The sequence below is a fragment of the Caloenas nicobarica genome, chromosome 5 (assembly GCF_036013445.1).
Source record: "Caloenas nicobarica isolate bCalNic1 chromosome 5, bCalNic1.hap1, whole genome shotgun sequence".
Lineage (NCBI taxonomy): Eukaryota > Metazoa > Chordata > Aves > Columbiformes > Columbidae > Caloenas > Caloenas nicobarica.
Genome location: NC_088249.1, coordinates 51,922,582 through 51,993,389, shown reverse-complemented (window position 1 = coordinate 51,993,389; position 70,808 = coordinate 51,922,582). Strand labels below are relative to the sequence as shown.

The 70,808-nt window shown below is 46.9% G+C and overlaps 2 protein-coding genes across 3 annotated transcripts; both read left to right on the top strand.

The window, feature by feature from the left end:
- The first annotated feature begins 28,309 nt into the window (after window positions 1-28,309).
- On the top strand, window positions 28,310-47,481 carry TH (tyrosine hydroxylase). Its single transcript, XM_065635989.1, has 13 exons — window positions 28,310-28,399; window positions 34,357-34,566; window positions 38,029-38,203; window positions 39,001-39,089; window positions 39,306-39,373; window positions 41,145-41,195; window positions 42,201-42,346; window positions 42,747-42,882; window positions 43,016-43,085; window positions 43,382-43,438; window positions 44,041-44,136; window positions 44,311-44,444; window positions 47,322-47,481. The coding sequence occupies exons 1-13, from the start codon at window positions 28,310-28,312 to the stop codon at window positions 47,479-47,481; spliced, it is 1,482 nt and encodes a 493-aa protein (XP_065492061.1).
- A 16,028-nt stretch (window positions 47,482-63,509) lies between these two features.
- Window positions 63,510-67,407, top strand: INS (insulin). 2 transcript variants are annotated; one of them, XM_065636967.1, is made up of 3 exons: window positions 63,510-63,588; window positions 64,141-64,344; window positions 67,271-67,407. In XM_065636967.1, the coding sequence occupies exons 1-3, from the start codon at window positions 63,510-63,512 to the stop codon at window positions 67,405-67,407; spliced, it is 420 nt and encodes a 139-aa protein (XP_065493039.1). The 2 variants fall into 2 exon arrangements, with proteins under 2 accessions (XP_065493039.1, XP_065493040.1); XM_065636968.1 differs by having other exon boundaries at window positions 63,539-63,582; window positions 64,136-64,344.
- The last annotated feature ends 3,401 nt before the right edge of the window (window positions 67,408-70,808 follow it).

The following is a 70,808-nucleotide window of genomic DNA, read 5'->3' as shown; positions in this document are numbered from 1 at the left end:
CCAGGCCACACCAACCCCTTTTCCCATCCTCTACTTGTGCTGTTTCTGCACATCCTTCCCCATTTGCTTCATATCTTTGTGGGGTTGTGCTTTATCACGTTAGATGACACCTTGCCTCACAAGTCAGTTGTGGAACCCTCAGCACATCATATAAAGAGGTGCAACTGTTTTTTTGATACGGGATCTGCGAAGATCTCCCTGCTGTCCACTTAGGCCATGTCTTGCTGGTGGAGGTGAGTTTTGCAGAGCACCAAACAGTGCATTGCACTGAGAGAAAATCTTGGTAGTTTTGATTGCGCAAGTGAAGGAGAAGTAGTACCTGAGCCAGGATGAGTAGAAGCCTCCCAGGTCTGGAGTACACAGAGGTGAAACATCTCCTGGTACAGGCCATGGTAGCAGATCAGGACACTCACTGAAACTGACCTGGCGTGCCCGTGCCTGTGATTGCCCTGGCTGCTCAGTTAACAGGCAAAAGAGATCGTGCTGCCTTCATGTTTACACCTGGTATCGCTTCCCCCGGCAAGTCACAGGGCTGGGCAGTGCCCGGTGTCATGGTTGTAATCTGTGGTCTTTGTGCTTTGTTATATAGCGGTTATACGAGCTGATATTGCAGGGTGCTTTGAATACTAACACCATGTTTGCATGTTATCTTTTTCCCAAAGTAATTGCAATGGACCTGACAGCTGAGACGTGGTGAGAGAAGGCTGCCCTGGAGAGAGGACATGCTGCATGGAGAGGGGTGCAGCCGTGGAGATGGGGACCTCTCCTTACCCTTTCATAAGTTCCCAAACTCCTGGAGCCAAGCTGAGAAATTTAGTCAAACCAAGTTATAAATACACCAAATTATAGCAATCCCACTTTAAATTTCCAGGTGCTTCTTTCTCAGGGGTGTTACTACTCCTGGGCAGTGAATAAAATCCCGTAGACACCAAAAATCCTCTTTCATGAAGGACTCTGAGTTTCCTAAATCTGTTCCCTCTCTGACCTGGAGCCTTTCTCCCTGTGATCCTTTTAGATGAAACCTTCCACATTTATGTTCTTTAGGGTTATATCTCACCAACGACACGTAAAACTCCAACCCCAAACTGCAGACAGTGGAGCAGACCCTGAGGGCAGGGGCCCTGGCTGTCTGACCTGCTCCATCAAGGGAGGAAAGGAGCAGAGCAAGGAGGGTGATGACACCCCGTCTCTGATGGACAGTCGTTTGGTGACTCCCCCCTTCATATCCACCCCAGCATCCGGCAGTTACCATTATTTTAATTAACAACAAATAAGGAAGAAGGTAGTTCTGAATTCAGGCATATACAAATCCTTGTCCAAAAGCAGAAAACAGAGAGAAATGAGCTCGAGGAACTCATTTCCTTTCACGGTGACCGTTTTATCCCCTCCTGAAAAGAAAAAGGCAAGAGCGAAACATGCCTGGTGCAACCACTAAACCACTAAAAAGGCCAAGAAAAGTTGGTTGCTTAACAGCTAGTCTTCAAATAAAGGTGGAACAGAGCCGTGCTTGTTGCAGGCCCGTTCCCCTATCTTTGCTTATGATGACTAAGATGTTTATCACGCTCTAACCCCAGAGCAAGCTATTGCTCTGCAAGAGCAATGATGACCTTAAATCTGGAGGTACTCTGTGGTGGTCTCTTTAGACCTGCAGTCCCAAAGCCAGCTTGATGTAGGTGCTTAGCTCGGGCTCACCGGACCAGCCCTGAAGACCTTTTGGGATCTGCATCCAGCCTGGGCTGCAATCCTGATGACAAGAGACCTGTTGAATCCTGCTCCCCTTGTGCCTGCTTGAGTTTTGGCCAAGCCTGGGCAAGGGGCAGCCTGGCTCTCCCTCCCAGCCCCTCTGCTCCCCACTATGCCACTGTCTGGTCCTCCCTAAGATGATGGGGAGGAGGAGAAGGAGGGCATTAGGCAAATATCCCTAACTTCTTAAGATTCCTGCTTAATGAGCACGTTTGCTCTGTACTGCAGTTTTGCCCCGTATCAGTAATCTTATCAGGCTGAGCCTGCCTCTGCCACCTGCAAGCAGAGATATCAGAGGGGGGACCATAAACCAGTTTGTTTTAAGTTCCTAGGCGTTAAAGTCAAGAACGAGTTTCAAAGTGAACTTATCGTTTTATTTTTGTAATTAAAAAATAAAAAAAAGAGAAGGGATAAAACACGACCGGCTTGCTTTATGATTCACTGATTGCAGATGTTTCCTGTCGGGTGGCTGGGGTGCTTGGCTTTCTGTTTGCCGCTACCGACAGGCGAAGGCGCTTGGCACCATTTTGGGCACGTGTCGTGCAACTGTTGAGCGACTGAGCCTTGCACACCACCTCCCCGGGAGGTGCCAAGTCCTACGGCTTCACTCCTCTACGTGCCTACATGCGCGCAAAAGGACCTTTGTATCTGTACTCAGGCTAAAAGCATGTTTCCAAATGCAGTTGTAGGGACTAGCAGAAGAAAACAAGGTGTGGTAACATAACTGCTCACTGCCACTTCAAGTGGGATTTTAAATATTTTCTGGCCAACTGCTCAGACATCTTACTCACACCAGGTCTGGGCTGGTTCCTGACCAGTGAAGGGGCCGGGGATTACACTGGACCTCACCTCTGGGCTCACCAAGTCCTGCAGCCTGGGAGCCCCAACACTGAACACTGGGGTTCTGTGCTGGCCAGCTCCTGCCTGGCAAAGGCTTTGTCACATCCAGGCACAAACCAATACACTGGCACTGTCTTCTTCATTAAATAACAGAACAAAACATAAATCCCTTATTTCTACAAATATATTACAAATATGTAGGACCTTGAGTATTTGAAGGTAATCTTGACCAATTATGTCATGGCTTAAAGAGATGAAAATTCTGTTTTTTGAAGAAAGTTTTGAAGCCCTATCCTTTTGTCAAGCGGTAAGTTGCATCAAAAATGTCAGAGATCCAGAGTGACAGAAATCCCAGAGAAGACACGTGCTGGACACAGTTCTGGTGACACGAAAAATGTGTTTTATGTCTCTTTTGTCTGTTTACCTTGTGGATAACAGCAGCATCACCTCCAGGTACTGCCTACCTCCCTCATTCAGCATGCCATGCCTGTGTCAAAGGAGTGTAGGTATCTGGTATGTGTGTTTCCAGGCATGTATTTAGCTTAGCAGCAAAGCTCAGCATCCCCCAGAAAAGCAACACAGCACTGCCAAGCACACTGCCATCAAGGGCGTCACAGTCTCCACAAGCACAAAAACTCATGTGCTTTGAGTTCTTCAGCAGGGTCTACTTGAGGATGAGTGGCGGTGGGCTGGACAAAGAAGCAAGGAGGTGATTTTTGGTGTCCAGCCCTAACCACTGTCCTGTGCCTCTGCCCAGGCAGGCACGCTGGTGCCGAGCAGCCGTGCTGCAGGTACACTGGAGCACTTACAACCCCACGGCTCCATATGTGCACACATCCTGATGTGCGTCAGGATGAGAGGTGCCAGCCTTGTTTTGGAGATAGGGAGGGAGCCTTTTCATCTTAGGGATCACTGTGAGTTGCCTTCACACACAGGCTCTGGTCTGGAAGCAAAGTCTTCAGATGAACACGCTACTGAACACATCACTGAGTTGCCCTGCTAGAGCCAAGACCTGCATCCAAACACTGACTCGCTGGTATATTTGAAGGGAAGAAAAACCCTGAGACAGAAAAATGTGAGACTTTAAGGGTTGTTTTTCCCCCTCCTTCTCCTTTGCTGAGCCGTGAGGACGTGGGGTAGCTGGAGGCGTAGCTTGCTCAGGATCTGTCAGCTCCCCAGCCCTACCCTGTGCTTTAAACAGGACAAACAGGTTATGACATTAAAGTTTCAAAACCTGGGGGAGTTCCTTGCACAGGAGAGGTTAACACAGGGGCACTCCAGGCCCCTGGAGAAGGGGAGGGGATGCTTTCAGGTTTGAAATGCAGACACAACTTTTCCAAAATCGGAGCTGGCTCACAAGAAAACCAAACCTGCTCTCCCCACCCACCTATCTCCTCCAGCAGCTCTGAGAAGTGTTGTACCTTGGCAGGCAGAGGCTCAAAAATGCATCGCCCCAGGTGAGGCTGTATCTCACCCTGATTTGAGCAGCCCTGGCTGGGACAGCCACCTCCAGCCTGGGGCCAGGCTTCATGCACCCGGTTGGGGAACACTTGAGCATCCAGCTGCCAACCAGCTGTGGGGGCACACTGCTCTCCCCTCCCTGAGTACCATCTGAAACAGCCCAAATATACGCAAATATTGATAGACATACACCCAGAGCCTGATGAGATGCTGCCCATCAGGTGGCTGTGCCATTCCTACCACCACAGTGGAAGAGATGCTGTAAGCTAACGGGCACAAGCAGGTCTTGGTTTTCTTACTCCAGCTGTGTGTAGGCATGGAGAGCTGTGGGCAACCTACGGGGCTGCAAGGTAAGTGGTTTTGATGAGATCAAGGGGAAAGCACATGCCCTAGGAAGCAAGCAGGAAAGCTCTTGCCCCTGGGCATAAGATCTCTTCCCCCTCATGCCCCAAGGACTTTGCACAACCAGCAGTTTATGAAAGGTGAGAGGAAGGAAAACTGCGTTTTGGCTGCCCCATGACCTGGGGACCACTTCAGTTGTGTTGTTGCCTCCTCACTGTGGGTCTGGAGCACAGGGAGGACACTCTCAAATTCAGGCTGCTACCATGGCCTTAGGGCAGTACCCACCACCATACTAGAGAGCTGCCCCAGTCGGGCAGCAAGAAGAAGCTGAGTGCGAAATCATCTCTCTGCAAGATGCATTGCTGTGCCTGCTCTGGCAACCCCAGAGCAATCTGCAAAAGCAGCATGTTCTTGCTAAAAGATGAGAAAAGCGTCAGAGAACTTGGAAAAGTTGCTTGTGTGATACTCACTGAACTGCAGATTGGGCATCACACCTAAGAGCTGCTGCAACAGAAAGGACTTCTTTCGGGTTCAAAATACCCTTTAAGAGATGCCCTGGGAACAGCAGTATCTAAGCAGCCAGCTGGTACTAGCACACGGCCGGCAGCTCGGGAGCTGCCTGAGCTGCCTGCGAGCAAGGGAGAGAGAAAAAAGCAGCTTTTTGGGACAAGAGTAACCACTAAGCAAATGCATTTTGCAGGCTGCAAGAAGTACTTCTTATACTCCAGCAGCGCCCATGCTGGACTTTGTCTGTTTAAAACTGCCAGGAGCTTTCCTGTGGGATTTAATATGTAATTTTACAAGAGAACACGATGTTTCCACCAGTTTACAGTGCAAAAGTGCATGGCATTAGGAAAGTAAGTGGTGTGCATGGTCCCAGGGCTGTTTGGTGCTCAGGGCACAGGGCACAGAGCAGGAAATCCCCAGGAACTCCTAACAGGTGGCTAGCCATGGACCTGGGCTCCCCTCCCATTCCAACACAACTCCAGGAGGTCTCCTCCTAAGCTTGGTGGTATAACAGAATTTCTTAGCCAAGAGGTGGTGTGGCGGGGAGGGAAGTACTGTGCGTGGGTGTCTTTTGGCTCGGCTCAGACATCCCTGGGTGTGAGATGCCGTACATGCACCTCTGAGCATCCCGAGCAGCCTCAGCTGCTCTTGGACCGTGGTGGTGCAAAGGGCAACCAGAGAGAAAGCTGCCACCCTGCACAAGCTCCCCCAACTGCCCGTGTCCCCCCAGCTGACGGGTCCCCAGGCTCCAGGCGGGTAACACCCTGACATTTCCTCTTCTTCTGTCTCCAAGTGTCACTTCTCAGCACAGTCAAGGAGCTGCCAAGCTCCCTGTCCCCTACGGTGCTTCAGAGGGCACCCACTGCAACTGCTGTGCCTGGTGGGAGGGAGTGAGAAATGGGGACAGAGCAGGGGACAGGGGTGGAGATGACAGCAGTTGGGACCCCTCCAACTGCAAGCAGATCTGGCTTTCACTCCCAGCCATTGTGGGAACTTCCTCATGGATCCATCGATCGATCGATCTGTCTGTCTGTCTATCTATCTATCTATTTTTTAAAAATAATTTCTTTTAGCTTCTGAAGCCCTCCAGTGCCAAGCTGTCATTTTGCTCTTTTAATTGTATTTTATGCCTGTGCTGGTCTCTAGGCAATTTTGCAAGCTGCTTCCAAGCTCTCTCAACATTTAACCATTTACAGCCAAAAAGACATGTAGAGATATTTTTCTCCTTTCTGGAGGATGGATCCTTCCCCACTTTTGCCTCTCTTTCAGAAGCTGCTGGAGCTGGTGCTACGGTTGCAGTTCAGTTGAAGCAAGATCCCTGTGAAGGAGTGGGGAGAGCATTTGGAGAAGAAAGGCAGGCCTCAAGAAAATCCCCTTGTGACTCCTGGCTTAGTGCAGATCTCGGGCCAAGGGAAGGAAAAACTAAATATTTTCAAATCTTTGCTGTTTTTAGGGACAAAGGTATGAACTGGTGGTGTGGAAGAGAAAGCTAAAATAGATTCAGTAACACGCATTTTCTGTTTGGCAGGTAGCAGTTACCAGGAGTCCCAAGAATTGGTACCCAGCTCCTGGTGTCCCTGTGCTCCTTCAGCTAGGTTTGCTCTGATGCAAGCTGTACATTATCAGCAGAAATTCTGGAAGCCCAAAGGTCTTCCGGATCATCTGGAAGCATGAGCCCTTCTCAAAAAGCCTAAGGGCAAGGAGGCAGATTTTAATGAGAGATACTTTCATGCACAGCATCTGCTTGAGCAATCTCCAGAAGTGGCACTCAGCTGCCCTGGCACATTTGCAAGTGCCGTGTAGACTCCACCAAAGAGACATTTCAAGCAGAGATGATACAACTGGGGGTTTTTTTGTTGTTGTTTTTTTTTTTTTTTTTTTGTGTGTGTGTGTGTGTGTTTTTTGTTTTGTTTTGTTTTGTTTTGTTTTTTAGGGAAATATCTCCTGTGCTTCTTGCTGTTTGCATCAAGCCATACAGAGACGAATGTGACCACGTACCACCTGTCCCAGGGTGATGTGGAGGCTGTCCCTCAGAGCAAGGACAGAGTAGTACTTGATACTGGGAAGAAGCTCAGACCATGGAAAATAAGATGGCTAGCTGCTTTGGAGTACCCTAGTCTCACTTTTTAAATGATGGAAGAACTGCTTTTTTCCTGATGGGAGCAAGTAAGGAGGTGGCCCTGCTGCCCTAGGCTTTTTGTTCAAGTAAGCGGCTGGCAGGGCAGCAGAGGACCCCTCTGCTTTGTATATTCACATGGACCCTTGTCGCTGGGCAGAAGGGGGAAGCTCATCTGGAGCTGCTGGAAAGCAGAGCATCCCACAGCGGCGATGCCCATGCTAACCCATTTCTATGCTGCAGAAAGAGGGCTCCCAGGGACTTAAAGGCAGCTGCTCCCATGCCTGGCAAAGATTTGGTGGAATTTGCACCTCTCATCTTACTTCTGCTCTCACCTTCCCCTTCTTTCTCTGCAAAGGGACACCTCTGAAATGAGAGGTCTTGCTGCATCTCCCTGTCAAAGTCACATCCACTGGCTGTAGCAGCAGTGACATTTAACACTCCCCAGCCTTGGGGAGGCTTTTGATTTCAACCCATCGCATGGATCAGCCAGTGGCTTACATTACAGCAAGCAGGGGCAGATGGTGAGGATGAGCATATTGCTCAGATACTAACTGTGGCCGGACCTGATGAAGAAGATGGTGTACCAATGCTGTGGGAAACCTGCTACAGGTAATTGCTTGTAAAAAAGCACTTGTGAGATCCAGGATGAGTCTGCAGGTTTAGTAGTTAGATTAAAAATGTTCTCCCTCACGGGAGAGGAATTTGCCTCGTGGCAGATCCCAGCCTCTTGCCCTGCAAGGTGCACATGCGTCTGGCTATGTAAACTGTAGCTGGGTTGAGTCCTCGCTCGGGGCAGCAGCAGGGCCGGAACACACACCTGGGCCCCCAAACTGCCACGTGCTCCCCCACTGTACCGCATTGCTACAGCCTCTGCTGCCTTCCTGCTTCTATTAGTTGTGCCCCACATGCTTCTCTGTGGACCTGAAAACTTTGCCTGGCCCTCTGACTCTAAAGTGAACAGGTCCTGTTTACTCTTCATTATAATAATTAATGCTATTACTTTGATTACAGGGCTACCTAGAATCTGCCTTTAAGGGATGTATTAAAGGAGGTGATGGCAAAACATATGGGATAGGACAGGCTCTGCTCTTTAGACTTGATAGCCAGTGCTGTACATCTTCCTTGTCTTGGGAATGTGCAGATCACACTTCTAATTGACTGCAGGTGCAAATTTGGTAAAACACAGTTGTTGAACAAAGCTTTATGAACACGTTCCTCCTTTTGGATTCTGTTTTCCACTTCCCTGAATGAGACATAGATAAGAAGACCTTGACAATGCTTGCCTGAGACTTTCCAAACCTGTTTATTCTGGTCTCGGTGTGGTCATATGAAGAAAGCACTGCTTGGATGGGGATACTCTTATGTGCAAACACATATAGCAAAAGCAGAGTGAGGGCAACGGCTATCTTTGGACCCCAGCCTTTTCTACAGCAGACCAAAGCTTCCACATCCAATAAGAGTATTTTTAGTGAGTCCTGAGTTGTGCTAGAGTTTTCTTTTTGTTTGCCCCATTACTGGAGCCTGATTGCAGCATCTGAGCTCTTTGCTCGCCCATCGAGAAGGTAAAAGAAAGGAGCATGTGTTGGGGGCAGAGGGAGTGGGAGGTGATGGTGTGGTGGGGACCTCAGGCCACCCCTCCCTGAAGAGCTGCATGTTCATCAGCTGGAGCCAATGCTATGGGGTGATAGTATGTCCCCTCTCCCGGGCGTGTGACAAGGGAGCTGTATGCTTCCCAGCATGTGCTCTGCTTGGCAGAAAAGACCGTGACACTGTCTTATTCACAGCAAACTTGAAATAGTTTTCCTGTTCTTGCTTCTCCTCCTTCCCTCCCACCTGACTTCCCTGCAAGTCATGTCTCATGAAATGGGCTGTGCTTCCCTCCGTAGCTCCAACAGAAGAAATGCAGAGGGATGCAGAGAAGCAGCCTGTGTCTGCCACAGCCTGGCAAGCCTGTCTATCTGCCAAAAATGACAGTGGGGTTTCCTACAATCCTTCAAGCACTTAGACTGAGACTAGGAAACACTGCTACCAGCAAGGAACAGAGGTGTGTGGTGCCACAGCAGGGGCTGAGAGATGAATCGGTATCCGAGAAGGGCTCAAATGCTGCAGTGGTGACAATGGTGTGGGACAGACTGGGTGCATAGTTAGAGCTGACTGCTGAGATTGAAATCTAAACCCTTAAAATAGCCTTGAAAACTTTGAAGCATCTTTGAAAAACACCCCAAACTTTGAAGCCAACAGCAGCCCTGGTGCCTCTGCCAGCATCCTGGCAGAAAACATGCCCTCTTGGGTGGATGTGTCTGCCCAGCATTGTTAACAAAGCACTGGCCAGTTCCACTGTGTTAACAGAGATAGCCGCTGTGGCGGTGTAGCCCCAGAGAGAGCAGAAACCAGTAGTATCCTTGTTCGAGGCAAAGACTGCTTTTTCTTGGGGTCCAGAGTGTAGAAGGGTGGGTTGTGAAAGTCCAAGAGCATCACCAGAGTAGAGGTAGCACTGGGCATGGCTCACAGCCATCGCCAAGGTGTCCTTTGGAGTTATGCCCAGCTTGGCACTGCTCTCCTGCAGCTGGCCAAGGGTAAGGTGACTGGCTTAATTGGAACAGCGCTAACCAGTGTCAAACCAGCAGCAACAGCCTTACTCGGGCAGCACTTTGCTGTGACAGCCAACAGGAAGGGACTAAGTGGTGTCTGAGATGTAGACATGGGTGCCAACCTCCTAAGAGCCTGAACTGTTGACTGTTGTGGCTCGGTACCTTGAAGCCACCTGCCCCAAGGGAAGGGAGGGAGCCAGGCTGCCACAATGGGATCCATGGAGTGCTAAGAACTCCATGTTCCCTTTCAGGGTGAATGGAGGAGTCACCAAGCATCCAAGGGAGGGACTGCTGTAAATCATCACCTCATAACCTTCTTGAACAACTTGTCACCTGTATATCATCCATCTTTCTGGAGGTCCCCATTGATCAGAAGCAAAGAGAGCCCAGCAATGGCATGGAGTGGCCAGGGGTGGAGGAGAGCAGTGGGCGAAGAACTGACTGAATTTTGTAGGAATTTTGGTTAAACTGAACTCAGAACAAAATTCCTCAGAGACTTTAAGGCAGATTATCACAAACAGGAGGTCACTGTCAACATCAGGAGACTACCATAGGATTACCAATACTTTGCACTATATTTTAGAAGTCTGTCACTCTTGAAGTGAGAAACTCATTCCCTGGGTTATTTTCCCTGAAAAAAAAAAAATTCTATAAGTGCAAGCTGTGCCCTAGGGCATTTGCAGCATGTAAATTCAAAGGAAAAAAGCATTGTCTTTATATCTTGTGGTAAACCATGAAATGCTTTGGGTGTAGGCTGATGCAGGCCTGGAGAGGGGCTTTGCAGCTGTACCCTTACCCTGACAGCAAGAACAGCTGCAGCCTCCAGTCAGGGAGAGCAAGACCTGTCCCTGACCCTGCACCGCACGTTGCTCTTTTAGCACAGGGACTCCTCCTTCGTTTGTCATTAGCAAGGCTGGGTGCTGCTGCTCAGGAGGGGGTCTTGCCTGTGCCCTCCCTCCTCCCCAAACCTGCCTGCAGCTCCTCCCAGCCCGGGGAAGCGGCGGGGGTGTGCGGGGAGGAGGATGCGGCGGCCGCGGAGCCGCAGCGCCGCCCGCTGCGCTGCCGCCGAACTGCGGCCGCATGCGGCCGCTCCGCCCGCCCGGGCCGGCCTGGGGGCACCGCCGAGGGACCCGCTCAGCAGGGAAAGCCTCGGGACTGCGAGTCCCGAAACGCCGGTCCGTCCCGCCCCGCTCCCCCTACCTTCGCCTTCCCCAGGTGAAACAGCCTTTGTGGCAGCAGAGCAGCAGAATCCTCTCTGCCGTGGAGATGCTGAGGCACACGGGACATAGCTCATCAAGCCGCGCGGGATGCAGCTGAGACGTCCCAACAGTCAGTGCCACATGGAGGCCACAAGATGATCACATCTCCCCTGTGTGCCCCAGTATTTCCCTACTGCCCGTGCCTTGCCTGTCACAAATGGTCCCCTGCCCTAGTCCAGCTCCACCTGGGCAAAGCATGTGAGGTCCAGGTGCTGGCGGTGGAGCCCCAAAGCAGAGCACAGGTCAATCACACAGCAACCTCAGCCTCACAACAGGCTGGGGGTACCCCCAACGGGAAGCATCCCGTAGGAGCAGGAGGATTTTAGCAAAGGTGTCCCCACTGCTGCAATCACAGAATCACAGAATGTTAGGGATTGGAAGGGACGTCAAAAGATCATCTAGTCCAATCCCCTGCCACAGCAGGAACACCTAGATAAGGTTACACAGGAGGGCGTCCAGGTGGGTTTTGAATGTCTTCAGAGAAGGAGACTCCACAACCTCCCTGGGCAGCCTGTTCCAGTGTTCTGCCACCGTCACTATGAAGAAGTTTCTTCTCAAATTTAAATGGAACCTCCTGTGTTCCAGTTTATACCCATTGCCCCCTGTCTTATCATTGGTTGTCACCGAGAAGAGCCTGGCTCCATCCTCGTGACACCCACCCTTTATATATTTATAAACATTGATGAGGTCACCCCTCAGTCTCCCCTTCTCCAAGCTAAAGAGACCCAGCTCCCTCAGCCTTTCCTCATAAGGGAGATGCTCCACTCCCTTCATCATCTTTGTGGCTCTTCACTGGACTCTCTCAAGCAGTTCCCTGTCCTTCTTGAACTGAGGGGCCCAGAACTGGACACAATATTCCAGATGCGGTCTCACCAGGGCAGAGTAGAGGGGAAGGAGAACCTCTCTTGACCTACTAACCACCTCCCTTCTAATACACCCCAGGATGCCACTGGCCTTCCTGGTCACAAGGGCACAGTGCTGGCTCACGGTCATCCTGCTGTCCACCAGGACCCCCAGGTCCCTTTCCCCTATGGTGCTCTCAAACAGGTCATTCCCCAACTTATACTGGAACCCGGGGTTGTTCCTGCCCAGATGCAAGACTCTGTACTTGCCCTTGCGATGGCCCCTTCCAGCCCCTGCTCCCTCTCCTGCATCTCGCAGCCCCTCACGGTGCATCCTGCTAGGAACGCACTTGTTCATCACAGCCAGCTCCCTCCTGATAGTCTCAGACATGCAGAGCTTGTCCCTGTCTTGCAAGGGTCGTGTATTGCATCTGTTTTCCATCTTAAAACACACTATACAGAAAACTACAGATCTCTCACTATTCACTGCACCATCAGTTTATTCCCTGTCTGCAAAGTTTTAGCAGCTGCCATCATTTTCTTCCAGACCACTGGTTAAAATATCAAACAGCACTGGCCAGGGAGGATGCTGTCCTCTTTTTTACAAAGTGTGCTTTGCTGTGGTCTGGTTCTTGGCAGTTTTTATACTGCGCTACTAACCCTTCTTTGAATTTTAGCTCCTCATCTCCTAAACAGAAAAGCTTTCAGCCTGTCATTTGGGGTACCTTAAATTAAGACTACATTATTTGAAAGGGATTTGCCATGGGACTGCCCCAGACCAGCTCTGATGTGCTGCTCCCCACAAGGTGGTGGTGCAATGGAGACCTGCCCAGAGCAGCAACCTTTTCACGTCTTCCTATTTTCCTGCACCACCCAATTCCAGCTGCCTCTGGTGACACTGCAAAGTGCAACCAAAAATCTATACTTCTTCAATACCATCTGCATCGCCCAGGGAAGGGCTAATAGGAGAGGCAGACCACTTGAAAAGCCGATCGATAGACCCGCCTGATTTTGATGGTAGGTGTCTCACGGAGAGAAGCACTGTCTAAACCCCCAATTACCCTTCCTGCGCCTCTCCCTATCCCCTGACAACCACAGTGGTTAAGCCCTCTTCAGCATCTGTAAGTGGACCGCTGCCTAATAAAAGGCCGCAAAATGCCAGCACATCCCTGAGCTACTTCAGGAGGTCAATATTTAATGCTGAATAGAAATGCGGTGAAGGGAAACTGCCCCATGCCTCCAGTTATAAGGAAAATAAGGACAACAGGGAAGAAAGGAAAAATCAGATTTAAAAAAATACGTTAAGAGCAAGGGGCTTAAGACCTTTTAGAAACAGTTTCAGGTGAAGCTTGTGACCCCATTTTCACAACAGTCAGATACTTTTTCAAAAGTTACCTAAGTGTGCATCTTTTCCATAAATTAGGCCCAGATTAGTTACTTCACTACAGGTGTCTGAACTGAAGCCTTTTTGAGTGGCCTGGATTTTGACTGTGAAGAAAGGGAGTAGACAGGCTGGAAGTGCTGCCCTCTCTGCCACAGCGCACGCTTGGCTTTGGAGCTGCTGGCTGCCTGCTGCCATGCCATGGTGCTGCAGGTGGGGCCAGTGGGGAGGGAGAGGCAGATGCCCATCTGCAGAGATTATTGACAGCCACTCTGAGCAAAGCAGGATCCAAATGAAAGGGTCAAAGCAAGGGAGAAAGAGAGCGAGCAAGCATGCTCTCATGAACAGACAAAGGACAGGAGGCTTCTGCGGGCTGGGGCTGCACGTCCAGCTGGAATAAGCACGCTTGGCTTCCTGGAAATTCGGTAGGGGAATGAGATTTCAGGCTCCCTCATTCCCATCTCCACCCATTAAACAAATGAGTGTTTACTGAAAGAAGGAGAGCTGTTTCAAGCCCCTCTTGTTTCAGGAAAACACTTCTTCCTTACAGACATCTCCTGGTAGAAGCAGCCGTCAGTGGACAGGAGGAGAGGAGCAGATATGAGAGCTGCTGAGGTTTTGCAATCGTCCTTTGGCATGTGTGTCCCCCAGGCAGAGCTCCCCTGGCATGAGGACCCGTGGGAGCAGCTCTGGGTTTCTGCCTCCTGGTTCAGCCCCTGGCTGACCACCAGCAGTCTGCACTGGGGCAGAGGGAAGGCTTCAGAGGAAGGGTGGAAGACTTGAACATCAGGCACATTTATGACCAATTCCTTTGCAAATGGTGAGTCACGGTGGAGAAGGGAGCTGAGAGGATGGCTTGGAATTCTCTTCTTCCTGCATGCAACTCTGATTACAGTTCTTTGAGACCTAACAGAGTTTTGATACCACTGACCAAAAGGCAAGATGCTGATGGCTATGGGGCTTTACATCTGCTTTGCATACAGAATAGGCACAGTAGGTTTCTAGACGGGCTTTAGCTCCTATTTTAGGGCAAGCTGGTCCTCAGAAGGAGATTTCAGCTTCGCAACTGTCCTGAAGAATTCTCCAGGCCATCACTTCTCAAGAAAGCAGAAGAATGGAGTTTCTTTCAGCCATGCACATGGAGAAGGGGACAGAAATAAAACATTTCTACTGTCCTGCACAGTTGTGGGTTAGGGAGGAAAGGGATCCACTTTTCAGGTCTTGCTAACAAGAAAAGAATCCCAGAGACTGCTCTGCCCATGGTCAATCTTACCACCGACAGTGAGACAGCAGAATAACTGAGATATTATGAGAGCTGGTGAGGTACCTGTGGGAAACACAACCTGTTTTGTTTACTGCGTATCTGAGGCCCGATGAGGCACCCATTATGGGAGACTAGGAAGGGAGCAGCACATGGTGTCATAATTACAGAAGAGCCCTAGAAAGGATGTGAATATGACTTTTCCTACTACTATTGAACAGAAATGCAGCATCTTCCTTTTCTAGGATGTCCAAAGCACCTTGCAGATATGGACATACATCAGCCATCTTCTGAAGAGGCTCTGGGAGAAGGGGAGCCTTCCCTGGTGATAACCTCAGCCATGTGAGCCACTGTTTCTCATCATCCACCCGTGCCAGTGATGGCTGGAGGATGGGGAGGAGAGGCTCCTGTGTCATGACTCAGCGTGGGGCCCAGCCTGGAGCGCTGAGTCACGCTGCGGCGCTGCCAGCAGAGATGACAGGCCACCAGGCACGTCACAAGCAGCCGGTCACCCCTGCCCATGCTCACCTGGCCCCGCCATTGCTCCGTCTCCATGGGTCGCAGGCGTCAGGGACCTGATGGCACTGAGCAAGGAGCCCTGCGGGTGATCCGGTAGCAACTCCGACATGCCATGGCAATTAGAAGAGGTGCCATATTATTAACAAGAGCACAAAGTGGACCTTACATGAAGATTTTCCCATTAAACTGAAAAGTGCATCAATCAGTTAAAAGCTGGAGGGAGAGTGGTTTTTTTTTTTTTCATTTTAGAGGTTTTACAGGTGGGCTTTTCAAGAGGATCTTTTTCAAGAGCTACTATTTTTTTTTTTTTTTCTAGTCTCTCTATTTATGATGGAGGTGCTTTGGTGGAGCAGCTTCAACAGGGCTGGACCCAGCTGAGTCTACCAGGACATCTAAGGCCTTCCATGAAAAACTGCTTTCCAGCCACTTGGCCACCAGAATGTGCTGCTCCATGGGATTATTCCCCCACAGGGGCAGGACCTTGCCTTTTCACTTGTTGAGGTTTCCATCTGACCACTTCTCCAGCCTACCAAGGTCCCCCCAAAGGACACCATGATCATCTGGCCATCAAGTGTGTCACAGACTGTCTGGGGAATGGAGGCTAGTCTCAATTCAAGTCTAACTTTTAAGCTCTTCCTGGGCATGAGGAAACTCCATGGTCCTTTTTGGGGTTATAGAGGTGGCTAAGGCAAAAAGACCAGTGGGAATTAAAAGCAAGGTGTTTTCCATCTTGGGGCATAGACTTCCCTGATGGAGGATATCAAAACACGTTCTCACCTGACCAGACCCAAACATGCTGTGAGACCTGCTTGCACAGAAGGCCTTTCAAACAGATCTGGACCAGGGGGAGATGTTAATTTGGAAAAAAGAAAAAGTTAGGAAGGACGTTCTAAAAATAACCAGCCTCACCCTGGCACCTAAGCCACCACCATTGCTCTGTGCCTAAACTGCACTGCTTTGACCGTGCTTTGGTGACTGCCTGCTGCTCTCTAGGAGAGAGAATTGCACCAGGAGAGGAGATCTTGCACACAGCCAGTGCACAACCATATGCTGCTGCTGGCTCCCGAGGTTGTGCTGGAAGAGAAAAGCATGCTCTTTTTCTGGAGTTTTATTCTCAAAGAGCAAAATGGTGAGCAGTGTTGGATTTCAGCCTCGGTTCTCCATCGCCAGGGAGTTGCAATTGCCATGGGGACATCCCGGGAATGGAAACAGGTGCCCTGAGTCATAGAGGACCAGGAGATGGAGATGGAGACCAGCTTTTCTGCCCATTTGATGTCTGGCAGGATCTGTATTGCTCCTGCCCTGGATGATTTCCATGAGACCACGGGCTGCCACATGAAGAAGGTCTGGCACTGGGAGGGGGGGTGATGAGGGTGGGATGATGACCCAAAACAGACAGCAGGGCCACACCAGCTCTGCACCATTTTCTCATTTAAGATGCCCGAAGGTGCTGGGCTTCCCCAGCAAGGATGCAGTCCAAACAGCGCTGGCTCTGATCAAACAGGGGATTAACAGAGGCCTTCTCCAGGCTGAAAAGCAGCCCTGCGTCACAGGGAACAACAGGCAGCTGCCTTCACACCCGCGCTGTGCTGCTTATCGTCCGGGCAGCAGGACCGTCTCCATTTAGGGATGTGTTTGCTTTTCCTGACTGCAGCAGTGCGATAGGGGCTGCGGTGAGACATGAGGACTCCCGCTGTCAGTGTCAGTTCTACGGATGGCTGTGCACACAGGTAGACCCTCACTCCCATCCCAAACCTCCATTGGGTCCAGCCCATAGCCGTGTGCCCACCTTCTCCCTGCTTTCAAACATGTCTGCACTCCTTAAATTTGTCCAGTCCATCCCACCCTAACCTCTACCATGAGACATGAGAGAGCCCCCTTACAACCTCCTAACCCCTTCATCTCTTTGAAAAGCAAAGAAAAATGCTCAGATTTTGGTCAGTCATTTGCAATACCTTGGTGCCAGGGTGAGAAGCTGGTCCTGCATGCAGGGCTGGGATTGCATCTCCCACTTGGCTGCCCCTCACCTCATCCTCAGCAATTTCTCAGCCAATTTCAGGGATAAATGTCTGGCTAATGGCAGGGCACTGGAAGGGCTGATCTGGCTCAGCACGTGACGTAATGACAGGTTATCAGGCACATTGATTCCATACCAATTTCTGAGCACTGGTGAGGGGGCTGCAGCATCTCGCAGCCCTCAGAGACCGAGCCCCATGGCAGTCTCCTAGAGCCTGCGTGCCCTGGGGCTGCCCTGGGGCACCCTTCAGGGCATGGAGGGCTCGCTCAGGATGACCCAAGGCTTGGGGCTGCATGTCTGGTGTTTTGATGAGAGGGACTGACTCTGTATTTTGCATGTCCTTTTGCAGCGCTGTGATGGGGGTCTGACAAGGCATTACTTACTTGCAGTGCTGTCCCTCACCTCACAGGTATTAATAGTTTCAGAAATGATGGCAAGCTGTGATTAGTGCATGTTCCCCCTCCGAGCTGCCACACTTGTGTTTCTTGGGGATCAAAAAGTGCCCCAAGCATTCTTTAAGTTTCCTTTGTGGAGATGCTACTCAGCATCCCTATTAAATAAAATCTATTTTCATATACAGAAAACTACTCTAAGATAGAATGCAGAAAGGACCCGGAGGGATAAGTCAGGTGCAGATGTACTGAAGCCCATAGGATAAGTCCTTTTACATCCAAAGAAGTAAATTTCCCAGTATGCTAAAGCTCATGCTGAAGTAATATTTGGAAAAGATGACAATCCAGGGAAAGATTTTTTTTTTTTTTAATATCATGTGAGCCTTTGTTCATCTCAGTCATGTCAAATGACTGACTTGGGAAGTGGAGATTTGGTTACAGTCCTGAAGACCAGTGCATCTGTAACAGCCAAGCAAACTGTAGGAAAGTGTTAAACTAACCTTCTATCATCCCGTTATCAAAAAGAAAATAATAAAAAAGGAGATAATCCTTGTTTAAATATCACAAGCAGCAGCTGAGTCAGTGGGAGCTTTAGAGTGGAAATGTCAGGGAGGAATTTAGATTTTCAGAGCAGTTGCCGCTCTGCAATTATCATAAGTCACTTACAAGGACCCCTTGTCTCCCATTGCCCTCAACCACGCATCTGCAGGGAGGGGAAGCAGTGACAGAACACATGGCCCTACCGGGGACAGATAAGGGAAACCAAACGCCGTCCCACTAAAGGCACAAGGCAAATCCCTTCAGGCTACGGCCAGGCTCCTGCCACTGTGCAGGTCAGACGCATGTGGAGAGGAAGGGGGCAGCGAGCTGGGGGAAGACAAAGCCACGGGAGAGGCAGGGAATCAGTTTGAGAAAGAGGAGATCACTGAAGAAAATCACATGCTGGCTCCCCCCAGAAAGGCAGTTATTTGCTTCTGGTGATGTTTTGGGAGTAGGAATGAGAAGAACAATGAAGATCTGGCGAGTTTTTAGTCTCTTGTCTTCTGTGGTGCTTTGTCTCCTGTACCAGCATGCCTCATTACCATATAGCACGTCTCTGATGTAAATTAAATAAGTGAAAGCACTATTAACTCTCCTGAGATAGGCACTACATGCACCACCAGGGGAAGGGGGAAGGATGAGCACTCACAACACATAATTTCCACCACATGAACTGATGTAGAGATGCATTTTCCCATCTGGTACACGTGGGAGGGCTAAAGACTTCCTCTGCAGGGATGGTGTTTTCTTACCTATCTTTTCTCACTAAAAAGGTCATGTTTCCAAGGCCAGTGCAAGGTAGAAGGACCTCAGCCATGCTGTACTGGTGGGAATTGGTAGGGATTTAACCAGTCTTCTTGACTTGGGACAGCAAGTACTCCTGCTCCGGCTTTGCGCTTGGTGGCAATGGGTCATCACAACCATATCTCCTCCTGTGTAGTATGTGGGCTGAGCCATCCCCATTACTCTTAATCTGTCTTGTCTCTGTGTCTGGCGGACACAATCTTAAAGCGAGGTAGCCATTCTGGTTAGGATGCTTCAAGCAAAGTGCAACACCGCTGTCCTGATGCCCACTGGGCTTGCTCACCATCACTATTGAAAATATATGTCCTACTACTGACTTGAACTTTTCTTCTTTGCCTAACTTTCAGCTACTGATCTTTTTTTTTTTTCTCTTCTCCACCAGATTAAGGAGTCTGTATGTGTATCCCATCACTGGGAGGATAGGAAATGTAATCTTGTAGACCCTGCTTTTCCATCATGTCATTCCAGTAGCTTACTGGCAGAATTACTGAAGTCAGTATAGATCTCAGACTTTGTTCTTTCTTTACTTTCCATAACTGTGGATCAATAAAACACTGTTGATACACCTTGAAGATCCAGAAGAGAAGCACAGAACTTTGATGAGTCATCCTCTTAAGCCTGCTGGGTGAAATGAACCTTGCCATGGTTGATACACTTACATTCATCCTCTAAAAAGAAGAGGAAAATATTTTCTCATGCACCTTCCCATGTATTTACTTGATGACTACCTGTTAGAAATAACAGATGAGATCCTGAGCAGATGTGAATCAATAGGAAAACATTGACTTCACTGTGAAATGCTGGTGACAATTTCCAATTCAAAACTGGTGGTGTCTCCATATATTATCTCATCCATTTGATGCTGAATGCAAAACGCCTTTCTGCCTATAAACAGAACAATGAATAAACATTTGTATGAAGTCAATATGGTGACATTTTCATAGGTCTGAGGCCCTTTGTGTGACTCCTAATGCTAAAATCACATCAGACCTTTTGTTTGACAGGCAGATGGCTTTTATCCTCAAGTGCCCGAGGAGAGAGGGAGCTGAGTGGGTAAGAAGTCCGTGATTTTCTGTTCATGCAGAAGTAGTACTGAGCTGCATTTCCATGGTCCACCTTGCTGACCTGGAGCTGCCATTAAGGAAGATGAGAAAGGGGGTAAGAGGAGGGGCAAAGAGATATATCCGCGTCAAAGAAGTGACATGTTCATGGAAAAGGAGACTGTTGGGCAGACACTGACAAAGCACTGCTGGGAAATTCTTGGCTTCTTCAAGCATCATTCGCTTCTACGGCTACAGCAGTGAGGGAGTAGGTGACAAGAAACTGAAGGAAAAACAACATTCAGCGGAATGGCCCAAGAGCAGATGTGGGGTCCGGACCCATCCCAGCCACACTGTGCAGCCTTGCAGTGCAGGTCCTAACAGTCACAGGGGACTGGTGGCAATGGCTCAAAGTCCCTTCTGGTCCCATGCCACCAGCTTCAGTTGTGCTAAACCACACCAATGCACAGTGAAGTGTTTCCAATCCTTCTGAAAGGGTTATGGGAACTTGCTTTAAATCCCTCACCACAGTTTGTCTTTCTCCATTCTGATGCTGCCATGGGTTAGATAAATTATGTCTTACTTCATGGTGTGGGTCGATGAGTGAGAGGGTTAAACGCACCAGGCCAGGACACCATGGTCACTAGTGAAGTGTCCCCAAACGCACTTTCAAGAATGACTTAATACAGTAGAACTTGGACTTAATGAACTTGGCAATAAGATGGGAACATGCCCTCAACTTTCTCTTTTCATCCAGAGAAATAATTGGAGGATCCAGGCCACAGCAAACCTCTAGTGCTGGGACTTCCAAGGGTCTGGAGGAGAAATAGTCAGCATCATGAGTGCCTTTTCCACGTGTTTTGAGCAATGCAAATGCCTAATGGGCAATCAGACGACAGGCGAGAGGACTGAAGGGAGGCAAGCGCCTAATATTTCCATCGAGTTCTGCATTTATTGCCCACTATTAACTGTTTCTTCGCAGCTGAAGGTTACAGCCATTACCAGTTTCGAGGTAGAAGGCAGGCAAGGAAGGCAGTGAGTTAAATGACTTGCCCACGGCCATGCGGTGAGCAGTCAGAAAGGCAGCCCTGTGTTTTCTGCACTGGTTATCAGCAATAGGATTGGTGCTGTATGTTTGATTTTTCTTGCCCTAATGTTTTTGATGTTTTCAGGCTGTTGTTTACCTGGGCAACCTTTATTTTCTATTTATTTTCCCAGAAAGGTGAATTCACTGTCAAATTCAATGTTCAAAAATTCTCTGCCAGATCTCCATATGATAATTACTGTTTCTGGAGGGTTTTTTCCCCTTCTGTAGGAGCTCCCAGACTCCTTTTCAATCTTTCTTCTCAAGAGGGCCACATTTATTTATTTATTTATTTTAAAGAAAGCTGACTTCAGGAACTGGAACTAAATTATTGGGTAAGACAGACATAAATTAAAATCACAAGGACTGATAGTGCAGGAGGAAATGTATTGCAATACATGTGGGCTCCCTTTTTGCACGAAGGTGATGTTCCCTGATGACCTTGTTAAAGAAGTTGTCTACGAGGTGAAATACAGTGATCCATAGGTGTCAGCAATTAGTTTTACAACCCCACAAGATAGCACGCTCTGAGAGACGGTGCATTTCATTCCGCCACCCTCTCCTGACTGTCTGCTTGCTGCCCGCGTTTCCAAAGAGAAAATTGCTCCTAAGTGCTTCCCCATTGATCCGAGACAAGATGGTTGTTTTGGATTCTGCAGTGGTGGGTGAATCATCGATACAATATTTCTGAATTTTCACTTGCCTCTTTCATGTCCATTTGTTGACAGAGAGAAGGGTTGCCCCTGCATTTGTTTCTGAAAACTCAGGGCTAAATTCTCAGTTCCTGGGGAGAGGCTGATTTTTTTCTCCATCCAAGCAGCCCCCTTTCCCTCTGAATACCCTTTCCCCAAACCATTCACTATTTTGCTCAAAATCAGGTTATTTAGCTCTTTAAAGTTGATTGCTGTAAAAACTTCCCAGAATTGCCTTTTCATTGTTAACCAACAAGAGGAGATTTGATGGATTTTGAGGCAAAATTTGAGAAGCGTGACTACAACATTTTTGAATCTGAATGCGGAGATGAAAACAGAGTTGTGAGACCAACCAGACCCCACTTCAAAAAGCGGGGGTGGGAGGTAATTTTTTGTGTGCAATTAATAGGAATATTCTCAGATTTAGCTAAAGGCTGACCTGGCCTTCTGAAATGTGAAATCTGAGACACAGAGGTTTGCATTTAGTTGCTGAAGGTATTGGCCTTGATCCTTAAGTCATTGGTTTCATCTGCGGAGCACACCTATCTGGGTACACTACACTGTGAAAATATACTGACACGTACCAAGGCAAAAAGCCACTGTTGGAGGTTGCACAGCTCTGCTCCATCTTCTCTGGGAAAGTGTATCTTCTGCCACCTTTTTTTTTTTTTTCTAACGTAGCCAATTTTTTTAATTTTACCTTGAGATTTACCCGCTGGCTGGAAGAACAACCCCTGCACCGGAGATCTTCATGTTTCAGTGGTCACCTCTGCAGTGGGGGAGTGGAGGGCCAGAACTCCACGTCTGGCCTGTCCACCAGAACAGGTCTGAAGCTGCTAAACCTGATCTGATCTGGCAGAGCTTTTCTCCCAGGGTGGCAGGAAACATCTCACTGCCCTTACTGAAGAGCTAGGACATCTCTGCTGCTTGCAGCCCCCCATCTCCCAGGCTCATCAGTTGTGAGGGAGTGTGAGCACGGAAGCCAGTGTTTTCTAGATAATAGGAGGCTGCAAATTTAAGAGGGAGATGTGAATTTTAATTATATATTTTTTTCTCCTGCTGCTGCCCCAGTCCTAGGGAGGCTGCAATGATGCGGAGGCCCGAGGTGTCATTATGGGTTATTAAACTTCTTTGTGGCACTTGGGGATGTTGAATGGAACTGCAAAGAGAGAAGAGAAAAATACATCTCTTGATGGAGCTGACTAACCACCCCCTGTAATTGCTTCATGTGGCAGACTGTAATTATTCAGGCTGTGGAGCGGAAGAGGGAAAGAGAGCAGGTGGGTGGGAGTAAGAGCAACAAGGGGGCCTCGGCACTCCACATGGCCATCAAAATTGGCTTGGTTGTGATGGGAGATAGCAGCTCGCCATCACATTGCTGTACACTGTCCCTTTCTTTGGCCCTTGATGGGGCACTCTCACAGCACAAACCCTGTCCCTGTGGCTCCCTGGGCCACCGAAGACACTCTCATTGGGCTGAGATTTAACTGCTTTTTTCCACTGATTCACACTGGGACTTGTATCAAGACCACAGGCTGTTGCATGGATATCTGTTCCCCCTCCCACGATGAAGGATGTTAATTTGGCATATGGGGTTTTCCTCTTGGTACCTGAACCCAAGGTGCTCAGGAATGGTGATTATTGCAAAAAACACTTGAAGATGCACAAAATGACCATATGAATTCAGCCAAAGAAGACATTATCTTGCTTTTTTCTCTGCACTACCAGTCCTGCAACTAGTGGCAGGTGAAACGAGCCTCCTGAGGACCAGCAACGCTCTGCACCTGAATGCCATTTCTGGATCCTTTTTTGGTCTGCTTTACCCATGAGGAAGGCACAGTCAGAGCTGCCCAGTTTGTGGGCTTTTCTGTCAGGGGACTAGTGTACTAAGGAATATCCAACAGTGTTTGCTGTTTCTGCTTTATGTCAGATTAATGCCTTAAAACACACAGCTGGATACACATGGCACCCACACACATTCAAGGATGGTCATGTGGCTGGAGTGTGAGAAACAAAGCAGTGATGAAGACCCATCCATCTGTTATATTTCCTTCATAAAGCTTCCTAAAGGCTCCTCTTCCTCATTAGCAAATCTGGTGGTTAGTCAAACACGACAAAATCTGATACAAGCCTGGCCTGGTTTAAACAAACTCTCTCCCAGAAGTCATAGAATAATTTTGGTTGGAAAAGACCCTCAAGATCATTGAGTCCAATTGTTGACTTAACACTGTAATTAAACCATGTCCCTAAGAACCTCATCTACATGTCTTTTAAACACCTCCAGGGACGGTGACTCAACCACTTCCCTGGGCAGCCTGTTCCAATGCCCAACAGCCCTTTCCATGAAGAATTTTTTCCTAATATCCAATCTAAACCTCCTCTGGTGCATCTTGAGGCCGTTTCCCCTTGTCCTATCACTTGCTACTTGGGAGAAGAGACCAACACCCTCCATACTACAACCTCCTTTCAGGTAATTGTAGACAGCAATAAGGACAACTCTGAGTCTCCTTTTCTCCAGACTAAACAGCCCCAGTTCCCTCAGCTGCTTCTCATAAGACTTGCACTCAAGACCCTTCACCAGCTTCGTTGCCCTTCTATGAACTCTCACCAGCACCTCAGTGTCTCTTGTAGTGAGGGGCCCAAAATGGAACACAATATTTGAGGTGCAGACTCACCAACACCTAGTACAGTTGCACAATCACTTCTCTAGTCCTGCTGGCCACACTATTCCTGATACAAGCCAGGATGCTGTTGGCCTTTTTGGCCACCTGGGCACACTGCTGGCTCATGTTCAGCTGGCTGTTGACCAACACCCCAAGGTCCATTTCTGCTGGGCAGCTTTCCAGCTCTTCCCTAAGCTTGTAGAATTGCATGGGGTTGTTGTGACCCAAATGCAGGACATGGCATATCATGTCTGATATCAGCAGAACTTAAGTATGGACGCAGACAGGTGGCTTATAGAAATGGAGAGACACGAAGAGATGGAAATATCCAAGCTGTGTCCAAAAAAGTTAGACTTTGCCTGGAAAGTACACAGGTGAAAATTGTCCGGAGCTTTGCACCGGACTGGTTTGAAAAAAGCAACGCCTTTCTTCTTGCAGCTGTGCTGATAACACTGCTCTGAACAATGTCTACCTGCTGCCCACCTTCCAGCCCAACAGGAAAACCTGCTGCCACATGCTTTCTCTCACATAACCTCTGTCAGCTCCTCCAGGACAGGAGAACCAGCCTGATTTTCCCATTCTTATCAGAGAAAGTCTTACAATCACTCATGGCAATCTGGAAGTTTTGCCCTTGGTTGCATGGAAAGCGGGACTCCATTCTGGGTAGGTGGAGCCTCCATGCTGGAGAGTGTTTCCATACAATGCAGGACTCTCATCACCAGGCAGGGATGGAGGGTGACATATTAGCAGGGATTAAAGAAGAAAAGAGTTATACGCTTAATTTGTCATCCATATAAAGAAGAAGGATTAAAAATCAAGGGCTTTGGGATGAAATAACTAAGTAAAAGAACTGATGAGCTTGAATAAAGTGCTGGATTTCACAAGGAGACGCACAATAAACAATGAGACAAAAGAAAACCAGAAAATATATTTTAAAAAATTCCATCTATTTGTACAATAGTCTCAAAAACTTGTCTGATGTTATCAGCACTTTTTAAAGCCACTGTTTGTCAGAAGAACCTTCACAAGTGATCTCCGAATATGTTACAGCCTGCAGGAAGGCTGGGTAACTCGTTCTGTTCCCACATTTATTAAAGTACTTTACCAAATTTCTCAATTCTTTACATGAACTGACATTTTAAGGCTATCCTTTCAGCAAATTGATTACAAATTTGGAAAACTGGAACTTGCTTTGATGAGTGATTTTAGGTTTATCATCCCTGGCAAATGCTGTTCTAAAGAGACCTTGAAATTAAATCAGTTAGCAAAAAATAAAAGGTCTATCTAAATGTTTTCTCTTTCTGATTTTAAGGTGAGAAAACAGGATGAAGGAAAAGACATTAAATTAAGTATTTTGAAATTTGGTTTTGTCCTAAAAGTAAACTGAAAACCTGAAACAAAAAATGCTGAAATCCCATATTCTACATGCTGTTTTAAAGGTAGTGCAATGCAGAAGAGTTCATCCAAAATTAAAAGTTTCTTTGATAAAAATGTTCAAACCCTATCCAAGGCAGTTTTTCTTTCACAAATGGAATACCAATGAAGCTGGCCAAGTCTTAGCAAGGCTTTTCATTGAAAACACTCCAATTGTAACACTGGCAAAGTCTCGGGTTTTAATTAAACATTTCTTGAGTACTTAGCCTAACTATGGCTTTCTGCACTTAACACCTTTGCAGCTTCATGCTAGACTATCTAATATCACACCCCAGCTTGTCCAGCTACTGTGGTCCACTTCAGCCAGTGGCACCAAATAATCAGCTGTAGGATTGTGCTAATTCATATCCCCCAGCCCGGAGGTGACTGAGCCTGCAGTGCTGCTCCCTGCCCAGCTGCTGGGCAGTGGGGATGACTCAGGACCTGCCTCCAAAATGTTTTCCAAGGAGATCCTATGACACCAGGCAGCATTCCCCTTCATCAGTTTGATGGAGCTTTATTTTGTGTTTTGAGCATCCATGGTTTAGCAGAAGGGAAACAGAAGGTTTAGGAGACTCAGAGGGGATTAGGGATGAAATTAAAGCAAGAGCAAGTGCTACTCTCAGCACAAGAAGTGGTACCTTGCAGCCGTACGCAATGGCTGGGGAGAGAGGAGTCCCGATGGCTGCTTAACTCCTTCCGCTGGTTTCCATTGTACTGAAGAGCAGCGTATCCTTGACACCTGCAATAAGAGAAGCTGCTCCACCTGAGTTTAAATTATTTTTGGCTCACTGCTGGGCCAGATCTTTAGCTGCTGCCAGCTGCTCACTCTAGCTACAACTTCTACAAACCTTTAGCCACTTGCGGCTTCCCAAGGTGCCTTGGTGGGGCTGGAAGTGTTGACCATGCTGTCTGCTCCCTGGTATTCGCAGGAGATGGAAAACATCAAGAAGCTTTGCAGCCCTGAGAAAGTCAATGTGACGTTGATCCTCCAGGGCTTTTGGCACTGCAAAAATCGTCATCACACTGGCACAAGCTCAGCTGTCCCACCATGGGAAGGATGCGCACCCATGCTAATCAGGTGTCTCCAGCAGGCATCTTCCAAAGCAATGCTGCAGTTGGCAAGGTTGTGGGTTCGCTCTCTGGCAATTAGCCATTGAGACGTCACTGGCTTCCCCACCACAGGGATTTGTGCCAGATGGTGGCCTGTTCCCAGCATGGTGGTGGCTCACACAAAGCAGGACCATGCATTCCCACAGCATTTATTTGGGGTGGCAGAGCTGCTGCAACTCCCCCAGGAGGAAAAGACCACTTTTGCTCACAGCGAAGCAGAGTCCCAGGATGGATCCTGAGCTGTCACTGACTGTTATAGCCACAGTGGTCCTTGGGCATTTGGTATCTGTTAAGGAAGCTTCTTTTCCCTAGGTTTCCTGATGCAAGGACTCAAGCATGGATTCCAGAAATTCTTCTTAAATAAATAATTTATTTGCAAGGTACAGCATAAAGCAGCTCAAACAGGTTGCCTCCAGAAGAGGGACTCCCAGCCAAAAAACCCTTGGGCAATTATACCCTTACAATATAAGCTTCCTACCCCTTGTGCATCAATTCAGACCAATTGTAAAGTTAGAGTCTGAGGTCTCTCTGTTCTTCATTGGATCTTTTAATTTCTTATCTCTGTGGGTAGTGGTCTTTTTACTGACCAGACTAGACATCAAAGTCCTGACCTTCAGTTATTATTTTGCACCTGCAGCTGGGGAGAAAAATAAGTTATTGGCAATAAACAAAACATTCTTCTGTTTGTCATCTTCTTTTAGACGTGTCGTTCTTTTACTAATCTCCAGGGATGCAGTTCTCACCAGCGATCAAAAGCTCCCCTTATTTAGTAGCTTGACCTGACTCTGAGGCCTTTTTTGCTTAACAAGAAAGAAAGATCAAAAGTTCACAGCTTGCACTCTAAGCGAACTTACTTGTGCGAAGTGAATTCTATATAAGCAGTTTCTAAACAAGTTCCATAAGAAGCAATATACCAAGTAATTCAATAAGCTGAGGCAGTGTCTTAGGAATTACTGCAAGAGGAGCGAAGCCCTTGGGAAGGCAGGATTGAGAGGATTTTTGCCCATTTTTTTTCTCTAAAGTATCTTTCACCTCTGAGGACTAAAGGGGCCCAATTCTGCTGTCGGGGTTACATGGACAAGCCAAGACATCAGGCTGAGGGAGAGCACTGAAATGCTCAACGTCTGCAGGGGCCAGGCGTTGGGAGGTGAGCACATGAGAAAAGCATCCAGTTCCGCAGCTGCCTTGGGGGAATCGGTGTTATTTTCCTATCCATTTACTGTCTCAATGACAACGCAAACAAGGGGGGAAAAAGGGCTAGAGGGGGCTCTTCCTTCCTTTTATTTGGTCCTTTCACAAATCAAAATCCTTTCTTATACCTCCCAAACTGGAAAAGCAAATGTGTTGGACAGAAACATAGCACAAGAGTGAATTCCATCAAGAAGAATGGAGCGAAAAAAACAGAGTAGAAATCTTTTGGGTGCAGGCAAACAGGTGGGGGGAGTGTCTGGTTTGTGAAGGCAGGGTGTCTGCAATCTTTGTAGCGATTAGATTTAATGGGACAGAAACGTTTCTCTCCTTCACGTCCCCTCCTCCTCTCAGCCCGAGGGAGAGAAAGGAGGGAGGTGATGATGAGGAGGTGGCGGGGGGAGAGAAGATTTGAAAGAGTCTTTGACGTCAGCCCTGCCCTATAAAAAGCTGGCAAGAAGCTAGAAAGCGGAGATCAGAGCTCGTGGAAGAGCAAAGATGCCAACTCCGAACACCTCCACCTCTGCAGCCAAAGGCTTCCGCAGGGCGGTGTCAGAGCTGGACTCCAAGCAAGCTGAGGCCATCATGGTAAGACAAAGCTACTCTTCTTCTTCTTCTACTCTACACTTCTTTCCCTCCTCTTCCAAAAACTGCAGCCTCTCCTGTAGCTATACACAGAGACAGGGAGGGATAGATGGACCAACACTGCCTTTGTGGGAGATTCCGCAGATGGGCACCTCCGGGCTCCAGGCTGGCAAAGGGAAATTACCTGAACAGTTCTACATAGTGGTACATGTGAAATGCAAACTTATAGGTAGATTAAAGCTTGAACTAATGCAACATCCCCCCGCCGGCAACAAAAAGCAAGGCAAATAACCTGTAGACCTAAGGCAGAACTAACAAGGAATCCCCAGTGTGAAAGGGAATTTAAAAACCTTAATGCTCTCCTGATTTCAAGGCAATAAACTGCAGAGATTTCACCTGTTCTAGCATAATGAAAAAGTGTGCCTGTTATTTCAGACATCGTGCGAGGCACAGGCAGTTCAATCAGTTTGTTCACTGCTGCTGTGTCCGCAGTTTCGCTCTCTCCCAGCACATCCTTCTCCCTTTTCTGTTCCCAGCCCTGTCTGATGCTTCTACGCACATCAGGTCTGTACATGTCAGGGAAGGGCGAGGAAAACTTCCTGCTGAGCTGACAAGTGTCTTTAGAAAGCAAAGTTTGGCCAACCTGTTGGACTGACTGTAGGGACGGGGACATTTCACCTCCTAACCCAAATGCCAGGACAGGCAGGAGGAGCCCGGAGACTCCCGGCATGGGATAGTCCTGTGGATCAGGAATATGGCCAGGCTGCGGATGGCCTTGCAGGAGCCAGAGCAGCCCATGGCAGGGGGTGTAGCAGGAGGGGACCCCTCAGGATGCTCGGCAGGCGGACACCTGAGAATCAAGCTAGGTTAGAGAGCAGATGTGCTTGGCAGACGTCTGCAAGGTGACTCCAGCAGGGCAGTAATAGAGCTCCCCGTTTCTCTTCCCTACACGGGCTGCCTTTTTCACCCACTCTCCTCTTAACCCTGCGTGGTGCTCTGACTCAGTAAAATCAGCCACTACATAGGCAGCAAGAGGTGTTTTGTAGAGTGGAGTGTGCTGAAAAGGAATGGAAACATTTAGGAAACAAGGAAGTAAGCTTGCTTTCTCTCATGAATGCAAATGAAGAAAGGCTTCCCTCTCACACAATCATTTTCATTCTAGCAAAATAATGAACACTCAAGTGGTTCTTGAAAACCCAGTATATTCCAGGCTGCTCATCAAATCGGTACTTGAGATGCTTGTTGCTGTCTGGAGAAGGGGGGAGTGTTTGGTTATTACACATTCTGGAGCGCTGCTTTGTGTTTGATGGGAAACGGGCCACTGAACAAAGGGACCAAAGGATTTGGGTTCACCAGGTGCGCTGGCAGCAGTGTGGCAGCCTGCTTGGGGTGAGCGGCTCATCCAGCCTGGGGCAGACATAAAATCTCAGCCCGTCTTTGCATTCCTTCTTTGAATGGAAGTTCTCATAAAAAATAATAATAATTTAAAAAAACCCTTAGCCCTGTTAGGATCACTCTGAAAGCATGCTGCACGCAACGCTTTGCCCTTTGCTCTCACCTAGCACAGGAGCTCTCCACAATCCCATCATTTATTTTACTGGCTTGTAGCAGGCAAGAGGCATGACTCTGCATTTGTATGTGACAGTGCGTGTCCCTGGCATGACCATGAGCAATTGGCCACCCAGCCTCTGCCCACCACCACACCAGCTCCGGCAGGTCTGAGGTGTTCTCTTGCCATTGACCCCTGGGTACCAGCACCCCGCTGCAGGGGAAACTGTCCAAACCGTGGGGAAAAAATGACCTTTGTAATTTCAAAACTCATCTACACCAGCAGGTATTTTACATGTCATCTGGGCCAGGCAAATGCCAAACCCACACTGCAGAAAATTATTTTGTTATGTATTTAGTTTTTCTGCTGCTAACAGTTTTTACAAGACACCCCAAGACTACGACTGGGGCAGGGTTTGGTTACAGAGCACACAAACAGAGCCAGGCAGGAGATGGCAGCTGGAGACAAACCAGCAGGAAGGAGAGCCCAGGGAAGCAGGGGTGGGTCATTACTGTCCTCACGCTGCAGGGAGGGAAATAGTCTTTACAGTCCTTCCTGCTTACTGCAAATAATGAGCCAGGGAATCAAAAGCCAAAGTACTTTAACTCGGAACACAGTACTTTTAATGACACTACTCAGGCTGGGCACTCTGAGCTGCAGAAAATTCAAAAAAGGAAAAACAAACTAACACTTCTTAAGAGGTGAATGACTGTATCAGAATGAGGCCCTGGTTAGGCAAATAAATACTTTGCAAAATCGAATTAAAGTTTTCACTGTAACTAGATATGCACTCAGGGAATTAGTCTTCAAGACAATTTGGAAATACCATGTAATGGCACCTTCCAGAGAAAAGAACGCATCTATCATGGGAGATCAGTTTGGTTAGTTTATATCCCAGATTCCTAATTTCCAGCAAAAGGAGGTAATATCCTGATGAGCGTAAATGTGAGGGGCAGAGGAGAGGACGATGAGATGGGGAGCACACAGCCAGGCAGCCTCTACCCAGCAGAGGACGTGGCAGGCAGGCAGACCCCTCCCAGCACCCTTCTCCCGAGCAAAATTGGGCCTTTCATTTATTTATTTATTTGTTTATTCATGTATTTATTTATTTTTTAAATTTACCCACCCAAAACATGCCAGCATGGAACTAAGCAGCTTCCAGGACCCCTTGATGGGGACCAAAACCCCCTTCTCCTGCCTGCCAGGGGCCACCCAGTCCCAGCTAACAGGTCTGACTTGTTGGGACTGATGCTCCCAGTGCAGCTTTCCAGTTGCAGAAGGTCTACTCACTATTTAAACTCCCCCAGTCAGATTTTAACCTGATTTATAGCTTAAAAGATGGGAATCTAATTTCCATCCTGTCCACCCTAGAAGTAAAATCCTGCTGCACCTCTGCACCTTGGGGCACACTGTGATAAAACATCCTTGGCTAATGCACTACCTGGCTTGGGACTGCTGCAGAGCCCTGTTACCATGGCTAGCACAAGGCTGTTTGCCCTACTTATTGCAGGCACTTTAAAGTAAACACCAGCTTAGAGTCAAACACAGTAGCAATATAAAACACACGGTTAAAGCTGAGCAGATGCTCACAAGCTTTTAAAAGTTATGGCTGAGGACACTTATTAGATGTCTTCTCTCTTAGGGCATGAATACTTTCAATTTAGACCAGCAGCCATATGTGCTTATTTGTTAGAAGGAGTTTTTCTGTGCCACAAGGAATAAAGGGGTTGAAGATCAGCAAATACAATTTCGGAGGGGTATCTTTATTAAAAAATGACTGTATAGAAGTGTGTGGGCTGGCACCTAGATGTGCAGCATTTCTCAGGCTGCATTTAAAAAGTCAGCTTTACACTGCTAAAGCATCCAAGAGGATTTTCATAGGAAACATTAGTTACTGATGGTGGGCTTTGAAAATCAGAGAGAAAATGGGCTTAGTATTTGAGCAGGCTTTTTGAAAGGAAAACATTCTCCAAATTTTCACAAGGTAGGGAAGATATTTTCTAAATATTTTCAATGTAATCAGAGGGAAAACTTCAGCTTGTCTCCCTCTGTATGCAGATGCTGGATGGCTTTATATGCTGCTCCTTCCTTGGTAAAATGTTTCGTTTACCAAGTTCTGGGGGTTTGTCATTTGGTTTGGGCATTGAACACGGAAAATGGGAAACAGCTGAACAACCTCTAAATGGAAACCTGGTTGTAAAAAGAACAGGAACAAATAAGTTAGTATATGAGCTATTTGTATAACAAAAGAAACAGTAGTGATTGAAATGTCACTCCGGTCTTCAAAAAGGGCAAGAAGGAGGACCCAGGCAACTATAGACCGGTCAGCCTCACCTCCATCCCTGGGAAAGTGATGGAACACCTTATCCTTGGTGCCATCTTAAGACATATCAAGGATAAGAGGGTCATCAGGGACAGTCAGCATGGCTTCACCAAGGGGAAGTCGTGTTTGACCAACCTCATAGCCTTTTATGAAGACGTAACAAGGTGGATTGACGATGGCAGAGCAGTGGATGTGGTCTACCTTGACTTCAGCAAAGCATTTGACACCGTCTCCCACAGCATCCTCACGGCAAAACTGAGGAAGTGTGGACTGGATGATCGGGTAGTGAGGTGGACTGCAAACTGGCTGAAGGAGAGAAGCCAGAGAGTTGTGATCAATGGGGCGGAGTCTGGTTGGAGGCCTGTATCTAGTGGAGTGCCTCAAGGGTCAGTTCTGGGACCAATACTGTTCAATATATTCATCAATGACTTGGATGAGGGAATTGAGTGTACCATCAGCAAGTTTGCTGATGACACCAAGCTGGGAGGAGTGGCTGACACGCCAGAAGGCTGTGCTGCCATCCAGCGAGATCTGGACAGGCTAGAGAGTTGGGCGGGGAAAAATTTAATGAAATATAACAAGGGGAAATGTAGAGTCTTGCATCTGGGCAGGAACAACCCCAGGTTCCAGTACAGGTTGGGGAATGACCTATTAGAGAGCAGTGTAGGGGAAAGAGACCTGGGGGTCCTGGTGGACAGCAGGATGACCATGAGCCAGCACTGTGCCCTTGTGGCCAAGAAGGCCAATGGCATCCTGGGGTGTATTAGAAGGGGGGTGGTTAGTAGGTCCAGAGAGGTTCTCCTTCCCCTCTACTCTGCCCTGGTGAGACCTCATCTGGAATATTGTGTCCAGTTCTGGGCCCCTCAGTTCAAGAAGGACAGGGAACTTCTGGAGAGAGTCCAGCGCAGGGCCACAAAGATGATGAAGGGAGTGGAGCATCTCCCTTATGAGGAAAGGCTGAGGGAGCTGGGTCTCTTTAGCTTGGAGAAGAGGAGACTGAGGGGTGACCTCATTAATGTTTATAAATATATAAAGGGTGGGTGTCACGAGGATGGAGCTAGGCTCTTCTCGGTGACAACCAACAGTAAGACAAGGGGTAATGGGTTCAAGCTGGAACACAAGAGGTTCCACTTAAATGTGAGAAGAAACTTCTTCTCAGTGAGGGTGACAGAACACTGGAACAGGCTGCCCAGGGGGGTTGTGGATTCTCCTTCTCTGGAGACATTCAAAACCCGCCTGGACGCCTTCCTGTGTAACCTCACCTAAGTTTTCCTGCTCTGGCAGGGGGATTGGACTAGATGATCTTTTGAGGTCCCTTCCAATCCCTAACATTCTGTGATTCTGTGATTCTATGATTCTGTGAAATAGCTTGTAGCTCACTATAAATACAAACAAGTGACCTAACATGACCCCAGGCACAGTGTTGTGGCATTTTAGGTGCAATTCCAAGTAACAGAAGCCTGTAGGAGTTTGTTGGGACAAAACAAACCTATAGATTGGTTGGAGGAGTTTATTTTTTGGTGTATATGGATGTCGTTCCAATTACACTTCAATGGACAAGCATCCACTTAATGTCAGAAGAAAATGTCACGTTGGATACCGGAAGAAGTTTAGCTAAGCTGCCCTGCTAATACACCTGCAAACAGTTCATGTTTCTAGGCCAGGCCACAGCTGTGGGCTTCAGCTGTCCCTCATAGTGTATCTTTTCTTAGATGACTTCATGTTAATCTAATGCCTCTCCTCTTGAGTTCAGCAAACATCAAAAACTGTGTAAGGTGGTTTCTCATTTTTATTTTTTGAAGGATATTGAAAACTGTTGCTAGGGAAGGTGAGGAGTGAAGCCCACCCTCTAATCATGCTACAAGAATATTTTACACAGATTTTTCCTAAACATCAACATTTCTAAAAGTTCAATTCTTAAGCCTCAGTACTCATTACCAGATGTTTCTCTACAAAGCCAGGCAAGTCAGTCCAAACTTCCTTTCTCTGCTGAGGCACATTGGTCACACCTCACTCAGCTACCAGGGTTGCCTCTGATCTCCCCTGCAGCTCTATCAGAAGTGTTATTTATTTCTGTTCTGCCTTCAGTCTCCGCGGTTCATTGGTAGACGTCAAAGCCTCATTGAAGATGCCAGGAAGGAAAGAGAGGCTGCAGCTGCAGCTGCAGCCACTGATGCCACAGAGTCTACGGAGACCATTGTCTTTGAGGAGAAGGATGGGAGAGCCATGCTGAACCTCTTCTTCATGCTCAAAGGAGCCAAGACTTCACCACTGTCCCGTGCATTTAAAGTATTTGAGGTAAGTACCCAAACTGTTGTACTGGAACCAAGGAATACACTACACATTTCCTGGCTGTTCTGTAAGAAATATCACTTCGGTCAGCTAAAGAAGATCCAGACTAGGTCTGACTACTGCCAATTATCGGTTAATTGTCTGATGTTCCCACAATCATGCTTTACTCATGCCCCAGTGTGGCCTCAATTTCCATCACTAGGAATGCGTCATATCTCTGTCTGGTAGGGCTGTTAAGCTCTGGACTTAACTTCGCTTAATTACTGGAGCCAACCACACAGTTTCACACTCACAGTCCACATCCTTGTGGCTTGTAGAATACTCTGACAGTCCTCTCTACTGCTCAGCACTTCAACTTCATGTGCAGGGCTCTGATCCCATATTCAAAACATGCCATGTGCCCTTTGTGGCTAAAGACCAAACCTGCCTTTCTTGTGGGTCAAGGCTTTGGCAGTCTCTGAACGGCACTGCCACATTTCTTTGATCAAAGAGTTACAGGAACAACTTTCACCCTGGGTGTAAAACCTACATAATGATTTCAAAATAAGCTTCCTACTTAAGGGATGAGTTTGATTCACATGTTAAGGCTTCTGTTGGCTCCCTCCAGAGATGCAACCTGTATATGGTTTTAGTATCAAGGAAAACTGGTAACTAATGGAGCATTTTCCCCTGAGCCAGCAATATAACGTTGCATTATCTAGGATCTCATTACTATGAATGGAAAGACTGAGATAAGTGCTGACTATTTAAACAGTAATCAAAATATGACAACTTGCATTTATGTAGTATATTTTCATCCAGAAAGATTCAAAAGGGTTTTGCAAACCGAGATTCTGAGCCATGTTTTATCTACAGTAGTTTAATTTCATTGACTTCAGCGGGGAGAGGAGAGGACAATTTGTTCCTGTTAATCAGTCACATGGATTGTGAGGGGCCCCTGGAGGTCTCTAGTCCAACCTCCTGCTCGGAGCAGGTCCAGTCACAGCAGGTTGCTCGGGGCCATGTCTGTTGCATTCTGAAAACCACCAAGGTTGAGATCCCACAGTCTCCTTGAGCAGCGTTTGACAGCCTACACGATAAAAAGATTTTATATTTTTGGGTTTTGTTTGCTTGATTGGGTTTTTTTTCTTTTCCCAATGTCCTTGCTTCCAGCTTGAGCCCATTGCCTCTTGTTGTCCCACTGTGTACTTTTGAGACAAATCTCTGTGTTTACATCCTCCCACCAGAACTAGTAGACAGTGACCCAATCTCCCCTGCCCCTTCACTTCTTAAGGCTGAAACAATCCAATTTCCTCAGTCTTTCTTCATATAACATTGTGCTCTGGCCCCATGAGCATCTTGGCAGCCATCCACTATACCTGCTACAACACATCAATATCTTTCTTCTACGGGACATGGTAGTCCAGATGTGGTCTCTGTCATCCCAGATAGAGAGGAGGATTCACTTCCCTTGACCTGTTGTCTGCAGTCTTGCTACTACAATTAAGAATGTGGTTGGCCTTTCTCATCACAAGGGCATGCTGCTAGCTCATATATTAATACACATGATAATTATATAACACCTTCCCCATGAAATGCAACCACTTCTGGGGTGAAAACAGGTCACCAGAAACACTGTACAGCAAACCCACTACCTAACAGCTGTAAACATATAAAAAGTGTGTATTGGGGATAAGTATTTCCCTGAAATTGTAGGCATTCTAGCTATTCATCACCCAAGTAATGCTATCTCTGACAATTTTATGAGAAGTGTTCAAGATCTTCAGCAGTTACAAAATCATACAATCATAGAATCTCCTGAGTTGGAAGCGGCCCACAAGGATCATCGAGTCCAACTCCTGTCCCTGTATATGACAACCCCACAGTTCACACCATGTATCTGAGGGCGTTGTCCAGTCTCTTCTTGAACACTGTCAGGCTTGGGGCTGTGACTACCTCCCTGGGGAGTCTGTTTCAGTGCTCCACCACCCTCTGCGTGAAATTACAAAATATCTTGCATCTTCTCTAGGAGGACTGTTGCAAGAAAAGCTGTTTTCTGGGCAACATATTGTTCTTGTATCAAAACTGAAAGAATCCCAAAGACAAGCTTGTCAGACAAAAGCCTTAGTATTGCCATGGTTGAGGTCTCCTTCCAAAAATGCACAGCTGCCAGATAAGGCATGAAAAATCCATCAGTGTAACATTTCAAATGCAACACACTGCTTAGCGGGTATGAAACATCGAAACGCAGGCTCTTGTACTTGATATATTTTCTGTTACACTGCATTTAAAGTCTATAATCTAAACAATTTTTAAAACATCAAGCAAGAAACAAGGGCAGCTTATGTTCAAATATTATTTGTTTCTTCCTGGAGCAATTTACTTGCTGCATCAAGATCTCTTCTGGTAAAAAAAAAACCAAAAACCTCTTTGAGCTTGTCACAGAGAGGCCTCTAAATATAATAAAAAGACAAGCATGTCAAGCCACAGCAGAGGAAGATTCATTTCCCAGATCCCTCTGGCAATGCAGGTACAAGATATGAAAGCAGACGGGCATAATGACATTTGCCTCATCATGAACCAGGCTGCAGGGAAGCTGGTTTCACTCTGCTATATGTGTTACATGCAGCCAAAGCATAGGTAATGCAATCACAGCTGACAGATTAATGCAAAGGCATTGATTGTTGAGGCGACAATGTAATAGAGAAATTGGTAGGTACATTCAAAAACACAGGCCTAAATTTAATTTACCTGTGGCATCGCATCTGTTCCTTCTCATCTTTTTTGCCTCCAATTAGCAAAAGAAATCATGTCCCTTCCTCTACCAAAGATCTCACAGATACATTGGGAAGGTTGGATTGCCGCCCAGGGATTTGTGCTTGTACTGCCAGTTTTCACTGAGAAAATCTCCACAAATCTACCAAGGCCCTTTGGAAGACTATAGACTCCATCTTGTCTCCTTCTTATTATTTGGGGGCGGTCAATTCTAATGATGGTCCTGAACGATCCCAGTTTTGATAGCGAGCCCCAAATTACCGCCGCCGTGGCCGGGGGCGGGCCGAGCCCCGCCGGTTCAGCACCGCGGCCAGCGCCGCCCGCCCATGCCCGCGCAGCGCCCGCCCCTGCGCGTCACCGCCCGACAACCCCAAACCAGCCCCAAGGCGCCTTCGCCTCAACTGAGAGACGGATGGAAAGGGGGTCATGGGAGGTGGCGTTTTGCCACATCGGTTTCCCCACTTGACGCGATCTTCTCTGCCACTGTGGAAGTCTTCTGTTGATAGTTATTGGCAGGTCTCACTGGTTGTCTGTGCAAGAAGGAAAAACGGTGGAATTAATGGAGAAGTGTGTTTATCCCAAGGGAGGGAAGTAGAAGAAAAATACAAATGGCTGTTCGTCCCAAATGTATCCATATGGACATCTTTGGGAAGCACCAGCAGGTGTTTCAAGTATTGTTTAATGTTTTTGTTCTCCTTCTCCATGTCTTAAAAGACATTTGAAGCGAAAATTCACCACCTGGAGACCAGGCTTAGCCGAAAGCCCCGTGAAGGGACAGCTGAACTGGAGTACTTTGTGCGCTGTGAAGTCCACAGCTCTGACCTCAATACTTTCATTAGCTCCATCAAGAGGGTAGCAGAAGATGTGAGGACCACGAAGGAAGACAAATGTAAGTAACTTAGAAACTGTTTCAGTTTTGTGGACAGGCTGAGCTGTAGAAACAGGGTGGAGATTTTGTTATTCCCAGAAAAACGGAAGGGCTACTGTGTGCTGAATTTGAGCAAAACAGAAAAGACTGCCTCTGGAACACCTGAATCCTGAAAGCCACTTCCCTCCTTGCCCATTTCTCAACTGACTGCAGAGTCCATAGACAGTTCTTCTGCCACCAGATTGAAAAAATAGAAATAGATGATGAAATTTCATGTTTTGTTCACACCTGTCCCACAGAATTTTCCATGCCTACTCCTGTTTTTTATGATGAATGTGAAGTAGTTTCCTAACTATGTGTCAGGAACTCTGTACAGATCCACCACTAAATTACAAGACACCCCCCATGCCATCCTGTTTGGAAGACAGGTGATTCTTACTGTAAAATATCCCTAGAGATCTGCAGCAATCACTCTATGATCAGCTGGACCTCTGGGTTTGTTTTTAATGTGAAGTCTGGAATCTTCAAGTAAAATCCAATTTTCATCTTCTTGTTTGCTTTTGTCACAAAATACTCTGTTGAGAGATGGGCAGGGAAGACATGAAATGGAGATCATGGCATTAGACCTGACTCGAGGACAAGAGTGCTGAGAGTGTGGGACTACTTCCTAGAAGGCACAGCTGTGTCCTGTGTTGTTGTGTGTGTGCATTTGTTACACCAGGTCGGATGTATATTATTCAACCTCACTACTCCTTCTCAGCAGGGGATGCTCCATCTTCGCTTCCACAGCTAGTTTTTATCTTTTTCTTTCCCCACAGTTCACTGGTTTCCCAGGAAAATCTGTGAATTGGACAAGTGCCACCATCTGGTCACGAAGTTCGACCCTGACTTGGATCTGGATCACCCGGTGAGTTAGTCTGTGTGGCCGCCTCCTCACGTGGGAGTCCTGAGCCTTCCCTCAGAAGCAGACATCTGGAGAACACCTATCATTTCAGCTGATCAGAGAACTGTAGTGCAATCACCACCAGGAAAGAAGTTCCTCTAGCCAGTGATGACCTTTGTTGGGTGAGAAGTTTTAGTTACTGATTAAAAATCTTGTCTCTGTTCCTGTTTGTCATCACAGGGCTACGCTGACCAAGCGTATCGCCAGAGAAGGAAATCAATAGCAGAAATTGCTTTTCACTATAAGCAGTAAGTCTCTTTCCTAACATCCATGCAGGGATAATGCCATGCCAATGCAACCTGTTGGGAACTCATTGTGCTACTTACATGAGACATCTTTTATGTTTTGTCTCCCCATTCAGCCTTGCCAGCTCCTTTTGTGTGCCTCTTCTCTCTATGTATTTGGGTTTCTTGTTAATTAAAAAATGTCTGTAGTCATTAATTCATACATTGATAAAACCTGAATAAACTTCCTGCATAACAAAAGGCACGTATAATTCCATCGGATGTCCAACTTCATTTTGAATTGTAGCATCTGTTTTAGAATGACATCTAATCCCAACTTCAGTGTTTCAAGTACTGAAAAAGCTACCACATGCCCAGAAAACTTGTTCCAGTGGTTCATTATCCTGGCTGTGAAAAAATGTGGGGTTTATTTCTAAACTGAACTTTACTAGCTTTAGCTTTCACCCAATGGATCACACATGCCTTTCATCTATTAGATTGAATTCTGCTATCAGGCATTTTTGTTTTGTTTTGTTTTGTTATGAAGGCATTTATAGACTAAGTTGTTCACTTCCTAACTCTCTCTGATAAATTAAATAGATTCCAGTAATGGCCTCATCATTGTCTTATATAGATTTAAGACTATGTCTTGTACTCCCACTTAATATTCCTGTTCTGATATATGCAGTAATAGCACTCAGCCTCTTCCCTACAACATCAAATTGAACTCTAGTATTCAGTCTGGTTTGTAAAATATTCCCTAGATCCTATTCAGTAATACTGCCTTTCACTGTAGCATCTCCCTCTCCAAGCAGGACTTTAAATGTATATTTCTGTAGCAAGCCATATGAAAGCAGGCTATGGAAATTATATGGGTCACCTTCTTGAGCTACTCCTGGAACTAGTGTGATCACAGAATGGCTTTCTGCTTTATTAGGTTCCATGTTCTTTGCAGATTTGAAGCCCAGGATATAGACATTGATGTTTTTATCCTGTACTAATACTAAATGCACAGAAAGTCACTATGTCAGCAGGAGAGTCCTGAGGGACACAGGAAAAAATACTCTCCTAAGATGATGCACCCATTTAAGATGTCTTCTCTCACATCTCATCTGCAGATTGGCATTTATGAGCCCCTGTGTAGCATCCCTTCAGGCTGTTAAAGGAAAAAGAACTATGCTTTATCGCTGTAATATGTGAATATCTCATTTGTTCAAATACAGAGCAGAAGGATTCAGGAAATACAATTGCTAATTATGATGCAGAAAAGGCAGAAGTGTCAGTCTTATTTAATTCCCACTTACAACAGTATTAAGATTTTCTGTCTTTGTGCCCTTAGTCTTACTGACAATATATTTTCCTGCAGTTCAAATGTGTTTAGTTTTCCTTATTTGCTGCTTTTATTTCCCTGTCACTGATTCATTCTTGAAGCCATCAGCCCCCTGAAGTTCAGGCACATGAAATTAATTTATTTTCACACAAAGTTTCTTTTTTTTTCCCAGTGAAAACTTTTTTTTTTAAAAAAATATATATTTATTTAATGTTACGCCTACTAAGCTTTTGCTCATCCCTTGTTCACTTACAACCTCTGGCTAGGCTAATGCTTTTCTCTGTGTTTATGTGTTTGTTGCACCTGTACAAATGACCCAGTACTAAAGCTTCGTCTTTCCTCTCACCCCCTTGTTTGGTTTTAAGAAGAGTGATTGACATGCAGAGCTTCTCCAAAGTGCTTCCTTCTCAAAGGGAAGAGGAGCCTGGCTCTGCTGCTGTCAGTAATGGTGCCTTTGCCTTGCAGCGGGGACCCAATCCCTCATGTGGAGTACACGGCAGAGGAGATTGCTACCTGGTGAGCACTGATTTAATCTGTGACATGTATTTGCTTCACCACTAGAAGTTGGTAATCAAAACCTAAACAGTTAGGATGTGACCTCTTGAAAAATATATCAGGAGTGCAACCATCCCACTTAATGTCTTGTTACAAAAAGCAGTAACTCATTGCATGGTGTTTTCTGGTAGCATCTGCATTCAGGAGATAAGCTCAGACACAAGATGAGTATTTTGGGGTTGTCTTATGCAGGGACAGGAGTTGGACTTGATGATCCTTGTGGGTCCTTTCCAACTCAGGACATTTTTATTCTAGTCTAGTCTAGTCTAGTCTAGTCTACATCCAAAACAGTGATGATCTGTCTCTTCCTTTCTTGGGGCTGCACCAAGAGCACTTCCACACTGCAGCCCCCAGGACTTTCCTCCAAAGGATCCTTCCCAGAGACTGAGGTAGATAAATTGGAGTCCTGCCTCTCTAAGAGCACCTGGCTTAGTAGCAGCCTCCAAAGGGCAGTTATCATAGCTGCAGAAAGAAGTATGAGGCCCATGGTGAATATCTGGATGGTACCTTGCTGGCCCCACTCATGAAAACAGTTCCTTTGAACATGTTTATTTCCAGCAGTATTGCTGCAGGAGTGTCTCTGAAAACAAGGCCGACCAGCTTATATGACCTGAGTACACAGGTTCCTAAACAAGGCCATCTCCTGGTTATATTGACTGTCTTCATAGTGCAACTTCAGGAGGTAACCTACAGGGAACATTTTAATACCAGTTAATATGTTTTATACAATCTTCTGACCTTCAAGGTCAGAAATAGTTCTGTGCAGATACAACTGCTGACTTTGCAGGCTCATTTTAATGTGTGTCTGTATGTTTACATACCCCTATCAATGCACACAGACATAGACTTAGTGGTGGAGAAAGGAGAAAGGACAAGAAACCTGGAGGTTTGATAGTGTATAACGAGAGGACAGGAGAGGACTAAACACAGCAAGCCACTGAATGTCTGCCATCTCTTGTCCTGAAGGAAGGAGGTGTACAGCACCCTGAAGAGCCTATACCCCACCCATGCCTGCAAGGAGTACCTCGAAGCTTTCAGTCTACTGGAGAAATTCTGTGGCTACAATGAGAACAACATCCCTCAGCTGGAGGAGGTCTCCTGCTTCCTAAAAGGTGGGTACAAGCCTGTAGCACCCAGGCCCAGGTTCTGCCAGGGCTCCAGCATGGCGGTGGCAGCTAGAGCCACGAAAGCTGAACTCGAAGGAGGAGTGTGTGGGCAGAGACTTGGGAGGAGAGCTGCTGGAGGCTTGTGTATTGCCCACAGAGGACAGGAGTAGACTCTAGGCAGTGGGGACTGCAGCTAAACACAGTGGGCTGCAACTGAAGGTCAAAACCATAGACAAATGATCCCACTGGCCATCTAAAGAACAGATATTGCTCCCTAGTAGGAGCAGAAGGACTAGGTCTGACACAGCAGAAGCCCTTTTGTTTCCAGCACTGATGCTTTTGCTGTCTGTGCGGGGAACATGGGGCACCAGCACAGCCCCTGCAGAGATGATCTGTGCTGTTTCAGAGAGGACTGGCTTCCAGCTCCGGCCAGTGGCTGGTTTGCTGTCAGCGCGGGACTTCCTCGCCAGCCTGGCATTCCGCGTCTTCCAGTGCACGCAGTACATTCGCCACGCGTCCTCGCCCATGCACTCCCCCGAGCCGTGAGTATCATCCAGCCCCGACCACCTCCGCTGCCTGGGCATCCCACCTGGCCAGCAACTAACCTTTCTCCCTAATGGGCAAACTCTATCTGCTGCTGACTGCCTTCTCCACCTTTCCCCTGGGCATTGGCAGGGATTGCTGTCACGAGCTGCTGGGGCACGTCCCAATGCTGGCTGACAAGACGTTTGCCCAGTTCTCTCAGGTAAGGGGGAAGGGCATAAGGTGGGAACCCAAACCAATCCCATTCTCACCACCTAAGCATTTCTTGTTCCGGGATGTATTTATATTAAACACAATGTTGAGGAGCCCTAGTGATGGACTGAGAATATAGAGTAAAAATATCAGACTCTGCAGCAAAACAGTTTTAATTTGAACACGATGAATCCCCAGCAGATGCACGGCAGTGCAGGGTAACAATATGTGTTGTCTCACAGAAGTAAGACAGAAGCCCTCAGACCAAATCTATCCTGACATTCACCCCTTCCCTTCTCTTCCCAGGACATTGGGCTGGCATCTCTGGGAGCAACTGATGAAGAAATTGAGAAACTTGCAACTGTAAGTTTTCGTCTCTGCTGGATGGGGTCCCTGACCCCTCCAGCAGCACCTCTGTGGTATCAGGGGAACTGGTCCAGCCTAGTCTCCCCAGATCTGCAGGCTCAGAGCCCCTACCTGAGCAGCCCCAGCCCTGCTCTTTCATGGTGATTGTGCAGAGCAGAGATCAGTTAAACAGCAGAGCTCACTTGCACATAAACCCAATTTTCTCAGGCACTAGAGTATCACGAAGTATCATCTTTCTAGTGGCAGCACTGCTGGGACTCTTTGGGATGGGATTAAATGACATCCACTTCCTTTGGCTCTCCCTCTGCAAGGTGACCCATCCTGCTCCAAGGGCACTGAATGGCAGCCCGTGCAATGGCCAGGTGTGCAGGGGACCAGCCTGAGGACTCAGTTTCCATCTCTTCCTGGCATGGCAGCAGTTTAGTTTAGCACTTTGCCGTGGCAGTGATGGGTGCAGGGTAAGGCAAGAGAACAATGTGCCAGGCACCCACTCATTTAAACAAGCCTAGACCCTGGCTGCAATGCAAGGGCTCAGAAGTGACAGGGAGATGAAGAGGTGAAGCTGTGTCCCCTATGCATTTTTCTTTCTCCTTTCACAGCTTTACTGGTTTACGGTGGAGTTTGGACTCTGCAGACAGAATGGGATAGTCAAAGCCTATGGAGCTGGACTTCTGTCTTCATATGGGGAGCTCATAGTAAGTCCCGGCATAATTTGCCTTTCTCTCTGCTCTAGACCCTGTATAGCAAACACCTCCCTCCTCTGCAAAGCTCCAATGACTTTACCTGATCTATTCTCCCTCTCTGTCTATCACATACGTGCTCTCTGATACTCTTAATCTCATTCTGGCATTTTTCCGTTGTGTCCATAGCACTCCCTGTCAGATGAACCAGAGGTGAGGGACTTTGACCCCGACGCTGCTGCTGTTCAGCCCTACCAGGACCAGAACTACCAGTCTGTGTATTTTGTGTCTGAGAGCTTCAGTGATGCAAAAAATAAACTGAGGTAGGACTGGATGGTGAGGGAGACCCAAAGAAAAGGAAATGAATCTATAATATATTGAAGCGGGGCTTGGCATCATGGCCGCTTTCAGTTCAAGGTCTCAGAAGTACTCTGGAAACTGTTGTCAGGTCTGTCAAAGTAAAGCGATTCTCCAACTCCCACAAGGTCCAGCCTCAGCCCCTCGTATTTGCCCAAGAACCCCCCAAAACATGCTGGACTCAAGGGCTTGGGTGTGGAGGAGTGGGATGGAGGCACTTTTGGAGAAAAGACTGAGAACACAAGATAAATCTAGCTTGTATCCCTAGTTCTCATAGGAAGGAGTTACAGACTATCTTCAGTTCCCTGGTGATGTCAAGCAACAAAATTGAGGGCTAGTGGTCCAAAAATTGGAGACTCAAACCACTCACCAGGATCCTCTCTATTTCCTTGATGCAGAAGGGCCAAGTGATTCAGGTCAGGTACTGTCTGTCCCTCACAAGAGCACCCACCAGCATGTGTCCTAAAACATGGACTTCTGCATCATGTGAAAGTTTGCTCTGTGGGTGAAAGTTTTAGGAGAGGGGTGAAGAACTGCTCAAAATGGTGGCATTCAGGATGCAGAGAGACATTTGACTTTCTGAGCAGCTGCTGGTCAACCTATCCTTTTATCATTCAACCAGCAAAAAAATCCCAGGAGTCATTAGTAGCTCATACACAAGCAAAAAAGATTTGCTTGATGTGGATAGTTTTAACCATGGGAAAATAAAAAGGAATGTTTGCCTCCTAGGCTGGTTAACTTGGGCTAGCAGAACTCAGACAGCATCCCAACACGTTAACTGAGTTTCCCTATCCCATGGGACTGCAAATAGAATGGAGAGGGGCAACTCTACCCATGGACATCTATTCAGAAGAGAATTGTCTTGGACAATACTCCAAATTGCCCAAAGAAGGAAAGCTCAGTCCTTTAACATTTGACCAACAGAGGAGAACTTTACCTATACCATTTTGTCTTAGCATAGGAAAGGGGTAGGACGAAACGAAGTATTACACAATGTATATGACATTGCATTTCCTGCAAGTGGGGTAATTCATATAAATAATGTGGTGAGGACTGCTATATTTCAATTTCTGCTTTTATTACCCTCACTTGCACTGTCCATACAACTCAGAGTCCAGCTGCTCAAAAGCAAGCACCTGGGGAGCCTGTCCTCTCACATGCACTAGGCTGCTTTAAGAAAACCACAACTGTTGCCTAATGAGTCATTTCCTTGCATTTAAAAAGGAAAAAATATATCACATACACATCCAAGATTAGGCTAGAGGGTTTTCACAGTGACAAGCACTGTAAATGATCATCTTTAAAGAGCTCAGAGACCACACAGATGTTACTCTCAGTAGTGAAAACATTAAAACATCTATATTTTTTCATTACTGGCAGCTGCCGCCATAGACTTGATTGTCAGTGTTACCTCTCAAGAAAAGCCTCTTTTCCCAGAAATAAAACTTTCCACATGCTCTCAGTGCCCTTCCAGGCACCCATGTCATACTTGTACGCTTCAAAAAGGTGTCATGTGAACACATCCATGTTGGAGGGAACCATTAGAAGATGTACTGTGAGTCATCACTGTGGCTGATAGCATTAAATAAGTGAGGTGAGCTAGACCTTGCCTGGTAGAACTGAGATAAGCCACATATTCTAGGAGGTGGACAGAAAACCCCTCTGTTTGCACTTTTTTTTTTTTTTTCCTCCTACAAGCATGGCAGCTCCCTGCAAGCACGAGCCTGTGGCTTTGGCCATGTTGGCTCTTGGCCCTGTCCGGTATTTTCCTCCAAATCCTGGTAATTCAGGACTAGGCTTCTCCGCGACATTCAGTAGCAGCCAGAGGAGCATCTCCCCGAGAATGGGATGCTCTTCCCCGAGCCCTGCGCCCGAGCAGACCCGCGGTAGCCACAAGAGGGTACCCTAAGCTAAGCAATTCAGGAGCGAAGGGGTGAAGCCTCAGCAGAGCCGAGAAGCATGCCTGTTGCTAGTGCTGTTTGTCCGTTCATTTCCCCAGGCCTTTCCAGCATGAGACTATAGCCATGAGTACCTACATCTAGATTCCCAGGTTCATATTTACACAGCCACTAAACTAACAAAACCCTACTTTGTCAAGTGTACAAATCTTAGTGTTGGAGGTGAACATGAGCAACTTTGGGGAAATCTTACCCTTGACTTGTTTTCACTTGACCATGCACTTCTCCATTAGAAAGGCAGCAACAAGGCCTTGATCTTGAGAGGTTTCAGGTAAAGTCAGGCTCATCACTGAGATCTAGACTCTAGTTGGCTTTGGGTCCAGTAGTGGAACTTTGCTCAAGCACACGGCTCTGGTGATGCTATTCCTATCCTTTTTCCCAGGCCTGAGCTGCAGTCTGTCAAATCTATTCTTAATATGGCTTGCAGATAGTTCTCCCCTCCCCAAGCAGAGATTAGTCAATAAATGAATGTCAGAAAGGATTTAGGAATATAATACTATAATATCAGAGGCTTTCCCTGCAATTAGCTTCTAAATCTCCTTGGCATTTTCAAAAAAGAAAAAAATAAATTAAATTAGAGGATGCCTGGTGATGGCCATGGAGGTGACCAGTACAGTGCATCCTCCAGTTTGATACAAGCCCAGGTGTTCAGCCCACAGAAACCTGCAGTCAGACACACGGTCTTCCTTGCTGAACAGCAGGGATCTCAACTACTGCTATAGGTCTGTGGAGCTGGAAAGGTGGGAAACCAGAGTTTTTTCGCTAACCTAGAAACTCTGCCTATAGAAGGCATTAACTCATTGCGACCTGGGTAAGTGGTGATGGGCAGGAGGGACACTCAGGACTCCTCTCTTGTACCAAACCCTCTCACCCCTTTCCTTGCAGGAACTATGCGGCACACATCAAGCGGCCCTTCTCAGTGAAATACGAGCCCTACACCCACAGCATCGAGCTCCTGGACAGCCCTCAGACGATCTGTCACTCCCTGGAGAGTGTAAGGGATGAGCTTCACTCGCTGATTAACGCTCTCAATGTTATCAGTTAATACGAGAACTGGAGTCTTTCCTTCCTCTCTTCCCGCACAGCCCCAAAACCACCTGCTCTGCCCTCGCCTAGCTCCCAGCTGATAACTCCTACCTGTCTTCTCCAAACATTTACACTGCTGCCTGTCACCCTGTGACCCCAGCAGCTTCCCAGTTTTGTAAGTAGGGCCAGCTCAGAGGAGGGCAGAGTGATGGACCCAAGGCCTGATGGCTTTTTGGGTAGCTTTTCTACTGACTACTGGAAGAGGCTTAGCACAGACCAAAAGCATGGCCAAGCTACAAAGTTGAAGTCAAGAGCTGTGTGCTAGGCTCCTAGGTGCAAGGAAGAGGAGAAAAGCTTCTTCATTTAGCTATCTCCTGCCTCTTGCAGCCTTGTATATTTGGGAAATGCAAAGCTGCTCCAGAAGCTTTTCTGCCTGCACCAACCCTATGAGGTTTAAAATTTAATCTCCCAGCCACCCCTCGGGTCTCGCACAGGGGGATGCTTAGGCATGAACCCCTGAGCTGCACCACCCCACCAGGCTGTAATAAGCATTGCAGCTTCCCTGAACCTCTAAATTAACCTAAGCCAGGCGTTGCCTGTCTGGCTTAGAGCAGCCCTGATCTACCTGTATCCTCCGCAACACAAGCACCACAGAGCCAGCCCTGGCCACCCCAGACCAGAGCATGGGCACCTCCTTCAAGCCCTTGTTTAAAAGCTCCCACAGCAGGGAATGCTCAAGAGCCCAGCTGCCATCCTTCACAGCAGATACGAGTCATAGCTGTCAATGTTCCTGCATGCTGGCAGCCCTGGGCAGCCTTGGCAGCCTCTTGGTGTCCTGAGTTTATTTGTTATTGTGGAATGAGTGGGACCACTGGTGTCTCTAGTTTGCCAGTCCTTGGGAGGGTTTCACGCTTTCACTTTTTCGGTCTATTACACAGGTACAGCATTGTCTTGCTCTTAGATATCCCCATATCACTGTCACCTGATGTAGCTCAGATGTGTGACTAATGCTGTTGCTGGCCGTTTCTGAGGAAGGTAACATATGGTTAGGATGCTCAAACCTAGTTTCATCTAGCTTTCACTGTAGATATTAATGGCTCAATCTGACCCAAAGCTCTCAGTTTTCCTCCCCCTGCTTTTGCCCTTCTTATCTTCTTGTAGGCTGTCTCATAACTTAGCGGTTTGCTAAGAAGTTTGGCCCAAGGTTATGCAGCTGTGCAGTATCAGAGCTGGGCTTGGGATGAGTGGAGGCAGCTTAACAGCTGTGGGGGACCGCAAAGGGGAGAATTACACATAGTTGTCTGCATGATCAGTTATAACATTTCTGTGTAGACTTTTACCATCCTTATCCACTATATATGATTTTTATAATTTCCTCTTTAAAGAAATGCAAGGCTTAGAAGTTAAGTTTTGGCTATTAGGTCTAAGTACCCTCCAACACTTATGTATACCATCGCTCTCCAATGTTACTTCTACTGTAGCTGAGTCATAATAGTGTAAAATCCATTATGCTTTATCCCATTTCAGATCTTTACATACATATGCTTAACTCCTAGTTCTCTCAAATTTTAACTACTTAGCTACTGACAGCACTTAGTCTCCCACCTGCTTTAATCCCTCCTTTCCTTTTCCTTTCTTACTTGATCCCACTCCAAAATTCCTCCTAAATTGCTTAAAAGACCATTACTGAAATCAGCAGTTCAACACCAGGGCTAGCTGCTTCTCCTCAAGTTATTCCTCCTCAGACGACTGTCCTGTAAATGAATAAAAATACTGAGTTCATTCAGTTATTGTAATTTTAGAGCACTTTTTCCAAAGCTTCAGCTATGATTTCTCAATCTGGGTGGATCCAGATCTTGACTGTAACTCTCAAAGCTCCCTTAAGAGCTGTAACAATTTTTAATTTGGGGTCTTAAATTATTACTATTAGATTAAGCAACTGGGGCAAGCTATGCGAGACTAATGCAGGTTAGGTTGCAGGTTAGGTATCCAGCCCTGAAAATCTGATCGGTGACTCCAGTAAAACAGACTAAAATAAAGAAAATAAACAGGTAAGATGTAGCAATGAAGGCTGTGTAGTTAATGCACAGCTTATGGCCTTGTTAGCAATGGCAATGCCATGTTACTGGCTTGCAAATTGCTGTTCCTCCTCTCCTTTGGTAGTCTCCAGCTCCTGTGTTACTACCCATGAGTGCAGCATGAATGCTGCAAAGCCTGCAGTGACATCAGGCTCCTCATCAGGACCGAGCAGGGAGTCTGTGTGGAGGCCTTTGCTTTCTGGTCTGGCTCAAAACCCATAAAGGTCTGAAGGTGGCCAGCTCTAGTTCTCCAAAGCAATTCACAGTCATTATCTGTCTTGTTAAATGTCTAAAATTAATGCAATTTATAAAAAGACCAAAGTTATTAATATGGAGTGAAAAGCCAAGTTAAAAATCCTTGCAACTGCAGGAGCCCTTAACTCCTCCGCGTCGCCTCGGAGTTTGCATTGCTGCTCTGTTACTCTGTCAGCTGTTGCTTGTTCGAGGAGCTGTAGTAAAATCTGTTGCCCTACAAAAATAGAAAATAAGCAAAACTCAAAGCCTAAACCAGCCCTGTTAGTATGCAAGCATATAAACAGATACACTGCAGCCAGGCAGGAGTTGAGCAGCACATGGGCTGCACCCCCTTGCTTCCCAGTGACGAGGTGGTGCTGGGCGTGCTGGGGGCGCGGGGGCTCAGGCTGAACAGGCACCCAAGGTTTCTCTTTGGGGCATTTTTTGTGTCTGTGTTCTTCACAAATCCGTGACAGATACCAGAATTTTTTGGCGCCTTAGCGGGGGCATGTAGGAAACATGAACCCATTTGTATTTACTGCTCCCTCATCCATTTAATATCTTAGAAGACTTATCCTATTAGTAACATAATAGTTCCCCTTCCATTTTGTCTCCAAAGCTTGTTCCTTTCTATCTAGTTTCAAATACGTTACTTGGCCTCTTATACCGTAAGCCATATACGAATTGAATTCTTCCTCTCTCATTTTACTTATTTTTCTCATTTTGTTGCTTCTACCTGAACCTTGTTTTCTTCTTTATCCTGCCATAAAACTGTATGGTCTTGGACACAGGGCCACCAACGAATGGGCTATCAAAAAAAGTGTGGTAGGATTGTAAAACAGTCCTTATTCTGTCACTGCTTCTTAAAGCTACTAATATCAAGGTTAACTTTTCAGCCCATCACTTTGGATATTTTCCTACAATTTTCTTTAGTGTATTTTTAATAGTCTGACTCATTTCTCTCTACCAGTCTGAAGGATTGCAGGTGGTGGTGTATCTGCAGCCCTTGTTTAATCCCCAGGTTACTCATTAAGGTTCGAGCTACTTCACTTACAAGCCCCCTGCCCTTCATCTCACCTTATCCCAGCTGCTGTTCCATATCTATGGCCAATTTTCTTTAACAGAGCTTTTACAGTTCCAGGGGCTGTATTCCTATCAGAATGATCCCTTTGCCGTATTTGCTGAGGTCCTAGATTTAGCCAATGCAGTAGTGTTGGCAGCTTTCTTTTACTAGTCTGCTTTTGCATCATTGCACATCTTAAGAAGTTTTTATTCATGTTCTCTATTTCTTGCTTCATTTGGGGCCAAATAGAAATTCTTTGCACTCTTTTCAGTGTGCCCTGTACTCCTTTATGTAACTTATTATGACGGTCTGAAATAATTTGTTCTCATTCAGCTGGCCAAAATATCCACCCCATCTTCTCTTTTAGCTGATTCCTGGTGGAGGCTGCAGTAAACAAACTCTTAGTAAATTAATCTACTTGCTCACTACACTGTTTCTCAGTATTGCTTTCAGTATTACTTTAACATCTTTTACATATATTTTATTCTCACTGTCCCTCTAAGCTTGTAAAATAAACCTCCTTTTTTCTTCATGGGTGTCCCATTATGTGCTTGCCATTGCCTTCCTCCATATCATGCATCCAGTATTTGATTCTATTATCAGCATAGTAACTATCTGCAGAGAGATATTGTGTAGAGGGGTCTGTCTTTTACTGACAGCCTGTAAACTGCTTGGCACGATCCACTCTCTGGTTTCCTCACTATTTGTTCTGTAATTCAACTAATAGCAGTATCTTGGATTATTTTTCCTCCTTGTTCAAATCTAGTACTCCCATAAATGCACAATGTCTTTGGTTTATTACCGGTTTCATTTAAAAGGATATCGACATTAGTATCCATTTCTTCTCTTTGTGCTTAAGAGTAGAGTATGAGTAGACTGAGGTGTAAGTGGACTATCCAGGGGGAAAGCCCTGAAGACCATCACTGCCTCTAACCAGCCCTTCTCATGACCAGGGAAATTTTGGTCTAGCCCCCTGAGAGAGGAAGACTCATATCCTACTAGTATCCGTTTTCCTTCACTATTCTTCTGTAACAGTACTGCTTCCACAGAATCAACTCATGTTGAAAGTCTTATTACAAATAATTTTCCTTTGACTGGGAATTTTAGTGCAGGAGCTCTTCAAGCAGCTTCTTTCACATTAGATAAAGCATTGTCTTGCTCTTTGCTCCAGCTCCCTTCCTGGTTCTTTTTCTGTCATTTCCATAATGCTCTGCTGGTACTAGCAAAGATGAATATACTGCCATAAGATACTAGCATGGTTATAGATATACTGCCATAAGAAATTAAATCCTCCCAGCACTCTTCAGAGGTGGGACTGATTAGCTGGAGTATTTATTTCACGGAAAGCTTAACCTTTCTAGCATCTATCCATCATCTTTTTTTCACCAGTTCCAATTCCCAAGCAGTTAACCTGGGATTGTGTTAATTGTGCCGTATTCAAATTGACTTTAAATCCCATTTGGTCTATTAATTTTAAATCTCAGCTACTTCTTGCTTGTACCTCTTCTTCTGTAGCTGTGGTTCCTCAAATATCATCCACATAAGACAATTTATTTTGTTTGTCACCTGGATACCATAATTCAAACACTTTCCTACTGCAAGCATGTGCAGCAGGGCAGGTGCTCGGCCCTGTGGGATGCAAGTAGAAGTATATTGTTTGTCTCTTAATGTGAAAGCAACTCTGTAGATTGCTTCTTCCCCTGCATTTTGCCATATGGGAGTTTGCTGTGAATCGTGGGGGTGCATTTGTGCTGCCAGCTCTCCTAATTCACCCCCTGTCCAAGGAGCCCGACTCAGCCTTGGGGCTGCCAGGGCAATGGAGATCCCTGTGCTCCATTGGGAGTGGGTGTGTTGGTACATGGTATTATGTCCTGCTGACATTCAAGCAGCTCCCCATCAGTTCATTAAAGACTCTCCATCTTCCTCAAGCTTAAGGACTGATGTTAATGCTGCCAATTTCATCCTTGTCTTACTATTCTCCTAGGCAATTTGATGAAATGCCCATGATAGCATGATTAAATGTTCATCAAGGAGGTGCCCAACATGCAATTAATAAAAGCTGGTGGTGCACATGCTCTAATCAACTTACAGCTTAATTGCCATTTAATTCAAAATTTGGAGCAGTTTCTCTAAGTCCTACACTCCACTCTACTGCTGTACTTTCTTTCAGTGGCTTCATATCTGCAGCTACCTGCCTTGGGGTCATTTTTTTTCGTTTTAACAGCTATAGCAGGTTGATCTGCCCTGGGATGGCACTTGTAGACTTTGTGGGATAAGCTGCTATTCTCAACTTCTCTTCCCATTTGCCCATATCATTCTTGAAATCATCTTCCTCTGGTGGCTCCCAATCCAGTTCTCTCCACCACTTCCTGCAGCTACAGCCATTATTTTTAATTTTTGCATCCCAATCTGCTTTCACAAGTGTCTAATTTTAGCTCTGCATTTATTATGATTAGGTCCCTTTTGAGCTCTCCCTCGCTCCAGGACGAATCACTGCACTATATGTGTTAATCCCTCTCCTTACTTCTGCAGTTTTTCATTCTCTTTTTCTAAATTTATCTGATTCTCTAACTGTCGTGGCACCTCCTTATTGCCTTTTTGGGCCACTAGATGGTATTCCTTTTCTGAAGACAAACTTATTTTGAGTCACTTGATAGACTATTAAACCACAGTTTTCCCATTGAAGCTGTTGATATTCTGATGTTGCATTGGTTCTGTTGGCACGGGTTATTGCTGCTTCTCATACCAGTCCTACTAATAGAGGTGATATATTCTCAAGTCTCCTTTCATCTGCTCTCCCATATCAGGGAACATTAGGTCTCTATCACCCATCGGCTTCCTGTGGGCTGGCGAGGCACCAGGCCCTGCTGTAATCTCTGATATTATTGGGATTTCCCGTAGCCCTCCAGTATTCCTGGTTTTAGACTTTTTCCTGAGTCTTTTTAGATTTTTCCCATGCTTTAAATTTCATCTTAAGGTATCCCTTAAGTATTGTGCACAAGGCTGGTCAGATTTGTAGAGCTGCCTTGAACAAGATTGGTCAGAGGAAAAGACTTTGAGAATCTACCCAGTCACACCTTCCGCCAAAAGATGTTCTAAATTCCCTTTTTCCTGACCATGGAGAAGATTTGTAGGATTATGTGGCTGGTTAGACCTAAGCACAAGCTCATGTCCTTTGGGTGGGTCATAGGAGCCTTTTCCTCAGACCTCACCAAACGTGGCTGCAAGATATATAAAAAGTGACCTGGAGAAAGCCAAAATGGTGGGTCAGCTCAGGTTAAACCCTCCTGTAGATGGAGCACAGGCTGGTGAGGGAGGAAGAAAGGACAAGAGCCTTCCTTGGAGCCAGGCCCTACTGTACCCTCTGGTATCCGCGTGTCCCGGTGCCTCGCTGAGCCGTCTCTCGTTGTTGTCGCTGCTGCTGCTGTGGGTGGATCTGTCTGTGTGTCTCTCTGTGTAAAGAAAAATGAAACAGAATTATTTTTCATTTTGAAATTGTGCTGCTGCTGACATTATATTAAGAATAAAAAAAATATATTTCTGGTCTAGCATCCTGAGTTTGGCTCTTGCATCCTTCTGCTGTCCAGATTCAAGTTGGTCGTCTTGCCTTCAGGCAGCACACAAAATCCAACCCTGGGCCTGTTATGGCAGGAGATCTGTAACTTGGGCTCATGCAAATTGTTGACTTAGAGGCGGAGAACTGTCCCTTGTTTGCAGATGAGCTGATCTAAGCCTTTCTTTCCCAGGATATTACCAATTGCACAATTATGCATGGAACAGTAGTTGGGAGGTCTCTTTTAAATAGTAACACACCAGGGGGCCTGCCTTTGCTACGTGCTTTCTCTCCCAGCATTTCACACTACTTCTGTTCAGTTCCAGTAATGCTGGCCGTGTAGGAATGCCAGCATGTGCACTGGTGCCTGGTAATGTAGTCTGGTTTGCATGTAACCAGGCTATGCAACCCCAATCCTAAATGTGTTGAAGACCCTTCTAAGAATAATTAGGGGTGGGTCCTGCTTGCTTAAGCATAGAGACTATTTTAGATGGCCTAAGGCATCTGCTGCATCCATGTGGGAGTGGGATACAGGATGCCCAGGAACTGGAATGCACCCCTGGAGATCAGAAGAGATGCCCAAGGCCACGTAAGTGTTTCCTACTCTAGAGTTTTCCTTATGTTTACGGAAACTAATTCCAGTAATTCTGCAAGCTTGGCTTTTACGTGAAAGCCAGACTCTTTCTGTGGTTAAATCGCTTCCCAAATCATGGACAGAGGTAGATTAATGTATTGCTGGCACAGGTCTGGACCATGTATCCAGGCACCCCAGCACTGTCTGAGAGGGAGTTTCCTAATTTAGGACTTGTAAGGATACCCTGTATCTTCACAGTGCTCGTTAAAGTGTTACAGCTGTAATGAATTCATCTTCATTACACACTTGGGAGGTAGAGGAGTACTCTTGTCCCTGTAAAAGGCTGACAGATAAAAGGAGGCACAGAATCAGAGAGACTCAGACCAGACACAGAGCCTGAAAAGTAATTACATGCCTAAACGGCTTTGGGAAGAAGTGTCTAAGTGGCAGATCTGGGGCTTGAACCTCTGTCAGCCCCCTCAGGACCAAATCTTTCTGTGCTGTGATGGTATGGATCAGAAGAACTCAATTATTTACAAATCTTATAGCCACAGGTATGTGTGCACACACGCACCGCTCTCCCCAGAGACAGGAATTGATTCAGATACGTCTGCAGCTGACCTGAGCTGTCATTCGTGCTGCTAATCTAGCTCAAATCAGACCTTTTTTTTTTTTTTTTTTCACCAGGAACCAGAAAAGGTACTCCACTTTCCACTGTAAAGTATTTGTTTTCAGTTTTCCTACACTTGCTCATTATGATGTTTGGGAAAATGCTACATTTTCTAGGGGAAAGATGATCTTTTGACATTTTCCTGGCATGGCTGCAAGCAGAAAGTATCTGAAATATCTTGAAAAGTGATCAGATTTTTTTTTGAACTGAATAGAGAGGTTTGCAAAGATTAGGTAAAGGATTTAAAACCCTATGTGACTGCACCACAGATGTGCTACCATAGCCTTGCAGCACTCCCATTGTGCAGCTGGTAGTGTTGACAGTGGCAGGTCAATAAAATGAGCACTTGGGGATTAGATATTTTTCAGACTTGCAAGTACTGTGCTTCAAATGAACAGGGATGTCTTCGTGTCTCTGTTAAAAAATTCACTTTGACCATCTTGTACACAGTGTATATCACTCAGGAGCAGCTGGAACACATGCACATGTTGACATCTGTACTGTAAGCCTCCCAAACCCACATATGTCCCAACTGAGATGGGACCCACCCAGACTCGTCATGCATCCCCCAAATCCTCTCCTCCAGAAGAGGAGACCTAAATTTCCCCAAATCCAAAATACTCTCCAGCTCCAACCAGCCACTATCACATGTTTCTATGTGTGACGTTCAGAGGTTCAGCTTGGGATGGAGCAACTGGTTTTGAAATTCATGTGAAACAGAGGTTTGAATTAGACCTGAACCACAGTGACGCAAGGCTGGACAGGCTCAGTGGTGAGCTCCAGCGCCTGATGGGGTCAAGGCCCATCCTCACTCATTTTCCTGAAGAGATAATGGTGCAAAATCCTTTTTTTCACTCCTGACATTAGTTCTACTTGGTCTCTTTGCGATTATTTTCTCTGGGCACAGCAGGGTGAATTGATCCAGAAAATATTTGCAGGGATGGTGGAGGATTAAGTATCTCACACAGATAGTTCGATGCAACAGTTGTTACCCAGGACAGTGGACAGAAAAACAGGGTGGGTTAAGGGAGTTGTTCATTTTCTTTCCACTAAGGTCAGCCTTAAATAACTCTCTCACCTCCCTCGGAGGCTGAGACAAGATAATAAGGACAAAAATGTCAAAGCAAAGCACGGGGCCCCTCTATTTACAGCAAAGGCCAAATCGCTAACGAACAGATTGGAGCTTGCTTTCTAAACACCGATAAGCGGCAACTTTGAATTAGCAGCCCCAGTTCCTCTGTTGCTGTAAATCAGCCTGACCCCGACTGCCTGCGGCACCCCAGTGCCTCCCCCTGGCCCGGGGCTCCCCAGCAGGAGGGGGCTGCAGCGGTGGGCTCACCCCTCCCAGCCCCTGGAGATCCCTGTGCCTGGCTCCAAACACCCCCCTGCCTCCCGCTCCCCAGCCCCCTAACACTAACAAGCCTTATCAGTAGGATTTACACCTCCTTGTCTAGAAACCTATAGGCAAGCCTGCAGACCAGTTACCGGTGTGCATCCAAATCCTTAAAGTAGCTTTAAGTGCTCAAAATAATCCACTTACCTGGTGATAATTAGTGATATCAGACCCGGGAATCCCCATGCCCTGGCAGGGGAGATCAGAGCACTCTACAGTGGGGTCCGGCTGACTGTGAGCAGGGAGGGAATCAGCCCTTCTGCAAGTCCTTGGCACCTCCCGGCCCCAGCAGAGCATCCCGGGAGCAAGGAATAGCCGGTGCAGCTGGTGATAACCCCAGAGAGATGGATGCCTGGGGGCAGCCACTGCTCACAAGAGCAATGGTGGGTTGGGTTTTATTTGCTGCCAGATGCCGTGTTAGGAAAGGTCCATTGACGCAGAGCTGTGCCGGTTGGCAAAAAACAATTCCCATGTGGATGATGCTGTGGGAGTGAGGGGGAAGGGGGAAGAAATTGCAGCTTCTGTTTTGGGTCCCAACTCAGATGGACGCATCTGAAGTGCTAAAGCTCAGAGCATCCTGCAAAGACAAAGGACTGAGCGGCACCTCCAGATGGCAAGCCACATCTCCTGGAGAAAAGTGGGGCCTTAGGGCAGCGGCATCAGGGCAGCGTTACCCAAAAACTCCAAGAGCGCCTGAATAGCAAAATGTGCTTTTAAAGTAAAGATTATTCAAGAAAATGGGACCTCAAAGCTTTGTATTTAAACTTGGCAGAAAGTGTGGTGCGAGAATTAGGGCATTGTTCCTCAAGGTGCTCTCACAGTATTACTTGCAGCCCCTGATTTTATCATCAGGGAAGCTGTGGCAGATGTTCATCGTGCACCCAAAGCTACAGAGACGAGCAGTGGCAGAAAACACAGAAGCATGTGACATGATCATTTATTTTCAATCCATAAGACCACTTTACAGCAGGGGACAAATCCAGCCTGAGCCAGCTGATTATAGGACCCATCACTTTCTGCTGTGTCTGCTGCTCTCTTGTGGCCTGCCCATGCTTTCCAGCATCGTGGCCAAGGACCAGGTCTTCTTCTTCTCTGTTTTCCCAAAGGCTTCTCCAGGTCATCCATGCCTTTGCTTTCCAAGTGGTGCCTGTGATGCCACCTGCTGTGGAATACATGCTGATGGAACCATGAAACTTTGGTGCCTACAGTTGTGGACACTGGAGAAAACTCGCTTGTGGACTCCATGGCCCCTCTCATGGTTGTTTCCTGAGGACCAGGTCAAGATCCTCTTTGGTTCTTATCATGGACTTCCATGACTTGAAGAAGGATAGGTGTGGTATCAGTGCTGAAAATGTGTATTTTTGGATTGGTGCTGATCAGGCTACTTTTCCAGCACTTCTCCACTCTGTGAAAGCTATTTTTTACTTCTGTCGTTCGTTACTTGTCCTCTAGCAGGGCATCATCACCTCTTCTAATGTTTCTCTATCTATGACAAGGATTACTTTTGGGCCATTAATAGCCACAGATTTAATCTTCTTCTCATTGATAAACAAACTAATTTGTTCTGCTGCATCTGCTAACAGCTGTGTCTAAGAACTATGAGTAGCTCTTAGGTGCTATTTTCTCCTCTACCTTCTCAAAAAAAAAAATGTGGCCAGCAATATTTTAACGAGGTTAAAAGGAGCATATCTTGTTTTTTTCCATCTATATTTATAACCTTGTGTATGCTTTTCCCAAGGTGGATGGGAAAGGTTTTGAGAGCTTTAATCTAGATATCATTCCATTTGGTCTGTTTTGCTCGGGTAGCTGTACTTGTGTAGATGTTTGAGCCTGCAGAGGCCAGGGGGGCTTGAGCAAGGTGCAGCCAAACCAATTTGCAGGTACCATGGTCCCTGGTGATCTGGGCTGGCCAAAGGTTGGCATTTCCCTGCCAAGAGGCCTGATGTGCTCAGGAGGGGTGCCCAGAGGGTCTGAGTTTCAGGAGGCCATTCTCAGAGCCCCAGCACACCTGGGAAACTCCCTTGTCCTCTAACGAAAGCTGCTGGCTCTTTGGAATTATTCCCTGGAGCATCTTCTACCAGTGAGCTGCATCTCCAGAGGCGCAAATGTACTCACGACCCTCTCCACTCTTAGGAGCTAACCCAAAGGTGACAGAAATGGTTCAGACCTGGTTGGTTACAATGGGCTTTGGGTTACACCCTCCATTTTATGAATGTCCCTGGCCTGGAAGAGCCTGGAAAATTGTGAAATCTGTCTGGCTGTCTGTCAGGAACATCTCCCTTGGGCCTGGTGGCCAGTGGGGCAGTGGGGACGTCTCACATGCTCTACACCCAGACAGCCTCCCGGATTACTTTATGGAAGCAGCTGAGATTACTTGTATCCCAGTGAGTGGCCCCCTTCTCTGCTTGCACAATGACCCTTTTGAAGCAAGGGCATCTCTCACTGTGTGCTCCAGATAACCCGCAGAGCCTCACCCTTTGCTATAGCAGCTCCGTCTCCGCCCCCCGCAAGCCCACAGGGGCTGCCCCACCTGCCCTATGTATCTCTGCAGGCATCGCAGGATTTGGTTGCAAGCATGCGTATGATTAAGCACCCTCCTCTGTGCCAGGTCCACCTCCCCACCCTTCATCTCATGCCTCTGCTGCTGGCAGGACGGTCGCACACTGCTACTCCAGGGGTGCTTGGACACGTTAACAGGAACACAGCTGCTGGAAACCACACGGAGACAAGAAGCACGGAGGATGCCGGCTTCCCCACTCTGTGCCACGCCACCAGCTGCTGCGGCACCCTGCACAGGGAGTGGAGCAAAGCCTGCAGTGGGCAACCACTGTGCCCCAGAGGGCCCCCTTGCCCTGTGCCAAGTGAAAACTACACCTCTGTAGCTCAAACAGCCCATATGTTTGAATGCATTACTTCCACTGCACATCTCCAGCTACCAGTGGCCACACTGGGACAAGTCCCAGGGGCTGGCCGCCCCCAAAAGCTGCTCTTGGCGGTGTAGACCCCTCTGGGTGCCTCGAGGCTGTGTTTTGGCAGGCTGCTGGCACAGCACAGGGGTGCATTGGCAGGTGGCACCTCCTCAGGAGCTACTCATTTCACAAGCTCCTGGATTTGCCCTCGAGGGAAACGGAGGCATGCCGTCACCGCTGCGGTGCTTTCTGCTCTGCTTTTGGGGCAACACATACCCGTGGATGGGCAGAGCAGCCTCAGCAGTGGTTGTTGAGTGCGAGAACAGCAGCAAAGATGAGGGTAGCATTTCAGGGTCCTCAGGTGCTCTCCAAGAACTTGCTCACCTCCAGATCTGACCTTTGCTGTCAGTAAAACTTGCACAAACTTGTAATTGTTAACTAGTTCCCCCGTAGCAGGCTTGTTATTTTTTCAGGACAGGTTTGAAAATGCTAGACATCTATAGTAGTAAAGACTTTATTGTGCTGGCAATGGACTGTAAAACTTGATTACGTGACACTAGGGATTGCCTAAACCTCGTTCCCACTTATGCAACTGCTCGGGGTTGAGGGGATGTGATCGAGGGAGGTGGCTTCGGGTCACATCCAGAGGTGGTTTAGCACCAACAGCAGGAACCAGAAGCAGCCCACTCCCACTCAGACACTCCCACCCTTTGGCCAAGGGACCCCAGCGTGGACCTGAGGAGTTGTGAGGTTCACAAGAGGCACACATAGCTGAAAGGATGGATGAGTGTTTAGCCCATCACTGCCTAGTCACATGAAAATCATGGGGAAGCACAATCTGGAAGGAGTGAGCTGAGATTTTTCTGTAGAAAAAGCTTTTGTGTTGAGAAGCAGGCTCCCCTGTCGTCCCCCTCTCTCAGTTCACTGCTGACATGGGAGTTTTCCCTTTAAGACAAAACTTTCCACAGTTTATATCCATTTTATATCACTGCTAGCATTTTTCATATTCCAAAGGACCATTTATGGTAAGAAAATACACTTTCCAATAAATAATCAAAGGGATCATATTTTGGAAGGGGGAAAAAAATCATAGTGGGAAACTTTTGCAAAAAAAAATTGGTCTGTGCTTAAGTTTGAGCCAACATGATATCTTTTTTCCTTCCAATAAATCTTCTGGCTTATTTCTGCACCCAAACTATAGCGAGCCAAGAGGGATTCCTAAAAGCTCGGGTACAGTCAGCCCTTCCCCTCTGGGGCTGCAGAAATGCCATGAGCTGCTTTCAAGATTTGGTTAGCCAAGAATAAACAGACTAATAACATGGCACTTCCAACACAAAATAAAATCTTTTCTTTTCTACATCAGTGGGGTAAGCCCCAGGGAAGGAGAAACCCCACCAGGGAAGCTACACAGAAGGGAGAAGACAGTGGATAGAGGAAGCCTCCTCACAAAGTCCCCCATGAACAAAACGTGAGTTCAGGTGAGCTCAGGTACCATTCAAAAGTGCAAGAAATAAACCTCTAAATGGCAAATCTCAGTGTGTGATTAACCTGGGGAACACCCTGCTCTGGAGTCTTTCCCAGGCGACCACTGAACTGAGGGCCATCAGGCCACATGCAGTGTGGTAACTGCAGGGAAATGACGGCTAAGGAGATCTGTAGGGTAATTCAGCAAGTTGTCTCCTTCGTGTGAGATGCTGGGTGGGAGCTTCCTGCTCTGGAGGAAGTGTGAGTGGCACAACGCTTTTGCGCCTGGTTTTGACAACCTGCCAGGTTTTATCCTGTGTAGCTGCTAATTCCCCATTTTCTAGTGGCAGAAAGAAGGTCTGAGTAAGTGAATTCCCTCTACTCATATCTTGCTGAAACCTGAGACCCTCTTCACGAGTATACCACTAGGTCATTCAAGTACATCCCGTATCTTTTTTGAGGGGAAGTGAGGCAGAGATAGTGTTACACATTGTGCAGAGATGCTATTAACTGTAGTTGAGCATCACGACTTGGATTTGTTAGCAGGAGGCCAAAAGAACCACAGGGCAGGGGATGTGACTGATAACCTTGTCTCACATTTATTTGAGCAAATGAGTTCCATCCCCATACGCTCATCAGAGATTTAGCACTTTTCACGAGCCTTTTTGCAATCACATTCATTTAGCAAACATATGATACTTCACACTTAAAGCCATGACAGGGGCATGTGAGACTTCCTAACTCCTAGATGCTGATGGATGAAATTGTTTTGGTTACTTAAGGAATCAAGGGTCTGGTTTGAGTCTCAAGGCATTCTGCTGATTTGGGTGGACTTTTTCTGATATACTGTGTATGGACAATCAGGCTTACTCTAAGTGAAACAAGCAGCAGAGCTCAAACAGATGAAAATGCCTCCATTTCAGAGGTGCAGAGAACTTGTCGTCTCAAAGTTTAGAGCAATGGGAAGCTTGAAGATCATCCCATCCCCAGCATTTAAAATGTGGCTTTTCAGGCAGGAAAAAAAGAGAAAAGTATCCTTTAACCAGAAAAAAAGGTATAGGCGTGCTATTGGTGACAGAAATGTTGAGCACAGAGGTATCAAAAAACGGGGTAATGTTGTGAGAGAGAGTTAGACCTGTTGCCAAAATCAGACCCATGAAAGCCAGTGGACCACTCCTGCCCATTGTCTCCTATTAAGAGCAAATTTACCAGCCAGAATGGAGATAATCAACTATCTCCTGGTTTTCACTGGGATTTACCAGAAATGTTTCTTGGTGTCAAAGACAAAATTTTAGGCAGAGCCCCAAAGAGAAGAGGTGCATAGAGCTCTCACCTGCAAATGGCAGAGACTGAGTCTCTGCTCTGTTTAATCCCAAACAAGAATTTGAAGGGGCACCTGGAAGATGAAGGAAGGGGCCTGCCTTTCAGTGGGCGAAAGGGGAAAGGCTTATTTTTTCCCATACAAAATTTCAAATGCTCTAACTCTGGCCCCATGCTGAGCTAAAACAATGACCCCAGGTCTCCTGCAAAATGCAGGTGTTATTCCTTCTCCTGCTCAAGCTGAGAATGCATGTTTCTCTTGCCGTGCACCACATGGCCAGGGAGTGGGGACGCAGGTAGCCTCAGCGCAATAATGTGTTTTCCTTCCTCGAACACCTGACAGTAGCATGGTCTCACCGACAACTTGGTCCCATCACTGCATACTTTCCAAGGTGATATTAATCAAGCAGATCAACATGTTTGCCTTTAATTTTACATTTTAGAAACAGCTGTTCAGCTACCTCAATGCCAGCAGTGCCTATTGCCAGCATTAGTGTCATTAGTAATCATTGCAGCTGTAATAGCACCATTATCTCCTGCTAAAAGGGTCACTGATGGCTTAGGACAGAGCTTCAGGGAAGCAAAAACAGATTGGATGAAATGAGACGGAAACTGCAAACTGTTGCTTCTATCTTAACTTGCATAAAGACCTGTGGATGCTATGTAGAGGGAAATTAATGTGCATAAACAGCAAAAATTTTGGCTAGAGCATCATTGAGGAGGTGGGACTCGTGCTAGCTCTTATGTCACTTGGGCTGATGTAGACCATATAAATATGGGAAAGAGAGAATGGGGATATTACCACCAACCAAACAGTCTTCACCTCTCAGAACACACTTGTCTCCACCTCTTGCTGCCACTTCTTTGGGTAAGTCTAATTGCCACCATTTAGCTTCTACCTGTTTTGCAGAGCTGTTTTCTTAAGTTGATGTAGTTGGTGGTGATAAGTGCTGGCTCACTAGTTCAAGAAAATAAGGTGTCTTCAGGTCTTTGAGCATATTGTGCTGGTTTTTGGGTCATCATCATAAATAACAGGCCCTTCTGACTTGGAAGAGAGGGTTATTCCTCTGAAGGTGTCTGCTGATCTCAGCTCTCCTTGGCGTGTATGCTACAGGGCTCAGTGGGATGGTGCTTCCGGTCTAGATTAGCCTTTTGGGGGAAGACAGCAGGGAGGTCATGATGAATGTGAGCATGTGGATGGAGATGAGCTTCTGGTTATAATTATTAGTAATTTACTGTGACTTGTAAAGCCTGATACAGAAAGATGCCCTTCACTCTCAGGCTAGGGCATCTTTAGAAGCTCCATCTGCTACTTTGGTCTGATTTTCATGCCAAAGGAGCTGAAGGATGTAAGATGCTTGATGACAACCTATTTCTCACTCCTATGCCTCCTTGTGTCTCCTCTGTCTCTTAAACCTAGGCCTCACCCTGCTCAGCATGGCTCTCTGGATCCAATCGCTGCCTCTCATGGCCCTTCTCGCTCTTTCTGGCCCTGGGACCAGCCATGGAGCTGCCAACCAGCACCTCTGTGGCTCCCACTTGGTGGAGGCTCTCTACTTGGTGTGTGGAGATCGGGGCTTCTTCTACTCCCCCAAAGCCCGACGGGACATTGAGCAGCCTCTAGGTAAGTCAGGCTGACCGTGAATGCAGTTGTATGCCATGCGATGCAAAATGCAGCAACCGCCTATCTTTGACAGTGACACCACAAATGTGCTTGATGGGGAATGCCAGGAATACCTTTAACTTAACAGCAGCATCACATTGCTGATGAAAACCTCTGCAAGTCAAAAAGGCAGATGGGAGGGCAGGCAGGGAAAGAGGATTTGTGAGGCAAAAGGAATTGTGCCTGAAAGCTCAAACTTGTCTATCTCTTTGTGTGGCCGTTATACTGCCCTGGGAGCATTTGAAGAAAATAGAGGTGGAAGGAACCCAGGAAGCCTCCTTCTGGCCCAAGACAGGATTGGTTGTCCCCATCCTATTCCTGACCCACCCTTGTCTAGTATGTTCAGAAAAACCTCCTGTGAGAAAGCTTCTTCTGCCTTCTGAAACTGCCTGTTCCCATGCTTAACTGACCTTCTTCTTGAGGGTTTCCTCTCAATATCTAAACTGAACATCTCTTGCTGTAAATTATTTCTTCTCCATGGTGGACACTGGGAGGTGTCTACTCCTTTCTTCTTTATGGACACTTTTCAAAATATTTGAAAACTGCTCCTGTGTCTAGTTTTAACCTTTTCTCAGCCAAATTCCCTCTACACCCCCATGCTAACTTCTCAGGTCAAATTTTCTAGATGTCTGTCCATTCAAATTGTTCTGCATTTGGTCCACATCCTTACTGACTGGTGATGCCTGGACAATTGCACAGGACCCCAGCTGAGGTCTTGCCAGTGCCGAGTAGAGTGAACAGACTGGAAGAATGATATTGCATGTTTTGTAAAACATGTTCCTGTTTACACAGGTGGTTTGCCTGTTTCAAAGCAGCACTGAAATGTTGATTGATAGTGACCACTACCTCCCTTGGACACCTCGGCCATCCCTCAGGTGGATCAGCAGTCCCTGAAGGACCTCTGCCATGGTCAAACCCTCATCCTGGATGTGCAGCGCAGTCTTCCTGACTACCTTTAGCATCTTTCTAATTTCTTACTGAACAGCCTCCCATCTTTTCAGTGTTTCTATAGTTTCAAGGGTAATTTTTAGTGCTAATCTTGCCCTTCAAGAAGCTTGCACTGCCCACAGCTTTGTATCATCTCTTATTTCATGGTGGTGAAATGCTGGTGGAGCTGCTTTCATTCTCCTTCTTAGGACTCCTGGAACGCTGACAAGTGCAAGAGCCCGGAGGCAGGAGGACATGACAGCCCAGCCTACACACCCTGTGGTGCTGGTTCACTGCCCCTGGTCCAGCACTTTTTGTCTGCATGGCAATGCAGGTGGGATAAGGCAGTCCAGAGAGCTGCCCTTCAACATGGTGTTTGTATCTAGATGGGGACAGGACCTGTAATGCTCCAGCTGTAATGTGAGGAGATGGGTACCTGCAGCTCCTCTCAGCTTTGGCCTCTCTAAGAACCCAGCAAGCACATTCTCTCTTCTGTCTTCCAAGCTAGAATAGGTGTAGGAGAGATCTCTGCCAAATTCCAGCCTTTTCAACCTTCTTGTTTTAAGATGGACCATTGCTTATCTTCTCCTGACTACAATACACCTCTCCCACCATTTCTTTCCCCATCACACATGGTTTAATTTATATTTGATTCCTTCTCTTGCATATGTAACCATCCTGTGAAATAGTCTTAGAGGTCTTTGGAAGGTGAAGCAAGGTAATGTCATAGCAGAGGGTTTGCCATGATTTTTTTTGAATAGCCAATTGGGCTGTTAGTTGCTCCCTTCTCTGATTATTTGCTTCTGAAGACCACCACTAATGGTTTGGAAGTTTCATTAGCCAAATTCTCTAAATACTATATGGAGAATTTTGTTGGGGCTAAACAGTTTGAAAGTGTCTGAGGATTTTCTGCTTCTTTTTCCAGGATCTTTGCCTGAGCCACCACCTCTTGGTCACACAAGCAGGTTGTGTTTATAGTCTGCTCACAGCTGGCTTGAAGGATGAAGAAAAGTAAATCACAAAATATTGACTAGCTATTTCCTCTTCTACTTAATGTCGGACTAAATATTTCCTAAATTTTCCTCCTAGCACACTAGCATAATTTCTTGTTACTCTTGTGCCTCATTCATTGTATCATGCTTTGGGGGCTTGGGGATTTTGCATCTTGCGCTGTACTTTTGTATTGCCCTAGAAACTACATCTCGTTCTCCTTTTCCAAGCATTTTCTTTTTGTTGTTAGGAGCTCTTTTCTTCTTCCAGGAAACAACACCAGTTTATTTGCCATTTTCTATATCTTAATCGGGCAGCTAAAACCCAAACAGTTCTGTCCTCAAGTTTCCAAGTTCCAAGCAGCAAATGAGACACTCTGTTGAGTTTTGTCTGTGTCCGAATACACCAATTCACTGTTCCTTCTAAAAACTTGTCCCCAGCTGTGAACAGGAGCAGGCTGTTCAGGACAAGCTGGGAAATGCATCTAACCCCAGGACTGGACCTTCCTTGCAGTTCCATGGATGCTCCAGTTGTTTGCCCAGGCTTTTAGAAGAGGGAGTAACTAACTGAGGGGGGCTGCAGTCCCAAGTGATTCATCTCTCTGGAGCAGATCAGCCTGTTTTATCATCTTACTTGCCAGCTGCTCACCCCAGAGAGGGTGCAGGGTTTCTCTTCTTCTCCACACCTTCCTCAATAAAGCCCCTGTATCTCTTTGTCCCTCATACTGCGAATACCCACACAGTTTTGCTCCTTCTGAGCATCGTAGTATTGTTTTGGGAGAGGAAACGCAGAGCCTGAAGATGCTACAAACAGCATCAACCTGGGGAAACCTTTGAAACTTTCTCCCCATTTTCCAGCCAACTCTGGCTTAAAATTCCAGTGTCTGCAAAGGGGGTGGCTGCAGGGCTCAACAGCCAGGGCTGATACTGTGTGATGTCCCACAGCTTATCTTCTTCTTCTTCCTTGGCAGTGAGTGGTCCCTTGCATGGTGAGATAGGAGAGCTGCCCTTCCAGCAGGAGGAGTTCGAGAAAGTGAAGCGAGGGATCGTTGAGCAATGCTGCCACAACACCTGCTCCCTCTACCAACTGGAAAACTACTGTAACTAGTGGCCAGGCCAGCAGCGGAGAGCTTGTTGGCCATGGGTAGAAACATGCACTTAATGCTAATGCACCTTCAAAGAAATTAAATAAATGTTGTGGATCTGTTTGAAGGACTGTGCTGGTTCATGTGTCCGTGGATTGAGGAGGGGGCACTGATGTTTACTTTAGGGTGTTGTCATCCATGCTCAGGTAAGGCAGTTTTAAAAGGTCCTGGAGCCACCCATCACTTCACACTATTCTTCTGCCATCCAAATGAGCTCCCTGGGAGGGAGGAGGGGGATCACACAGTGCTGAAGTGGGTACACAGAGCAGCCGGTACCCCCAGGGGACAAGGAGGAGAGGGCAGAGACGTTTGAATGGGAGTTCCCTTTCTAGGGAAATGTTACAGAGGAACATCTGTGGCAATGTCATGCTGATCAGCTTCTTGCAGTTCACAGTCCAAATATAGCATCTGGGAGATGAAACTTCCTCAGCTGTGTAATGGAAACTGTTCAGATTAAGCAAAGAATTAAGTCACCTATTAATTGTACCTAGAAAAATCAGGGATGACAACCATGGCCAATTTAGAAAGGGTATCCAGTTCCCCCTTCTGCTTGTGGGTGGCCCAGGCAGAGTCCCTGCTGTGGGACATGCTTGTCATTCACAAGTATTTGACAAGTCACATGCAGAAAGCAGATTTAATCCAAAACGAGTTTTGAGTGTATTGGCCAAGAACTGGGCATTTCAGGGCAGCATAGCTGTTCCTGCTGCCGCAAATCTCTTTCAAGTATCTGGCCCCAAAATTGCTGCTTTCAGGGTGGAAAAACTGCCATGGCAATGCCAGCTGGCTGGGGTGGCAAAGAGTGTGGGGAAGGGTCATGTCCCCTCTGCCAAAGGACTCCCGTGCCAGTGCAGGAGGTCCTCATGGGATGGGCACAGCCTGGCAATGTGGCAGCAGTGGCTGGGGCCACATTTTACTTGTGGCACATTTGGAAAGCTGGTCTGAGAGGAGGCTGTGGTTTTAACAACCTCTTTTCCCAAACCAGACCTGACTGCCTCCGTCGGAGCCATGCAGATGGAAGCTGCCATCTCATCCCTGCCAGGATGCATTGCTCTCGCTCCTATCATGAGCACAAAACTGGCAAAACTACTGCAAACTGAAGGGCTGGAAGAGCAGTCAGACAAGCTGCTGAGAAGACACAGTAATAAAACAGAAAATCAGAAAGCACCAGTGATTCCCTGGGGTGACCCCCACACAGGCTTCCCTTGATGTATCCAAGAGCCCATTGCAGGGCCCCCTCCTGCAGCTGTGGCTGACTAGAGCTGCTATGCTGGTGCTGCTCCCCTCGACCACCCTCCATCCCTCTCCATTGTCCATTCTTCTGGGCCCCACTGAATATTCCCAGCAGCAGAGCTCACAACTGTGACAGGCAGCCTTGGGCCCAAATCTTGTGGTTGTGGAAGCATGGCAAGACATTTGCTGTTTCTGACTTACTTGGCTCCCAACAGACCTCGCAGCGTATAGATCCAGTGGTTTCTGAAGGGGACTCCCTAGAAACAATTCCCCTAGCTGTTCTGGTGCTCATGAGGTCAGGAGTGATGTTACTGCAGCAAAAACAGCAGAGTTATTGCTCATGGTAAGGCCACCATCATATTTAGGCACACAAGCTAGTTCCAGCAATCCCGTAAATCCATTCGACCCAAGAAGATGCCACTCTGATTCCAATAGCAGAGTTTCAGGTCTGCTTGCATGGTCTGGAGGGAAAGCACATCAAAGAGAAGTGGTCCCCTTCACAGCTGAAAACCAAAGACTTGTTGGAGTCACCTGGAGTTGTCCTGCATCACCTAGGACTGAGATCCTACAGTCAGCATCAGGGATCCATGGAAAGCAAGTCAGCGGAGAGGTTCTCCTGAGACAAGACTCAGACTTTCTAGTGCAAATCCGAGACTTCCATCTGTACTTATCTGACAAAATTGTACAGGTCTGTTGATGGGAAAGGTTGGAAGTATGAATACTGGAAGAGAAGGAGGTGATATAGGAGGAGCCTGGAGTGCCTGACTGCCAGACTGGTACTAGCAATTCTTCAAGTGCTGCAGAGTGGTGGTGGAGAGAGCTAGAACAAGAGGGAGGTAGCCAAGTCTGTGGAGACACCTCTGGCTTCTCTAGGAATGGAGCCCATGGGTCATGCCAAGGACAAGTGCAGACCAGAGTAGTCTAGAGTCCTCATTTGTAATATCAGAGCTGCATCTTTCATTATAGGGATAGCCTACACATGTTCAGCACCAACGAGACGAGCAGTCGCAGCAATGTCGAGTGTCTGCAACAGAGCATGGTCGTTCCTGTGTCCGCCCCAGAGCTGTTTGTCTGCTGGCACTCCTGTCTCAGCAGCAATGCTTGGGTGAGGACAGGTCTTTGGAGATGCCCAGCTCATTTCCTGCTCTCTGCCATTGTTTGGTTTGCTTGTTTGTTTGTTTGCTTTTTCTGAATGCTCTCAATTAGGACTGGTTGGGAAACTGCAAATGCCACATTTTTGCTGGAAAATGTTGATTCATCAAAATCAGCACTTCCCACAGGACCAGACTGGTTTTAGCAAGGCAAGATGAAGGGACATGGGTGGTTCAGGTGCCCCTTCTGCAGGCATCAGGGCAGGGATCTCATCCTCTGTGCCCAATTGCCCAAGACCGCATGCTAACCACCAAGCTCTGGGCTACCCCGAGGTGGACTCATCTCCTTCTGCTAAAAAATTCCAGGAGGTTTCAGCAAACACAGAGTGGGAATTGTTTTGAAATCTTAAGATGGGGCAGGACTATCCTCTCCTACCCAGCTCAAGATGCAGCCTGATATTTTCTTGCCAGCTTTGGATGCTAGGTGAGACAGGGGTCTGGACACACCAGGGTGGTGATTACTTGGGGCTGGAGCAGAAGAGGGAAGGGTGAGGAGCAGAAAGGGGCCATGGTGGACATTCCCCACTATTCCCCTGCCTTTGTGCCTCCTGGGAAAAGGAGTCAGCAGGTCCCTTGGTGGGGAAGGGAAAAGGAGGGAGTGGGGATGACCTGGGGTCAGGGAGGGAGGGACGGCCACATGTCTGCTTTAGGGACCCAGGCAGTCTGAGCTCTCTGCAGAGCACTCAGCTGCCCTTGCTCCCTTCCTCCCCAAAGCAAGACCTGTCCCAGAGGTGTACGGCATACCGTGAGCTACTCTGCTCTGTGGGAGGTGCAGGAGAAAATACTGCATCAATTTAAAAGCTGTAGAAAACCTAAAAAAAAAAAAAAAATAGCCCTTATGAATACACTTTGCTTTCCAGGACTGAAAATAACACAAAGAGCCAGCTCTTCACTTACAAAAGCTGCAGCAAGGTGAAGGCCAAAGGAGAACAAAGGTACTTTTTACCCTTTTTCCTGGTACTCCAGGGAAGGAAGCCTGAAGG

What these genes read in the sequence shown, in the direction of transcription:
- TH (XM_065635989.1), top strand. Translation starts at nt 28,310, where the DNA reads ATGCCAACTCCGAACACCTCCACCTCTGCAGCCAAAGGCTTCCGCAGG. An exon ending in GTGCATTTAAAGTATTTGAG is followed by an intron (nt 34,567 to 38,028) that starts GTAAGTACCCAA and finishes ATGTCTTAAAAG; the next exon opens with ACATTTGAAGCGAAAATTCA. An exon ending in CGTTTGCCCAGTTCTCTCAG is followed by an intron (nt 43,086 to 43,381) that starts GTAAGGGGGAAG and finishes TTCTCTTCCCAG; the next exon opens with GACATTGGGCTGGCATCTCT.
- INS (XM_065636967.1), top strand. Translation starts at nt 63,510, where the DNA reads ATGGGGATATTACCACCAACCAAACAGTCTTCACCTCTCAGAACACAC. An exon ending in TCTTGCTGCCACTTCTTTGG is followed by an intron (nt 63,589 to 64,140) that starts GTAAGTCTAATT and finishes TCTTAAACCTAG; the next exon opens with GCCTCACCCTGCTCAGCATG. An exon ending in GGACATTGAGCAGCCTCTAG is followed by an intron (nt 64,345 to 67,270) that starts GTAAGTCAGGCT and finishes CTTCCTTGGCAG; the next exon opens with TGAGTGGTCCCTTGCATGGT.